The following is a 72,089-nucleotide window of genomic DNA, read 5'->3' on the forward strand; positions in this document are numbered from 1 at the left end:
AAAAGCTAAAGAGAAAGCATACAATGCGGCGAAGAGCAGTGGGAAACCAGGGGATTGGGAAGCCTACAAAGACCAACAGAGGACAACTAAAAAAGAAATAAGGAGGGAGAAGATTAAATATGAGGGTAAACTAGCCAGTAATATAAAAGAAGATTGCAAGAGTTTTTGTTAGACATATAAAGGATAAGAGAGAGGCAAAAGTGGACATTGGGCCGCTGGAAAATGACGCTGGAGAAGTAGTAGTGGGGAACAAAGAAATGGCAGAGGAACTGAATAGGTACCTTGCGTCAGTCTTCACAGTGGAAGACACGAGTAACATCCCTAAAGTTCAAACGAGTCAGGGGGCAGAGGTGAGTATGTTGGCCATTACCAAGGAGAAGGTGCTAGGAAAACTGAAAGGTCTGAAGGTGGATAAATCACCTGGACCAGATGGATTACACCCCAGAGTTCTGAAGAAGATAGCTGAAGAGATAGTGGAGGCATTAGCGGTGATCTTTCAGGAATCACTGGAGTCAGGGAGGGTCCCAGAGGACTGAAAAATCGCTAATGTAACCCCCCTGTTTAAGAAGGGGGTGAGGCAAAAGACGGGAAATTACAGGCCGATTAGCCTGACCCCGGTCACTGGTAAGATTTTAGAGTCCATTATTAAGGATGAGATTTCAGAATACTTGGAAGTGCATGGTAAAATAGGGCAAAGTCAGCATGGTTTCATCAAGGGGAGGTCATGCCTGACAAATCTGTTAGAATTCTTTGAGGAGGTAACGAGTAGGTTAGACAAAGGAGAGCCAATGGATGTTATCTACCTGGACTTCCAAAAGGCCTTTGACAAGGTGCCGCACAGGAGGCTGCTCAGTAAGATAAGAGCCCATGGTGTTAGAGGCAAGGTACTAGCATGGATAGAAGATTGGCTGTCTGGCAGGAGGCAGAGAGTGGGGATAAGGGGGTCCTTCTCTAGGCCATGGAGTTCCGCAGGGGTCAGTGTTGGGACCACAACTTTTCACTTTATACGTTAATGATCTAGATAAAGGAACTAAGGACATTCTGGCTAAGTTTGCAGATGATACAAAGATAGGTGGAGTATTGAGGTAGTATTGAGGAGGCGGGGAGTCTGCAGAAGGATTTGGACAGGTTAGGAGAATGGGCAAAAAAGTGGCAGATGGAATACAACATGGAGAAGTGTGAGGTCATGCACTTTGGTAGGAAGAATAGAGGCATAGACTATTTTCTAAATGGGGAGAGAATTCAGAAATCTGGAATGCAAAGGGAGTTGGGTCTATACTCGATGGAGTTTAGAAGGTTGAGGGGGATCTGATTGAAACTTACAGAATACTGAAAGGCCTGGATAGAGTGGACGTGGGGAAGATGTTTCCATTAGTAGGAGAGACTAGGACCCGAGGGCACAGCCTCAGAGTAAAGGGAAGACCTTTTAGAACAGAGATGAGGAGAAACTTCTTTAGCCAGAGAGTGGTGAATCTATGGAATTCATTGCCACAGAAGGCCGTGGAGGCCAGGTCATTGAGTGTATTTAAGACCGAGATAGATAGGTTCTTGATTGGTAAGGGGATCAAAGGTTATGGGGAGAAGGCGGGAGAATGGGGTTGAGAAACTTTCAGCCATGATTGAATGGCGGAGCAGACTCGATGGGCCGAATGGCCTAATTTCTGCTCCTATGTCTTATGGTTTTATAAACTACAACAGCCTCCAATTAATTATCTAATTCTGATTATTCTTAAAGTTAAATCATTCATCCTGTACAGCTTCTAAGTAGGGCTTATATGTTAAGAGATGGACGAATAATTTATTATTGAGAAAAGAATCAGAAGTGATGTGAAAATTTTTGTTTTACACAGCAAGTTGTGATCAGGGTTGCACTATCTGAAAGGATGAAGTAGATTCAATAATAATATTCAACAGGGAATTGGATAAATATTTAAAGGGAAAAATTTACAGGAGTATGGGGAAAAAACAGGGGAGTGGCACCTCCTGGATAGCTCTACCAAAGAAACAGCAGAAGCCCAAATTGCTGAATGGCTATCTTTTGTGTCATATCATATTGTGATTTTCTATATATGCTTGTCAGTTGTTAACTTATTAGCTCTGCTGCAACAAATAAAGACTTAGTTTTTCAATCTGCAATTGTAAAGATTAGTGATCAATTGCCTTTAAAATATTGATCATGTTAGTCTTTATTTAAACTTCAATAATTGTACCACATTACAAAACAAATCATGGAAAAAATATTAATTTCAACAGATCGTGCTCATAGTTAGCCTCACGAGTATTTTTGTTCAAACTTTCAATTGTTAACAGATGACAACCTGCTCAGGTAAGCTGCCCATCCTGCTTTTTTGTACATTCGTGCAGCTTCCACACAATCCTTGGCAGACAAGATCCCTCGGCCCACAATGATGACGTCAGAGGCCTTCTTGTGAATCACTTCTTCTGGACTCAGATATTGTTGGCCCAGATTATCCACTGAGAAGTAAGGCAGAGATGGAATTTGTTGAATTGATTCTATACATCCAAGAAATGGTTACAAATGTTCATCTAATACTATTTAATTGGCAAAGGAATTATCAACTTAAAAATACCTTTGTTTCTAAGACTGTATCAAAATGCTGCATCATAAACATCCTGCAAAGTCACACAAGCAAGGTTCTGATCTCAGCGATTCCGATTAATGGCGAAATATTTGCACTGCGCAAACAACCAGTCTCCTGTCTAAGGAGGTAGTGAATGGTACCGTTAAGTTTAGGCAGCAAAGGGTGGTGAGGAGAAGGGAGGAAGAAGCAGTAAAATTCTCAAGCAGTTTTGGGAAAGCAATCTGAAACAGGGGTTACACAGTGGGGATGACAGTATGACAGTTAACCTAAGATTATCAGAGAATAGCGACACATTGTTAACAGGCACAATTAGGAATAAGCTATTGCACTTTGCATAGTATTTAAAGAATTTTGCACAACTTGGTTTCAACATACTGACCAAACTATGGACGCATTTCGATGTAGGCAGCATATCACATTGGTTAGTGCTGGAAGGTATACTGGACAATGGCAGACCAGCAGAGTTGTTTTATGGCTTACTTTCAAGTGATCCCTTGAAGAGCATGTGAATGTTTGTTGCCAAATAAGTTAAAGACTAGTGTGTGCCACTAAGGTGTTGGGTAAGTTACCAATTCCATTTGATCTTATTTTTCATTGTTTTGCTTGTGTGTACTAATAAGGACAGTACTAATTAGTTACTCATTCTAGTAATGCTTATAACCCCTGGATAATTTTGCAAAAGAACACAGAACAGACTGGTTGAAAATTGCACACATTTGGGAAATAATAGAATTATCTAATCTATTTACTTCTTCAATAGACTTAGGGGCCGGATTTTCATTCGCGGGGCGGGTAGCTCGAGTCAGGAAACTTCCCAGCCAGGCGCATTTGCCTCAGGAAAAAGTGCCTTGAATGGTGCAATTTTTGCTCCGTGGGCAGGATGAAGTCGGACCCCCAGTCACAGATCGGAGGGGGCTGCTGAGTCGGGCTGGTTAAAAGGCCTGCCTCAGTTAAGCCCTCTAGCCCTCACGCCTTTCCAACCCACTCCCCATCCATGCCAACATGCCAATCCATCCCCCCACCCACCCCCAATGGCCCCATATGCACTCCATGGCAACCCATGCCCTCCATCCGTCCCCATGGACCCTTTTAGCCCTTATGCCAACTCATGCCCCCCAGCCACCACCCTTGTCCTTACATCTTCCAAGGCAACTCACCAAGTATCCATCATAAGCCTCAGGAGCCATGATGAGATGACAAAGTTCTAAATATCTATTATAGAGTTCGCTATATTAAAAAATCAGCCATGAAAAAGTTGATTAATTACATTTAAATACCATCAAGTACTTAATCCTTTATAAAAACAAACATTTGTATTTATAACCCCACATCATCCTTTAATAACCTCTTTGAACTGTCAACCAAGCTGTGAACTTACAGCCTCCCACTGTGGTAACGATAGGTTGTGAAAAGCAGTCAAGTGGTAACAATACTATAATGATGGCACGTAGGGTTATGTAAACAAACAGCTATGGAAACAATGGAACAGATTTTATTTTGCAGTCTCAGACACAGCCGGGTAGTTTTTGTTTCAATTTTTAAAGACCAGGGGATTTAAATAACTTGACAGTTATACATACTGTATCAGCCCTTCAAGAGCATTAATGTTGCCACCATAGTGCCGTGGAACATACACTGTGGGTTGAGGCCATTCCCGGAGTGAAAATCAGGTCTGCTTATCTTACACAGCAAGTTTGAATAGCTCAGTTAATTCATAATTCATGCCTGTGCATTTCACTTCCCGATCCCTTTCCCCTATCAGCGAAAATGGTGTCTCCCAAAAATGGGGATGGGACTTGCGCACCTGGGTCCCATCCCCATTTTTAAAGGTCCATATATGGTGGCCTAGACAAATAGGGAACCCACTTAGTACTGAAAGGGTTAAGGGAGAAATTGAATTAAATGCTTAGGCCTAAAAGAAAAATACTGCAACCTTGAAGAACAATATCATCTTGTCTGACTACTGTAGGATGAGCCCTGAGACATTCCATGTGTCTCTCTCTCGGGCCGAATGTAATCAAAGTTGTGATAACCAAGTGTGTAGGCACCGCACCTGTTGTGTAGAAATGGAAATTAACTAAAACATGGATTGGTCAGTTAATGTATGCAAATAAGTGGATTGAGATGTACAAAATTTACTGATCGGTTGTAAAATGCTTTTAAGCAAGTGTTTGTGTATTCTGCTTGGAGACCGTACAATAGCTCTCGTTGTATTACTCTCCCTTGTGCACAAGTAATAAATGGGGTTTCTATGTATTAATGATGCCCCGGTGTGATTAATCTCCGACAGTTTCTGGAGGTTCCATCGAGATGACTAGCCCCTGGGGTTGAGTCACGGCGCGCCAGCATGAGGAACTCGCGGTTCAAGGACTCCTCAGTTCGCGGCAGCCCCATTTGGGCTTCTGGGGTTCGTTGACCTGCGATCTGCCTTCGCCTGCCTGTGGCTGACTCTCAGAGTAAGTCATCTATTTAAATATTTGGGAGATTAATTTGGCCAGTAATTTAGTGTAAGTTAGTAGTAGTATATCCAGGGGTTCGAGTCCCCTGGAGGTGAAAAAGTAGTAGTAGTATTCCCAGGGGTTCGAGTCCCCTGGAGGTGAAAAAGTAGTAGTAGTATTCCCAGGGGTTTGAGTCCCCTGGAGGTGAAAAAGTAGTAGTAGTATTCCCAGGGGTTCAAGTCCCCTGGAGGTGAAAAAGTAGTAGTAGTATTCCCAGGGGTTCAAGACCCCTGGAGGAAAAAAGTAGTAGTAGTATACCCAGGGGTTCGAGTCCCCTGGAGGGAAAAAGTAGTAGTAGTATTCCAAAGGGTTCGAGTCCCCTGGGGGAAAAAAGTAGTAGTATTCCCAGGGGTTCGAGTCCCCTGGAGGTGAAAATTAGTAGTAGTATTCCCAGGGGTTCGAGTACCCTGGAGGAAAAAAGTAGTAGTAGTATACCCAGGGGCTCGAGTCCCCTGGAGGTGAAAAAGTAGTTGTATTCTCAGGGATTCGAGTCCCCTGAAGGTGAAAAGTAAGTAATTTCTGCATTTTCTTTTGTGTATATTATGAACTAAAAATGGGAAATATGACATCAAAGAAACCTCAGGTTCCCCCTTTGAAGGGAACCCCAAATGCTTATATGTATGTCCATTATGGTCCTGAAATTGTTCAATATGTTTCTGATTGGGTTAAATGGACTCAAAGTAAAGGAGAGAGCTTCCCACCAGCTGGAACTTTTAATCGGGACAGAATTAAGCGCTTATAATATGTTTTAAGGGAGGTAGATAGTCCGCTACTGAATTTTCTGTAACTTTAAAAAAAAAGAATTGATCTAAGTTACAAAAGCTGTTTGTGCTGAAGAGAGAGAGAGAGAGGGGGGGTACTCCTAGGGGGTTAATGAGCAATTGACAAGCAGCAGCAGAGAAAATGTGAGCTTTCGTCAGTATGAAGGTCCCTATAGGTGGAGCCTTCAAGATCCCTTTATTCCCCACTGCTACTCGAAGCTTCGTTTAGAGTTAAGTTCAATATTATAGGAGTATCGATACATACCTTTATCTATGTGTTTGTTTGTGTGCAATGAAGCATTTGTAAGTGAGCTTTAATGTGTTTTCTTCCCTGAATTGTCTTTTGTGTGTGTAGTTGTTCTTCCCTGAATTGTCTTTTGTGCGTGTAGTTAAGCACTTTAGAGTTGAAAGCCCCATATTAGATTAAAGGAAAAGTTTATTCAAATATTCCAAAGTTTTGAGTATAAGGTTTGAGTTGAGATTTCTGGCAAAAATCGTAATTTGAAGGTAGCGTAAAGATAAAACAGGGCTTGCCTTTGTTTGAGATGAACCAACCCTTGTACCATCCCCTTGCAGACTAGTAGGGAATAACCCTCATCAATAGCTTCCAAGCTGATTGGGATTAATACATACGAGTTCGTATTCTAAAATTCTGAGGAAAAAAAAATTACTTGAAATTCAGAAAGATTCTAAGAAAACCAAAAGACATAAACACAAGGTCTAGGTGGTTCCAATGGGTAAAAAGAGGTTTCTTATGAAGAGATGAATTAAATATTAAAGGAAATCTGCTTTCCAAAAGCACTGGAATTTGAATTTGGGACAATCTTGAGATGTAAAGTGCAGTGTAATTTAACAGGTTACTTTTGACTCACTAGGATGCTATCTAAGATAAAGAATGTGATAAACATACGGAAATTATAACTTGGATACAAATCATTACACATGAAAAAGAGGTTGTTTTAATTCTGATAGTGTAAATTACAGTTCTTACAAGGTTTAAAAAATTTGAGGTTTGTTTCTTGATAAAGTTCTCAAAAGGGAATTTTCATTTTAAAAGGTTTGACAACAATTGGCACTAATTCAAAAGCTGCAAGCTTTTGTGTTTGTAAATCTGTTCCCAAAATGTGAAGTTAAGCTCAAGACCGTGACAAAGTTTGGCAGAAATCCACTTTTTGGCCGAGTTAATGAATCTGGGATAATGCAAAAAAAAAGTCAGACATGATTTAGTGGGACGATAAGATGTTGTTTGAGAAGAAGATAAGGAAGCAAAACATGTCAATGCTTGATTTCTGTTTTAAAACTGTTATGAGAATACTTTATTGGACTGTAAAGTCTCTCCAGACAACCTGAACGACATAAGATGGTGGCTGTTGCATGTGTAAACTGGTATGAGGAAAGTAGGAGAAAGAGTTAGGGAAAGAGAACATAATGTACAAACTGTTTTAAGGGAAATAAATTTGATAATCTGGCCATCAACTGAGGCATTGGAACTGCCTAAAGAGTAAGGAAACATTTTAAACAATCAAGACAATAGAGAAACTGACTTCAAGAGAATCAAGATGATCATGGTCAAAAAAAAAAACTTGGAGGTAAAACTATGTGGAATTTGTAGTTCAGGAATTGAAATGTAAGGAGAAATAATACTTAACAATTTACCACAAGATGGATACAGGTAAAGGGAAAGCTGGAAAAAGGCTAAATAGATGTATTACTGGTTATATTAACATGCCTGGGAGCTACAAAAAGTAAGACCACAAGATTAATACCTTGATGACAGGCAGAGTTAAGCGGTTCCCAGAGAGAACCATCACTGGAAGTGAAGATACTGAGCCATTGAAAGATAGGATAAGAAGGTGCACTGTAGAGTTGTGTTGGCAGTTTAAGGAATTGAGGCCTGACATGAGACAGCAGCAGGAGAGAGTAAACTGGAAGGAGTGGGGGTGCCTACCCAGATGGATTCAGATCAGGGAACTCATTTCACAGGGAGAGTCATTAAAGAAGTGTGTAATCTTACAGAGATTAAACAGAAATTCCATATTCCTTACCACCCCCAGAGTCCAGGGATGGTGGAAAGGATGAACTAAACTTTAAAAACATCTATAGCCTAAGCAATTCAGGAGACAGGCAACAACTGGGCCACAGTATTGCCCAGCATTCTGATGCGCCTTAGGACTACACCAAATAGGACTACCAGGTTCACCACATTGAATTGATAATAGGAAGGGCTATGCAATTACCTGAAGGCATCATAGTAGGAGGCGTAGGGCCACTGAAAGGAAAAATACAGGATAATGTAAGGGAATTAAGTAGGCAATTACATTAGCTGAGAGAGGAAGTTAGAGACTGACAGATGATTAAGGATATGGAAACAGGCAAATCCAAAGAGCAACAACGGAGCCCCCAAGTGGGGAATAAGGTGATGGTCAGAGTGAGCTCGGAGCGAACAGGCATGGACCATACGAGGTAATTATGACAGGTGATACATGCGCACTTGTAGATATGAGAACGAGCGCCGATGTTAATGTCTCCACAGATCTACGATCCTGGTCGTGGGCGTATCAGTACCGGCAACAAGGTCAGGGATCATCACTGCTCATCCCGCACCGCAGGAGGAACTTCGGTACAGCATGGACAGTGCCGAATGCGACACGCAATGGGGAATGATAAATGTAACAATAGGAGAACCAGTGCTTTCAAATTGTAGTAAGGGTTTGCTTCAGATCGGGCATGGCAGGTCCACCACTACCCAGCCACCTCCCATCTCTACTTTCACAATCCGAGTAGAGACAATTGAAGACCCTCAAACCACACCGACTGACCCATCTTGTCCGACTGTGCATCCAGGACCGAATGGTTTGGTACTGGTTAATCAGAAGTTTTGTACGATAATGTACACCATGAGCTGGTACACGTAATCTTGAACATATCCGGAATCGTCCTGCCCCAGTGGTGCTCAATCCATACCCAAGCACTCTATACAGCTCTGACATGCCAGTTGATGACTGAAGCAGTTCAGTTCAATGGCGAGATGCGATCAGGCTTGGGAGGGAACCGCGTTAAGAGCAGCCTGATAAATGATGCCGCTACGATATTCAATATAGGGACATCATTGGTTAATCCAAAGCCTGACTACCGTGCTCGAAAGTCATGCGGGGACTATCAATAAATTAATTGAAATAGGAAAAAATATTTCAGATGAAACGAGCAGAAATGATGTATACAGCACCTATGGATCTTGGGCACTGGAACAAGCCCAAGAAAATTTAAGACAGATTAAAGAAGGGGTAGTCCCTTTATGGGTAACTAATGAGCATTTATTGAATCTCTCACGACACAAGAATCATGACTTGACCTGTTGCCAGCTCAGAGGTTTAACACGTGTATGTAGAATGAATGTTGAATGTATAGTGAATAGTAATATGCTAATAGGCATTGTATTAGTAATACTTGTCATACCTATGTCAATGACATAACCCAGGCAAGACGCCCACAGTGACTGCTGGTACGGAACCCTAGCCATGGGGCCCATTTGTACACCTACAAATGGACTTCTTACAAATGCCTAAATGTATGAGATAAAATTGTGTTTTAGTTCTAGTATGTTTGTTCTTGCAATGGGTGGAGGCGTATCCCACCCGACAAAGTGATGCTGTTGTTGTTGTAAAATTGTTGTTGCATGAAATCATACCCAGATTTGGGATACCAGAGATTTTATCGCGTGATAATGGGCCTCATTTTACCGCTATAGTGATAAATGAACTGTTGAAGGCCTTACAATGCAACCATCACCTTTCCTGCCCATACCACCCTCAGTCTACTGGGGCGGTGGAAAGACAAAATGGTATTCTGAAAAACAAACTAGCTAAATTATGTGAAGAAACCGGTTTGAAATGGCCTGAAGCTCTACCCTTGGCGCTCATGACTATGCGCTCTCACCCTAACTGTACCACCTCCCTCTCTCCTTATGAAGTTGTAATGGGATGTCCTATGTGCCTCCCAGTGGCCCCACCTTTGTCTGCTAGGGAAATGGACATCCACACTATGGATGAGGGAATGATTACATACTGTATAGCGCTCACTAATTCTCTCAAGAGCTTGCATATACAGGTAGTAGAAGCTCAGAAAAAGCCCACCATTGAAGATTGCCATCAATACCAGCCCAGGGATCTAGTCCTAGTAAAGACCTTCAGGAGAAAGAACTGTTTGGAACCTCGATGGGAAGGGCCTTTCCAAGTCCTGCTCACCACCCATATGGCCGTGAAGGTTGAAGGACGACCCGTGTGGATCCACGCATCGCACGTCAAGCGGACACTGACCTCGGACGGAAGTGCTTGTGCAAGAACTTTAACTGAGCTGTCAGAATGCTGACTCTGATTTGGATCCTGTCCTGCGTGGTCCTTGCGGGGGCATGGAATACCAATCCTGCGGTTCAACGAATGCAGGCCGTCGCCTCGCAAGTTAATCAGACTAAATGTTGTATTTGTACTCATTTTCCTGTTAACTCCTCCTCCTCAGAGATGCATTTTTGGCTTTCCCCTCAGGTTCTACATGGTCCCTAGTTAATACAGGGGCCCTCATTCATCGAACACCCATTTGGAGATGGGAGCCCATCTTTGTGGTCGTTAAGGACCCGGCCTGGCTATGCGTCAGGAGAATACCAAGGGTAGTACTCGGGTGGGTGAGTTGCCATTGGGTTCCTGTGCCTACCCTGCTGATTCAAGCCAGCTATCTATTCCCTCCCTATCCTCTGGAATCAGGATTCCACTGAGGAAGAAGCCCAGCGACTAGGATACATAGAACTTGGCTAAGGGTGGTGGATTGTCCTTTTAGGACAAAAGTAGGGGAAGTGTGGTGGCCTAGACAAATAGGGAACCCACTTAGTACTGAAAGGGTTAAGGGAGAAATTGAATTAAATGCTTAGGCCTAAGAGAAAAATACTGCAACCTTGAAGAACAATATCATCTTGTCTGACTACTGTAGGATGAGCCCTGAGACATTCCATGTGTCTCTCTCTCGGGCTGAATGTAATCAAAGTTGTGATAACCAAGTGTGTAGGCACCGCACCTGTTGTGTAGGAATGGAAATTAACTAAAACATGGATTGGTCAGTTATGTATGCAAATAAGTGGATTGAGATGTGCAAAATTTACTGATTGGTTGTAAAATGCTTTTAAGCAAGTGTTTGTGTATTCTGCTTGGAGACCGTACAATAGCTCTCGGTGTATTACTCTCTCTTGTGCACAAGTAATAAATGGAGTTTCTATGTATTAATGATGCCTCGGTGTGTTTAATCTCAGACACACAGAGTCACCACGACTCCACAAAAACTCAGACCTAAATTTTGTCATAGTTTGACATCAAGAGATACAATACTGGATAGCCACCTTTGGTGGCTGTTCCTTCAGCTCCCAGGCTCCAATCGCTGGAATTCTGTCCTCTAAGTCTTCCTTTAATGTGCTCCTTGAATCCTACCTCTTTGACCCAGCTTTTTGTCATCTTTCCTTATATCATACGTTGTTAAATTTTGTTTGATAACACTCCTGTGAAGTGTTTGGGGATGTTTTACAATATTAAAGGTGCAATACAAATGCAAGTTGATGAGACAATGCAGCCGTTTTTAACTGGGAAAACATTTTTAAAAAATCAAAACTAGTTCAGATTTTAGTTTTTCTTATCCCAGGCCAGAAGAGCAGATGTGACTGTGCTGCAGCCTTAATAGCCATTGGGAGGTAGCTGAGGTTTTACGTATTTAAGGTGGTACGCCAAAGAGATAACTGCAGCACTGGGCATGTCCGAATCAATCTCTTGCAACAGCTGAAGGCATTTTATTGGCAGGAGACAGTTGGGGAGTTGGGGGTGGTGGCAGAAAGAGAGGTGCTAAATATGTGTAATAAATAAGTTGCTTAAGTGAAAGGAGAACAAAGTGCTGGGATGTGACAGGATACATAAAAGCATCCTGAAGGGAAAGAGGGAAAAGGAGCCATAAAAGAGCTTATGGAATACTGGATTTTGGCGTGTACGAATTATAGGATATAAAACAGCATCGCACCAAGGCTTCTTTGGCAGCATCTTTCACACTTGGAACTACCAACTCTTACTTGGACAAGGCAATAGGTGCATGGAAGCATCAACACCTCCAGGTCACACACTATCCCAACATACAACACCTGTCCTTCATCACTGGGTGAAAAACTTGCAACCCCCTACCTAACGACACTGTGGTAATATAACCCACCACTACCTGTCAACGACAACTTGGGAAAGTAATAAAAGCCGGTACACCCTGAGAATGATTGGGGAAAAAAAGCAGGTTCAGATTCACTAGGATGGCCTCTGATATGAGGACAAACAAATATAAAGAAAGACTTGAACAACTGGGGCTACTTCGATTCAACTGAAGACATTATGCGGTAATTTGAAAGAGGTAATTTAAAATTATGAAGGGACTGGACAGAGGCAATAGAAACACACTGTTTCAAGTAAAAAACGGTGTATAGATACAAGTGTGTCTCTGGTTGATGCATCAAGTGTGTTAGCGTAGTGGGTGGTGTGTAGTGCCAGTCAACTTGTCACCTCTTGCTTTCAGTTCTCACCACTGGCCAGCTGTATAACTATTGCCTCCCCATGGTGACATATGTGAATTGGGTACCTCATGGACCCAGGCTAAAGTACGGGGACTCGGAGGAGACCTGACCCCCAGACACCTGGCATACAGGCCCACCAGAGTGTGGTTGCATCCTGGTGCCCACAAATCAGACACCCAGCTATGGGTAAATAGCCCCACTGCTAGGACTGGAGGAGGCTAACAGCATAAGAAACAGGAGGGGTAGATCACATGGCCCATCGAGCCTGCTCCGCCATTCAATATGATCATGGACTTCAACTCCATCTTCCTGTCCGCTCCCTATATCCCTCAATTCCATGAGGCCCCAAAAATCGGTCTATCCCAGCCTTAAATGTTTTCAATGATGGAATATCCACAACCCTCTGGAGTACAGAATTTCAAAGATTCACAACCCTTTGAATGAATTAATTTCTCCTTATCTTAGTCCTAAATGATTGATCCCTTATTGTGAGACTGTGCCCCTATGTTTTAGACGCCCCAACCATCGGAAACAATCTCTCAGTGTCCACCCTATTAAGCCCCTTCAGGATTTAGTAGGTCTCAATGAGATCGCCTCTCATGTTCTTTGGAGTTTAGAAGAATAAGCTCAATTTATTCAACCTCTCATCACAGAACAACTGGGATGACCCAGGAACCAATTTAGTGAACCTTCACTATACCGCCTCCAATGCAAGTTTTTCCTTTCTTAAATGTAGAGACCAAGCTGCACTGTACTCCAAATGTGGTCTCACCAAAACCCTGTATAACTGTAGCAAGACTTCTTTATTCTTGTACTCCAATCCCCTTGCAATAAAGGCGAACATGCCATTTGCCTTCCCAATTGTTTGCTGCACTTGCATGATAACTTTGTGTTCCTTGTACAAGCACATCCAGCTCTCTTTGATCAACAACACTTACAAGTTTCTTACCTTTTAAAAAATACTCTGCCCCTTTATTCTTACGACCAAAGTGAATAACTTCACACTTCCCTATAGTATACTCCATCTGCCATCTTGCTGCTCACTCACCTTGCTTATATCTCTTTGCAGCCTCTCTACATCCACCCCACAACTTACCTTTCTGCTTAGTTTGATACATTACTCTCCATCTCTTCATCTAAATCATTAATATAGATTGTAAATAGTGGAGGCCCCAGCATTAATCCTTGTGGCACTCTGCTATTCACTGCCTGCCAACTTGAAAAAGCCCCGTTTTTGCCCACTCTCTGCCTTATATCCATTAACCAATCTTCTATCTATACGAATATATTACCCCCAACTCCACGAGCTCTTGTTTTGCCTATTAATCTTTTGTGCAGCAAAAGATCAGTTGACCTCCAGCCAATGCTATTCACTTGAGCCAGCTGCGGAAGGATCTGCCACCCACGAATTGGCCTCAACAGCCACAACAGACAATGTTCAATACAGAAAAATACAGACATACACCCTGGGCGCAGTCCATCATCCCCCAAGATAGATGGATGCCAATATAAATATAAGATGAGAAGGAAATTTACGACAAAGGAAACATTAAAAAAAAAGGTTAAGAGGCTGTTGATTGTGTTATTAAAGTTATCAGTCATGTCAACGATTAATAGGTTAGATAGGTGGATGAAAGCAAGTGACATGAATGGATATGGGGAACAGGGCCTGTCCATGGGATTAGGACTACTGCTTGCGTAGCCACTGATTAGTTGGAACGAACAGCCTGTTTGTGTATAATTTTGCATAACCTTTAGCTCTCAATAACCCTGTCTGTCAAATGTTAATTATAATTGCTATATCATTCTTTGATGGCTTCATACTGATCAACCACCATTTCAGCCACACAGAACTGAACACAGAGAGGCCAACTCCGATACTACCAATAGCAGCAGCTCAGGGTCCAGTTGTTCTTCCTCAAGAGCTGAATTAAGCAAAAACTCAGAGTAAACAACACGGCAGCTGATGACTAGGGTAAGATATATTTTTGTTGTAACACTGGAGGACACCAACTAACACATTTAAGAAATCTGTTAGGTCTTTGCAGTGTATTTCTGCTAAATGTTTAAAAATCGCTGCTGACATTTTTCTTTAAAAACCCCTTCCCAATTAAACAAGTATAAATACTTTATTATTAGCTGCAACTTCTCATAATCCACTCCCACTACATGCTCAAAAATGATGATTCTAATGGCTAGCAAGAGTTCTTTGTGTTCTACCACTGTAATATACAGTACATTATTAAAACTGAACTTCCAAGGGAAGTAGCAACCTTACCTCCAATCTGCATCTGGACTCCAGGGGTCATGTGTATAAAATCTAATCTGTTGCTGATGTTTGAGCTAGATATAAACCCAATGACAAAATCAGAATGCTCTTCAGCCAGTCTTACCTAAACAAACAAAAATATATTTTCCAAAGAGTTAGAAATTAGCTCGAATTTTCTCTCTCACAATTTAATAGCACAATTTACAAACTATCCCCCAAGGTTAAAGAAATAACTGCAGCAAAGAGGAGGAATGATCTCCTCAAAGGAGCATAACATGAAACGAAATGGGTTGAAATGAGGAGCAAAAAAAAAAGGGGAATCACACTGCTGGGAGTGTATTACAGACCTCCAAACAGAGGGAGAGAGAAGAAGAATTATGTAGGCAAATTGCTGAAAAGTGCAGAAAAGGGGCAGTAATGGTGAGGATTTCAACTACCCTAATATTAATTGGAATAAATTCAGTGCAAAAGGTACTGAAGGCACAGAATTCTTAAATTTATTCAGAACTCTTTTTAATCAATATGTAGCAAGACAAGAGAGGGGGCGGTTCAGTATTTGGTTTTAGGGAATGAATCTAGGTAGGTGTAAGGGGTATTAGTGGATGAGCATTTTAGTGATAGTGATCATAATTCAGTTAGATTTAGAGCAGTTCTATCTTTTAAATCTTAAAGCAGTTTTAAATTGGGTCAGTTTCACGAAGCTGAAATGTGATTTGGTAAAAGTTACTGGAAACAGCTACTTGAAGATAAATCAGTTTCAGAGCAGTGGGAGGCATTAAAGGAGGAACTAAAAAGGGTTCAGAACAAATATGTTCCCATAATGAAAAAGGATGGGACTCTTAAATTCAGATCCTCCTGGATGTCAAGCAGCATAGAGTAGAATAAAACTTTTTTGCTTATGTCAGGTGCCAAGAGCTCAATACTGCAGAAAGGCCAGAGGAACACAGAGAGTGCAGGGGTGAAATTAAAAAGGAAATTAGGTGAAGGCATGAAAAGACATTGGCAAGAAAAATGAAGGAAAACCAAAAGAGGTTTTAAAAATACATAAAGAGCAAGAGGATAACTAAGGCAGAGTAGGGCCAATTAGATACCAAAAAGCTAACTTATGTGTAGAAATGAAGATATGGGGCAGAATTTTCCCCCCGTCGGGGGAGAAGTTCAGGAGCGGGCGCGCCTCTGATTGGCACCCCCTATTGGGGGCGTGCCGCCATTTTCACCCACTGAGGCTAAGTGCTGCCTCAGGGAGATCAGCGCCAAATTTAAAAATGGTAAATGTAGAGAAATAAAATGTCCCTGACATGTCCCCTCATGTGACACTGTCACATGAGTTGGGACATGTCCATCGCTTTCAATTAAAATTTTATTAAATTTTTAAAAACCTACATGAAACCTCATCCTGCCTGTGGATGAAGTTTCATGCTTTTTCTGAAGCCCTCCAGGGCTCCCGGCCTGCCCGCCAACCTTAAGGTTGGACGGGCAGGTCCATTATCTAGTTGAATTAGTTTTTAAATGGCCTGAATTGGCCGTTGACAGATTGGCGGGAGCACAGCTGATTCGGGTGCGCTCCCGCCGACCTGAAAATTGAAATGACGCGGATGATGTCAGGAGTTCTGCCTGACATCATCCCACGTCAGCAAGCGGGCCCCGCCCCCTGCTCACCGACCTCAATATCCTGGCCATGGGCGTAGTTCTTAATGAGTACTTTGTGTCTGTTTTCACAAAAGAGAGGTACAGGTATTGTAGCTAAAGAGGTGGAGTGTGCAATATTGGATGAATGAAGGAGCAAATAATAAGGTGCTCAGTATTCTTGAAAACGGCTAAATCACTAGGCCCAATTGAAATGTATCCCAGGATGCAGAGGGAAGTGAAGAAATTGCAAAAACTCTTGACCATCATTTTCCAATCCTCTCTGTCCACAGGCACAGCGCTGAAGGACTGTCAATGTACCATCGTTTACGAAGGGATAGCCCAAGTAATTACAGCACAGTCAGTCTAATTAGAACATAGGAACTTGGAGTAGACTATATAGATCCTGGAGTCAGTTCCGCCATTCAATACGATCATGGCTGATCTTTGGCTTCAACTCCACTTCCCCGCCCACTACCCATACCCTTTGATTCCCTAGGAGAGCAAAGATCTATCTCATCCTTAAATATATTCAACGGTGAAGGATCCACACCTCTCTGTGTTAGAGAATTACAAAGATTTACGACACTTTGAGTGAAGAAATTTCTCATCTCAGTCCGAAACGATCAGCCCCTTATCCCAAGACAGTGTCTGTGTTTAAGATTCCTCAGCTGGCGAAACAACCTCTCAATGCCTACCGTTTCAAGTCCCTTCAATAATCTTGTGTTTCAATGAGATCACCTCTCATTCTTCTAAACTCTGGACAATAGAGGCCCAATTAACTCAACCTCTCATCAAAGGAAACCCTCTCATCCCAGGGACCAATCTGGAGAACCTTCGCCTACTGCCTCCAATGCAAGTACATCTTTTCTTAAATATGGAGGCCAAAGCTGCACAGTGCTCCAGGTATGGTCTCACCAAAGCCCTGTACAACTGTAGCAAGCCTTGCTTATTCTGGTACTCCAATCTCCTTGCAATAAAGGCTAATATGCCATATGCCTTCCTAATTTCTTGCTGAACCTGTATGCTAACTTACTGCGTTCCTTGCACAAGCACACCCAAGTCTCTCTCAGCATCAACATTTACAAGTTTCACATCTTTTAGAAAATATTCTACTTTTCTATTCTAACTACCCAACTGAATACTCAATACTTCCCCACGTTACACTCCACCTGCCACCTTGTTTCCCACTCATTTAATGCCTTTTTCTCCTTGTGTCCTTCTCAAAGCTTACATTCTCATCTACCTTTGTACTGTCAGCAAACTTAGATACATTACTCTCGGTCTCTTTATCCAAATCATTAGCATAGATCGTAAACAGCCGAGGTCTCATACTGATCCTTACGGAACTCCGCTAGTCACAGCCTGTCAACTTGAAAATGCCCCATTTATCCCTACTCTTTGCTTCCTACCCATTAACCAATCCTCTATCCATATTACTCCCAAATCAATTAACCTTTATCTCGTGTATTAACCTTTTGTGTGGTACCTTAGTGAATGCCTTTTTGGAAATTCAAGTATGTTACATCAACTGGGCCCCCTTTATCTACACTACTAGTTACATACTCAAAAATCTCAATGGTGGGCAAATTACTCCAAAACATTTATCATCTAGAAAGGCACGGATTAATCAACGACTGACAGCATGGATTTGTTAAGGGAAGGTCACGTCTAACTAACTTGATTGAATTTTTTGAGGAAGTGACAAAAAAGATCAGTGAAGGCGAGCATTTGATATAGACTACATGGATTTTAGCAAGGGTTTTCACATATGGTAGTAAATTAAAAGCTCCTGGGATCCAAGGGAAAGTTGGATCCAAAATTGGTGCAGAAGCAAGAAGCAAAGGGTAATGCTGGATGGATGTTTTTGTGACAGGAACGCTTTTTTAAGTGGTGTTCTGCAGGGTTCAGTACTTGGCTCACTACTGTTCTTGGCATATTCAATGATTTATACTTAAACGTAGGGGTCATGATTAAGAAGTTTGCAGACGATACGGAAATTGGTCGTATTAGAAACTGCAATTGGAAATTTAGCGACGGAGAAAGCTGCAGATGGACTGGTCAGATGTGCAGAAAAATGGCAAATTCAATCCGGAATAGTATGAGGTAATGAAACAAGCCAAGGGAACACACAATAAATGGCAGGATTCTAAAAAGTGTAGGGGATCAGAAGGACTTTGGAGTGTATGTCTATAGATCTCTGAAGATAGGACAGGTAGATATGATGGTTATGAAGGCAACGGGATACCTTTCTTTATTAGCTGAGGCATAGAATACAAGAACAGGGGGTTATGTTAGAATGTAAAAATACTAGTTAGGCAATGGCTAGGATATTACATACAGTTCTAGTTTTTGCATTACAGGAAGCATGTGCTAGCACTACAGAAGGTACAGAGGAGATTTAGAAGGATATTACAAGGAATGGAGAATTTTAACCATGAGGAAAGATTGGATAGGCTTGTGTTATTTTCTTTGGCACAGAAGAAGCTGAGGAGAGATTTAACTGAGGTATCTAAAATTATAAGGGGCCTAGATAGAGTGGATAGGAAGGACCTATATGGATTTCAGCTAATTGTTGAAAGGAGTAGCAGAGAGCAGAGGAAATTTTTTTTCATCAGAGGGTAATGGGGGACTGGAACTCACTGCCTGAAAGGGTGGTAGAGTCAGAAACTCTCATTGAAACAATTGGACATGCACTTGAGGCGCCATAATCCACAGGGCTACAGGCCAAGAAAATGGGATTAGCCTGGATAACTTTTATCGTCTGGCATAGACACAATGGGCCAAATGGTCTTCTTCTGTGCCACAAGCCTATGTTTTTATGTTTATAATTCATGAGTTAATCCAAAATTAGTAACATTAAATAAGGCAGGAAATGGAATAAAGTTGTTAGATTTGTATAAATAAATCACTTAACTAAGATACTGAAAAGCATGGTAATTGCAAAGCTGATCATGGCCACTAGAATTCTACAGTATTTTCAAGATTGATTTCTGTGACCAGAGTATATGAAATCCTGAAATGTATAGAAAATATTACTAAATTGTTGGCTTTTGTAATTATCTTTATAAAGGCATTTGAAAAAGAATTGGGTAATTAGTTGGAGAACAAATTTGCAGGGCTACAGGTAAAAGGTGGTGGAGTGGGACTTGAGTTACTCTTGCAGAGAGCAGACACAGACATGACAGGCCAAATGTCCTCCTCCTGTGGTGTAAGCATTCTATGATTCTATAATATACATCTCAATTAGGGAGCTATAATCAGGAAGAGAAAAAGGAATTATTTCCTCCCATAACCTCAATATAACAAAGGCCTTGGTTTGTTGCAGAAAGATTTTGTACTCAAAACTTTCTGGTAAAGATCCTCCAATCCCATTTGTGCACTTCTGACAGTTTTGAGATATCTTTCTTAGATTATCATTTTATTTTGTAATAGGTCAGAATGGTTTAATTACAGCTGCTTTGGTGTAGTCTCCAGTAGCTAGGGAACCTTCAGAGCTCATTTCGGCAATCAACAAGCAGCCTCGGTTCAGAGGCAACCCAACTTCCTTTAATCCTTTCACTACTCCAGGGCCAGGAACCACATGAGCATTCACAAAGTCAGACCACAAAGCAATTTTGTATACTCCACCTGGAGAACAAGAAGACATAATTAATTAAGCAAAGCATTCTCACATTGCAGTAATGTTGACGACTCCCAATGCTAGAATCCTACACAGTAATGATACAGTCAAGCATAAACCAATCAGTCTGTGTTGTTTTGACACCAGCATATATTCAGTTTTTCTTGGTTCTCCCAATGTGTTGAGAGTACTGGAAACTCCTTAGTCATGCTTATAAACATGTTAAGCCACCTCAGTGTATGATGCAAGGACAGCACATACCCATTTCCATTCCATGCAAAACATTTCTTTCATTTTTATCAGTGAAAGAGGGATATACTATGTGATGCCTTGCATTTCCTATGGCGCATTCAAGAGGCCAATTCTGAAGACTGCCAGTGAAGCCATGTATTAGTACTTTTGTGAAGTGAGAAAATTGGAAGGGGAGAAAGAAACTCAAAATTAATTCAGAACCTATCAATCATTTGTCCAACATAATCCATGCCAAACAATGACAGACAGGATTCAACTAATTTATGTTGAGACAAATAACTTTAAGGCTTGAAACTGAAGAATACACCACAAAGAATAACTTGTCTATATGCTTTCTGGTGCCAGCAAAAAACAAGAATTAATATAATCCCTTGCCTCCACTACATGCTTCAGATGTTTCAGACAGGGTTACAGCTCAGTAATTCCAAGACATTGATAGGTAAACTTCTAATTTTTAAAAATGTTTTCATATTTCAAGGGGACAAAACACCTGGAATCCCTGATGACGTATTCGAATAATTTCCCACAATGATGGTTTACATCGTGAAGTATACAAATGGACAGAACAACTGAGTGTTTGAACAAGTGTGAGCTGATCAAAAAGAATGCATATTGATTTGAGAACATTAGAACACATCTGACTAATCAAATTGACCATTTTTGACAAGGTTGGTGCAATGTCTATGAATGTTGCCTATATGGACTTCCAGAGTAATTTAGTAATGTTCCAGAGATTATTAGTAAAAATTAAAATGTTGAGAACTGAAGGTATCTTGTGAAATGGATTGAGTGATAGGAGACATAGAGGTGCGATAGAAGAAAACATGTTCTGTTGAAGGGTCATGAGGACTCGAAACGTCAACTTTGTTCTTCTCCGCTGATGCTGCCAGACCCGCTGAGTTTTTCCAGGTATTTCTGTTTTTGTTTTGTTGTTGTAAAAGAAAGCATGCCCTGATATGTAGGATGTGACAAGTGGTGTTCCTTGGCAACTTATAGTGGACTTCAACTTTTCCCCAGAAATATCAAAAACTTGGATAAAAGAACAGAGAGCTATATATCCGAGTTTACAGATGACACTAAATTTGGGAAGGCCAACAAGGTCTTAGAGAGGATACAAAGAAGGTTTACCAAGCATGAGGAACATTAGTTATGTGAAGAGACTGGAGAACCTGGGTTTGTTCTCCTTAGAACATAAGTTTAAGGAGAAGCCTTAATTGAGGTATTCAAAATTGAGGGGTTTTAATAGTGCCACTATAGAGAAATTATTACTCCATCAAATGGCTTGATAACCGGAGTTATGCATTTAAAATAATTAGAAAAAGAATTAGAGGTAAAATGATGAGAGATAAAGGGTTCTTGCCATCTGGAACATACTAGCTAAACAGAGGTGAAATCAAATTCCACAGGAACTTTCAAAATGCAATTGGATATATTTTTGGAGATAACTAATTGGAATGATTAAGTAGAGAAAGCTGTTTTGTGGGACTAAATTGGCCAGCTCTTTCAAAGAACTGGCACAGGAATGATGGGCCAAATGCCACCCTTCAGTGTTGTAAATTTCTATGATTCTATAACATATATGGTACAGTAAATTGTGTAAAAGGAAGCAAGAAGTTACAAAAGGGGCATAGACAGATTAAGTGAGTAGGCACAGCTATGGTCAATGTGGGAGATGCCAAAAGATCATTCACTTTTAATCCAAGACAGACAGCTTAGGTTTGCCAGAATCCCAAAATAGGACATTTTTTTTTTTTTTTTTTTTAAACAGGACCTTCACAAGTGATTAAACAAAAATAAAAATGCAACCTATCCTTGCGGTTAAGCTCAGTTACTTATAGTCACTTCTAAGTAATCATTATTTTATAACAGCCACCATTGGCTTTTAAACATCTTAAAAGAATGACGAGATACCTTCATACTGGTGTTTAACAGTGTTCCCAATATCGGCAAACTTTCGATCTTCAAATATCAAAAATTCATGCTTATCAGCAATTGCTCTTAGCTCTTTGAACACAGCTGGATTAAAATCATTCAAGATATCAACGTGCGTTTTCAATACACAGATCTCGCTACCCAACGAATCAGCCAGTTGTAGCAACTCTTTTGAGCTTGTGACATCAGCAGCTAGACACAAATTCGTTTGCTTCTTTTCCATTATCTTAAAAAGCTGTGCTGTGATTGGGTGGATCTCAGGAAGCTGGGCACGAGCACCATAGCTTATTTCTTGATAGGGCTTTCTGGCATTGGGTATTCCATCAGGCTGGTTATTGACCTGTTTTGTTGAACCATTCGCCATTTTATTCACTGGTGGACAAGCGTTTTTTCTTATGAATGTTTTGACGCTTTCGACTATTTCATTGTCAATTTTGCTTTGGTCATGTAAAATTTCTAATAATCTGGACAGAGAACAGACAGAGTGTAAATGTATCCCTTCCTCTTCTAATCTGGCCCTTCCTCCCTGTTCTCGGTCCAACAACACCACTGCATCAGTGACCTTCAATCCTTCTTTACGAAGAACTTCTGCAGTCTCTAAGACACTGGAACCACTTGTGACAACGTCCTCAATAATAAGACAGGTTTCTCCTGGGATGACAGTGCCTTCCACCAGACGTTTTGTACCTGTAATTAAAGAATGTCTTTTTAATAAATATAACAAAGCAGTATTACAACTTTTAAAAGTCAATGGATTTCAAAGAGAAAACACATACCACATATTGTGTAAAAATCACATTGTTGAGACCAATTATTTTAGGCAAAAAGTTAAGGGGTCACCTTTTACATTGGTAGTGTTTTGAGGGGTTTACTTCTAACTAAAACACACACATCTGGTACACCTAAACATGGCTCTTAAAAGAATCCACAAGGTAATGGGGGTTACTGTGCCCACACCAGCCATTTACTGTCTCTCTCTCACTGTTTCTATTAAGGAGCTTCCCCACTCCCCTCCCCCTTACATCCTAGGAGAGGAAGCATCGGCCAAGCCTGTGGTTTCAATGCTGCTTGGGGACCGAGGGAAGGGAAGGGCCGTGCTTTAGAAATTATAATGCTGATGGCCTTCAACCCTTGACCTAAACATTGATGCAGGGAGATTTCACTGAGTCTGCACTCACAAGGGCCCAAATGGAAGGCCCAAACCTCCCCTCCCTTCCCCAGGAATGTTTAGCGTGATGGTTGAGGACATAAAGCCTGGACGTTCATTTATTTAATGTTCGTTCTGGACGCTGGCCCCTACATCTTGCTTCCATTTGTGCTGTTTATTTTTCTTCTCCAATCTGTCAGTTTTTCCCTCCAAAAATCAAAATCATCCTATGTTCTTCCTGTCTTAATTGACAAGTAGGAACCGGAGGAAAAAAATGTTAAGTGTGACTTTTATAATGAATAGTGAATTGAGGTTTTTGATGTTATGGTAGAGATACTTTGGTTCTGAAATGTTTGGGCTTTGACCGTTGAAAAACCAGGGTCTACTTTTACACAACGCCTATGAAATATACATATTTTTTAAGCCAAAAATCAAATTTTATGAGATCAACTTTTGCACAGGTATACATCAATGTGACCAACTCTCAGGGACACTTTAGTGTGGGGGAAACATAGGAACGAGGTGGGATGGGGGTGGGGGGGGGGGGGAGAATGTATCTCTAAAGCAGACCAGGCTTTCATTCCCACCCCTGGTCTCCAACAACAGAACCTATAAGGACGTTATCTCTAGCACAACCCAGGGTATTTTTCAGCTCAGGTTATTCATTCATGATGTTCAGCTGACCAGCGACTAGTCTCACAAGACAACAGATTATGGAGGGTGGGGACTAAAACGGGTGTCTTTAGATTCCACAGATTCCTTGATTTGTGCACGAGACTACCACCACTCCAAATCTGATGCTGCCGGCTTGGCCCCTGCACCCCCAGGCACCCGCTAAACAGCTCTGAAATCAAACCACAAAACTTGCCGAGGCCAAGGCATGCGCAGACACAAAGCCTGCAGGGGCAAAAGAAATCCAGGACAAAGCAGGTCCTGGGACGTGGGGAAAAAAGCCAAATTACAGGACAGCCCTGGAAAATCCAGAATGGTTGGTCACCCTGGTGTATATGGCATCCAAAATGGCTTATTTCTTTCCAGACCAACCTTTTGAAAATATCAAAAAAAAATGAACATGTCTGAATGAAAAATCTTCAGATTCCTTTAAAAGATATCAGCTAATGTTCCAGGGAGATAAAATACTTGTCGTGTGTTATGACGTGGCAGATGATGTGTGCCAGGCAGATCAAATCCACAAGAGAAACTTGATCACGCAGACACAACGGTTTTGCAATTTTTATTTTATTTCGAGATGCGTGCCCTGATTTCAGAAGTAATAAGTCTACCAAGACTTCAGAGATTTTTAGAAAACTAAATTAAACATTTATTAACAAAAGATTTCAAGCACATGCATAGGTCTACAAATTACTACTATAATATCTCCTAAAACCCCTAATTAATCTGGCTTCCAGTTACAACTTCGTTAAGGCAAAGGTAAAAAAAATTAAACAGGTGCCAGCAAGTTAGCACGATATCCTGGACCGTAGAATTCAAACTGGCTTTTCCCAACTTCTGTAGACAGCAGGCTTAATGCACAAATACGCTTTTCACACTTCTGGTAGATCTTACAATGCCTTCCCTGACACATAGTCTCACTCTCCTTTAATGTAAATCCCATTGTTCCCATATGTCTTTGAAACGTTACCTTTCTCGTAATATAAACCATTTCATGGTGCTAATATTATCAGTATCCTTTAGGAAAAATAAGTACACTGCTTGGCCTAGCTTCTTTGGCTAGGTATAACATCCTACCATCTCTTTGAAATTCAAACCACTCTGATTTATCTAAAAATGCAAATTCTCCTCACCTCACACTCTAAGACTTCAGCCATGTTTACGTATTTAACATTTCAAACCTAGCTTCTTTTATTGAGTCAAAGCCCCCAGGCTAGCTGTCTCCAATTCAATTAAATCACTCACACAATCTCACCCACTCACACACACATAGTATTAACCTACTTTGACAATAAATCACAATAATATTATGAATATTATACTTTTGTGACATGTGACACAGAAGACATTAAGACAGAGTTATGTAAATTGTCATTAATCAACTCTACGAGTACAGCATTATGGAAAGTAATGTCAGGAAGCAGTATGCTGTAAGTTTCTATCACTAGTAAGACAGATACAGCTGATCATTGGAGGTATTTCAAACCGGGTAAGTGACTTTGGCCAAAAGTGCCAAGTAGATGGTCTTATTCAGCCTCTTCCAGAAATCCCTACCATCATAGCTGTTCGGTACAATGGACACAGCAAAGGCTAAGGGCCCCAAAACATTCCAGCTGTAAACTTGAAATCCAGAGCTAGCCAGCCACCTGGCCAAGCCATTCCAGTGTATTTATCACATTAACATGACCATGTAGAAAATTGTCTAGGTATGTCCTATCCATAAAAAGTAGCATAAATCTAATGGCTAATTACCAACCTATTAGCTGTCTCTCAATCATCATCTAACTGATGGAAAACATAATCTTCAATTCCATTATTTGAAACCCACTCACCAATAATCTGCTTGCCAAACCCTCAGTTCAAGTTTCATCAGAAGCACTCAGTTCCTGACACTATCATAGCCTTGGGCAACAAGAGCTGAATAACAAATAGGTGTGAGTGGCTGCCCTAGACATCAAGGCAGTATTCAATCAGCTATGGCACTAAGGAGCCCCAACAAAATTGAGATTAATGGTAAAACTCTCCAATGCTGAAGTCACATCTGACATGAAGGAAGATGCCAGTGCATGTCACAGGCAATCATTGCACCTCCATAGCTGAAGATCCTCAGGGAAGCACCTTATATATCAATTATCTTCAGCTGCTTCACCTTCCCTCATATAACATAAAAAATAAGACTGTTAGGTGATGATTCTACTAAGCTTCATTTTCAACAGGTCTGATAATGCAGCAGCCCATGCAAGCCTATATCTGGACCTGACCAACATCCAGGCTTAGGTTGACAAGTGACACACATTTGCTCAACAAGTGGATCTTCTCTAACCCAATCATCCCACTGATGTTGCTTACCTGAGGGTCACCATTGACCAGAAGCTGAACTACAAGTCCAGGACAGAGGAATATATGCTGCAACGATGGCTTGCCTCCCGACCTCTCCACTACCTACCAAGGTCAAATCAGGAATGTGAAGGGTGCAGCTGCAAACTTAATTAAGACACTTAACACCATCCAAGTCATAGCAGTCAGCTTCTCTTTTGTAACCGAATTCAATGTTTACAACGGGCACACTGTGGCTACAGTATCTACTATTTGCAGGATTCACTGGAGCAACTCTCCAAGCTTAATTCAACACATTCCAGTCCTGTACCACGATGATGATGCCAGGAAACCACAATTTGTAAGTTCTCATTCAAATCACCCTAACTTGAACACATGCCCATTCCTTCAGTCAGAGTTAAAATTCCAGAATTTCTTAACTAACAACATTGTGGGAGCACCACCACCCCAAGGAAATCCATGTTTCATGCAGAAAGTACACCATCACTCACTTAGGACAACCAGGGATGGCAATGTAACCTTGTCAATGCTGCAAGAGCCCCAATAACAAATTTAAAGAACCACTGTAAAAGAAACGAAGAAATCATAAGATAATTACAGGTGAGGGCGGCCATTTAGTCAACCTAAACTCATCCATCTGGAACAGCCCTGACGTCTCTTCAGCATCTAACTGTTCCTTAATTCATTCCACAAACAGCATCTCCAGTATTCCTGTAAGTCCATTCTATGCACTGACCATTCTTCATATGAAGAATTTCTTGATATTAGTCTTAAATTGGCCTTTTATTAGTATGGACTTTATTAACCCTTCCTGCTATTGCAATTTAGTTTAAAGTAAACTTTTGGTTTTACTTTTCCCATGCATTCAATATCTTTTCTAGAGTTTATACGTTTCTAAGGTCATTGCTCAGATATCTCTTTTCTAGGCTGTAAAGCCTAAGATTCTCCAATCTTGCCTTATAATTCAGATCTTTGACATTAGGGAATCAGCCTTATGATTCTCTCAGTAGGAATAGTAGAATGATTTTCTTGTGGCTATGTGGCTAAAACTGGACAGTATTCAAGATGTGGTCTGATTAGACCACTGTACAGTTTGATCACTACTCTTGACTTCTACAGAGATTTGGCTACATAGGTCAACATTATCTTGATTTTGGTGTCCTATATTGAACGGGCTGAGCACCAAGTTTACCAAATCCTAGGTCATTTTCAATTTTTTAATTCCAGTATTAGCTATTTTTTAAATCTATGTGCAGTATTTTACATTTGTCCACTCTGAATTTAATCTGCTCTTTTGTTCATTTACATATTCTGCTGAACTCATTCTTTAATTTCTAATCTATCTCATCTGATTTGAGTGCCCTTCCTAGTTTCATTTCATCTGCAAATATGACCAATTTGCATCGAGTTTATGAATCATTGTAGTGATGCAAATTAGGAGCAGTTGTGGCTCCAACACCAATCTTTGGATGCTTGCCATCCCAACAGATTGCCTCCAAAAAGTACCCATTTTCTACCCTTTATCAGTTTTTAATTCATTTTCATAATTTACCTTAAACTCCCACAACACTCAGTTTTACGAATAGCCTTTCATATGTGACTTAGTCAAAATACTTTTATACCAGTTGTAGGACTTTACGCAGTGCATTTGTTTTTAACTAAGGTTGGAGAGAGCGAGAGAGAGCGCGAGAGAAGGAAATACACACCTGGAAAGGAGGACAGAGGAGTAGTGATGGGTTTTGGGTGGGGAAAACACAAATCAATGTCTTTGAGAGGGAAGAAATTAATGGTGCTATTACAGTCGCACAGGAAGGGACCCAAAAGGAAAGAAAGGGAAACAGAAGTAATTAAGTAATTACCTCAGGTTCTGAACAGCAGCCAAAACGTACAAATGAATAGACACAAAGGGAAGGAATACAGATCACACAGGCATGGTAAAGATTAGGGGAGACGTGTCCTGGTCGTAAACAAAGGATAGGGAGCAGACAATATAAGAAACACGTAGGCACATAGAAAATAGGAGGAGCAGTAGGCCATACGGCCCTTTGAGCCTGCTCCGCCATTCATTATGATCATGGCTGATCATCCAACACCAAAGCATTATGCTGTTACTTTAGAAAATATCCAGAGTCACAAAAAAATGACAGCATAGGGAAAGCCTTTTAGCCAATGATGCCAGTTCTGCCGAAGGGTCATGAGGACTCGAAATGTCAACTGTTTTCTTCTCCACCGATGCTGCCAGACCTGCTGAGTTTTTCCAGGTAATTCTGTTTTTGTTTTGGATTTCCAGCATCCGCAGTAGCTTTTAGCTTTTTGTTTTTATGGTTGGATTAGTGCTTGCTCTTTAATTGGCGCACTCTATTTTAATCCCATTCCCCATGCACTCTCTCTGCAACCTTTTACTTTCTTCCTTTCAAACTTAATCCAATTCTTTTAAATTATGTTATAGCTTTACCTCAATGGGCAGCTGCAGGAAACTATTCCATGTTCAAAGAAAACAGCATGGAAAAAATGTCTGAACATCCCCCTTTGGTCTTTATATGATTCTCCTGAGCTCCATACACTCTTGTTATCAATTTGCCAACCAAAGGAAACAATATTTCACTATTTAGCTCATCGAAGCATTTCCTAATTTGGAAAACTTCTATTTGATCCTCCTTTAATTTTCTCTGTTCCAGTGGGGAAAATATTGAGTTTATCTTCAGAACTCTCATTACCGTGATACTCTACTGAATCTTGGCTGCATCCAAAACTGTATGCAACTGTAGCCTAATGTCACTTGCAACTTCAACATCACATCCTTGTTTTTATTCTGTTGTAAAGCTAAGAATCCCATTTTGCTATTTTACCTGAGTCCCAGCCATTAAATATCCCAAGATCTCTCGAATACAAAAGCAAAATACTTCAGATGCTGGAAATCTGAAATAAAAACAGAAAATACTCAGCAGATCTGGCAGAAGCTAGGCAGAAAAAAACCAGCTAACTTTTCCAGTCTGTGACACTTCATCAGAACAGCAAAAAAAGAGGGGTAATAGATTTTAAGCAAGTGAAAGGGGGTAGAGTGGAAAAAGAACAAAAGGAAAGGTTCAGTGATAGGGTGGAAGATAAGAGAGATTGAATAACAAAAGAGTTGGTGGTGCAGGACCAGAGAGTAGTAATGAGACAAGTAAAGAAACAAAAAATATGTCTAAAGGAGGTGTGAATGACAGAATGATGAACACCTGCCATCTGTAAAAACAAGAGAAAAACCATTAACATCCTGGAGGTTGCCACTGACCAGAAACTGGAGCAGCCAAATAAATACTGTGGCTACTAGAGCTAGTCAGAGACTGGAAGTTCTGCACCAAGTGGTTTACCTCCTCACTCCCCAAAGCCTGTCTACCATCGAGAAGGCACAAGTAAGGAGTGTGATTGAATACTCCCCACTTGCCGGAACAAGTGCAGTTCCAACAACACTCAAGAAGCTTAATACCATCCAGGACAAAGCAATCTGTTTGACTGGCACTACAACCACCACCTTAAAACATTCACTCCCTCCACCACCGGCAAACAGTGTGCCATCTACAAGATGCGCTGCAGCAACTCATCAAGCCTTCTTCGACAACACCCTGCAAATCTATGACATGCTTCCTCACATCTCAGAATTTTGTGCCCAAAATCTTAACCTGTGTTCCTAGCTCTTGATAATGGGTCAGCTAATGGGAAGTTTTTCTTCGTCTACCTTATCTAAATCCGTCATAATCTTGTACATATCTATTAAATCACTCTTCAATTGCCTTTGCTCCAGAAGAACAATTCCAGCTTTTCATATCTAACCTTGCAGCTAAAATCCCTTACCCTTGGAAGCATTCTGGTAAATTTCTTCTGCACCCTCTCAAGGACCTTCACATCCTTCCTGAAGGGTGGTGACCAGAACTAAATGTAATACATTAAATGGCAAAAATATATGATTTTTCATTTATTCATGGTTAATTTTCTTTAAATTTAGTCAGTCAATGCCAGAATTTCAAACTGTATCCATAAAAACACAGGTGAATATGGAATGAGCAGTATGTTACGAACATACGTAAACCATCAGAAAACTGTAAAATTCTTTGAAAAGGCAAGGAATCATTTAGTAATGATATCCAGGTATCACAAAACATTGCAAGGAACAGTATTGTATAGAGAATGTACCTTGTAAAACAAAACATTTCCCTACTGTGTTTGGCTTTGCCTAAAAAGTACTGTTTAGGATACTCAAAGTAAATTCTCTCCTCTCTTTGTATTTTAAAGGTGTTAACCAATAGTTTTGATCTAAAAAACAAAGATAGTGAAATGTACGATTAAAAATTACAACTTGTTTTTTTTTAATTCATTCATGGGATATGGGCTTCACTGGCTGGGCCAGCATTTATTGCCCATCCTTAATTGCCCTTGAGAAGGCAGTGGTGAGTTGTCTTCTTGAACCGCTGCAGTCCATGTGCTATAGGTACACCCACAGTGCTGTTCGGAAGGCATTCCCAGGATTTTGACCCAGCGACAATGAAGGAACGGTTTCCCAGTCAGGATGGCGAGCGACTTGGAGGGGAACTTCCAGGTGGTAGTGTTCCCATCTATGTGCTGCCCTTGTCCTTCCAGATGGTAGTGGTCATGGGTTTGGAAGATGCTGTCAAAGAAGCCTTGGTGAATTCCTGCAGTGCATCCTGTAGATGGTACACACTGCTGCTACTGTGCATCAATGGTGTTTGTGGATGTGGTGCCAATCAGGCGGACAGCTTTGTCCTGGACAGTGTCAAGCTTCTTGAGCATTGTGGGAGCTGCACTCATCCAGTCATTTGGGGAGTATCCCATCACACTCCTGACTTGAGCCTTGTAGGTGGTGGACAGGCTTTGGGAAGTCAGGTGGGTTACTCGTTGCACGAATCTTGGGTCTGAATCTTCTGGTCGACGTGCGGGGGCAGGCCTCGCTCGCCAACACATAAAATGACGCACGATGACGTTGGGCATGCGTCCCAACATCACCATGCATCATTCCGATCTTCAGTTCAGCAGGCGCAAACTGGAGTCGGCTGCGCACCCGCCAAACTGTCAAAGGCCTATTAAGGCTGTTAAAATATAATTAAGCTGATTAAGGTTGGCAGGCAGGCGAAGAGCCCAGACGGCCTTCGCATTTATCATGAAACCTCATCCAGGGGCGGGATGAGGTTTCATGAAGGCTTTATAAATTGAATAAAAATTCTTTGACATGTCCCAGCTCTTGCGACACTGTCACATGAGGGGACATGTCTGAATAATTTTTTTTTCATTATTTCAATTCTTCATGATCAAACTAGTCTCCCTGAGGCAGCTCTGTGCCTCGGAGATTTCTGTGCTCTTTCGCGTGTGTGCGCGAAAGTGCACAGGCTCCGGCTCTCTCTCCTTCCCCCGCCCGCACAGGGAGTGCTCAGCGCTTTTAGTTGCGCGTCACATTGGGCGGGCCTTAATTGGCCCACTCGCATAAAATGGCGACGTGCGGCCAATCGTGGGCAGCAATTGGCTGTGTGCACTCCCACACCCGCTCCCGCCCAGCCCGCCCGACAGGGAGAAAATTCTCCCCCTGGCCTCTGACCTGCTCTTGTAGCCACAGTATTTATAAGGCTGGTCCAGTTCAGTTTCTGGTCAATGGTAACACCCAGTTGTTGATGGTGAGGGACTCAGTGAAGATAATGTCATTGAACATCAAGGAGCGATGGTTGGATTCTCTATTGTTGGAGATGGTCATTGCCTGACACTTGTGTGGCGCGAATGTTACTTGCCACTTGTCAGCCCAAACCTGGATGCTGTCCAGGTCTTGTTGCATTTGGGCATGGACTGCTTCAGTATCTGAGGAGTCGCGAATGGTGCTGAACATCGTGCAATCATCAGCGAACATCCACGCTTCTGACCTTATGATGGGAGGAAGGTCACTGATGAAGCAGCTGAAGATGCTTGGGTCTAGGACACTACCCTGAAGAACTCCTGCAGTGATGTCCTGGAGCTGAGATGACTGACCTCCAACAACCACAACCATCTTCCTTTGTGCTAGGTATGACTCGAACCAGCAGAGAGTTTTCCCCCTGATTCCCATTGACTCCAGTTTTGCTAGGGCTCCTTGATGCCACACTCTGTCAAATGCGGCCTTGTTCAAGGGCAGTCACTCTCACCTCACAAGTTCAGCTCTTTTGTCCATGTTTGAATCAAGGCTGTAATGAGGTCAGGAGCTGAATGGCTCTGGCAGAACCCAAACTGGGCGTCAGTGAGCAGGTTATTGCTAAGCAAGTGCTGTTTGATAGCACTGTTGATGACCCCTTCCACCACTTTACTGATGATGGAGAGTAGACTGATGGGGCGGTAATTGGCTGGGTTGGATTTGTCCTGCTTTTTGTGTACAGGACATACCTGGGCAATTTTCCACATAGCCGGGTAGATGCTAGTGTTGTAACTGTACTACGACAGCTTGGCTAGGGGTGTGGCAAGTTCTGAAGTACAAGTCTTCAGTACTATTGCCGGAATGTTGTCAGGGCCCATAGCCTTTGCAGTGTCCAGTGCCTTCAGCCGTTTCTTGATATCACGTGGAGTGAATCGAATTGGCTGAAGACTGGCATCTATATCTTGCTGGGGAACCTCCGGAGGAGGCCGAGATGGATCATCCATTCGGCATTTCTGGCTGAAGATTGCAGCAAATGCTTCAGCCTTATCTTTTGCACTGATATGCTGGGCTCCTCCATCATTGAGGATGGGGATTTTTGTGGAGCCCCTCTCCTCCACTGAGTTGTTTAACTGTCCACCACCATTCATGACTGGATGTGACAGGACTGCAGAGCTTGGATCTGATCTGTTGGTTGTGGGATTGCTTAGACCTGTCTATCACTTGCTGCTTAACCATTGTGTCATGCTTTAAAGAGTAACACAAGGCTTGTATGACCTCAGGGCAAGTAATGCATTAGGGATAAACTTGCTTTGTATTGCATTGTTACTAATATGAAAAATATTCCACTGTTAAGATTCAAATGCAAAACAAATTAAATACCAAAGTGTCAGGGCATTTGAAGCTCTAAGCTTTTAAGCAGTCAATTATTACATGGAACATCAACAATTTCAGCATTGAAGTTAAACTTCAGCATTGTTCAGGGTAAAACGTAGCACCAAGTGTACGGTAATGTGGGTTTACCATAGTCCTTTGCTTCCTTTCGACGAATCAGCATAGGTATGCTATTGGAAGAACAGATAATGGTTGCCAGAGGTAAAGCAGTATATGGAACCCCACAAACAGAATTGCACTTGATTCCAGCATTGTTTGCAGTCTGCCACAGGAGTTCCGAAACCTGTAAGAAAAAAATAACTAATTTGTCAAATGTAATTACTAAATTAACGGACTAAAATTTGGAGCCATAATACAGTTTCAGCAAGGCTACATCAGAATTAAAATATGTGTATCCTAATGAAACAAAAATAGCTGGAAAAACTCAGCAGGTCTGACAGCATCTCCGGAGAGGAATACAGTTAGTGTTTCAAGTCTGTATGACTCTTCATCGGAACTAAGGAAATATAGAAATGAGGTGAAATATAAGCTGGTTGAGGGGGGTGGGACAGGTAGAGCTGGATTGAAGGCCAGTGATAGGTGGAGGTAAAGAAGAGATTGCCAAAGATGTCATAGACAAAAGGACAAAGGGGTGTATCCTAATGAATTTTGCAAGCAAAATAGTCAAGTTTATAGTCGATACCACAATAGGATGCAGGCTAATTTTTAAAATATTCAATCATGCGAAATGGCCGTGCTGGAAACACCAGCATTTACTGCCCATCTTGAATCCCTGCAGTCTGTGTGATAAACGTACTCCCAGTGTTGTTAAGTAGGGAGTTCCAGGATTTTAATCCAGCAATGATGAAGGAACAGTGATATATTTCCAAGCCAGGATGGTGGATAGCTTGGAGGGGAACATCCAGTGTGGGGGTAGTGGTGTAGTGGTTATGTCAATGGATTGATAATCCAGAGACCCAGGGTAATGCCCCGGGGGCCTGGGTATGAATCCCACCACGGCAGATGGTGGAATCTGAATTTAATTTTAAAAATTTTAAAATTCAATAAAGAATTTTTAAAAACTGGAATTAAAAGTCTAACAATGACCATGAAACCATTGTTGATTGTTGTAAAAACCCATCTGGTTCACCAATGTCCTTTAGGGAAGGAAATCTGCCGTCCTCACCTGGTCTGGCGACTCCAGACCCATAGCAATGCGGCTGATCTTAAATGTCTTCTGAAATGGCCGAGCAAGCAACTCAGTTGTCTCAAACCGCCTCAAAGTCAATAAAAAGGAATTAAATTAGACGGACTACCCGGCATCGACGTAGGCACCAGGAACAATAATGGCAAACTCAGCCCTGTCAACCCTGCAAAGTTCTCCTTACTAACATCTGGGGACCTGTGCGAAAATTGGGAGAGCTGTCTCACAGATTAGTCAAGCAACAGCCTGATTTAGTCATCCCCTCAGAATCATATATTACAGATCATGTCCCAGACACCACCATCACCATACCATATGCCTTGCCCACCAGCAGGACAGGCCCAGCAGAGGTGGAGGCACAGTGGTATACAGTCGGGAGGAAGTTACCCTGGGAGTCCTCAACATCGATTGCGGTCCCCATGAAGTGTCATGGCATCAGGTCAAACATGAGCAAGGAAACCTCCTGCTGATTACCAAGTACCACTGTCCCTCAACCAATGAATCTTTTTTGAATTCAATCATGGGATGTCGGCTTCGCTGGCTAGGCCAGCATTTATTGCCCATCTCTAGTTGCCCTTGAGAAGGTGGTGGTGAGCTGACTTCTTGAATCGCTGCAGTCCAGGCATACCTAAAAAGGAGATGTCAACCTGGTAAAGTTACAACATAGGACTACTTGCATGCCAAAAAAAAAAGCTAAGTGATTCCACAACCAACAGATCAGATCCAGGCTCTGCAGTCCTGTCACATCCAGTCATCAATGATGGTGGGCAATTAAACAACTCATTGAAGGAGGAGGCTCCACAAATATCCCCATCCTCAATGACAGAGGAGCTCAGCACACCCGTGCAAAAGACGAGGCTGAAGCATTTGCAACAATCTTCAGCCACAAATGACAAGTGGATGATCCATCTCAGCCTCCTCCAGAGGCCCCCAGCATCACAGATGCCAGTCTTCAGCCAACTCGATTCACTCCACGTGATATCAAGAAACAGCTGAAGGCACTGGTTACTGCAAAGGCTATGGGCCCTGACAATATTCCGGCAACAGTACTGAAGACTCGTGCTCCAGAACTTGCCGCGCCCCTAGCCAAGCTGTTGCAGTACAGCTACAACACTGGCATCTACTCAGCTATGTGGACAATTGCCCAGGTATGACCTGTACACAAAAAGCAGGGCAAATCCAACCCAGCCAATTACTGCCCCGTCAGTCTACTCTTGATCATCAGTAAAGTGATGGAAGGGGTCATCAACAGTGCTATCAAGCAGCACTTGCTTATCAATTACCTGCTCACAGTTTGGGTTCCACCAAGGCCACTCAGCTTCTGACCTCATTACAGCCTTGATTCAAACATGGACAAAAGAGCTGAACTCCTGAGGTGAGCTGAGAGTGACCGCCCTTGACATCAAGGCAACATTTGACCGAATGTGGCATCAAGGAGCCCTAGCAAAACTGGAGTCGATGGGAATAAGGGGGAAATCTCTCCACTGGTTCGAGTCATACCTAGCACAAAGGAAGATGGTTGTGCTTGTTGGAGGTCAATCATCTCAGTTCTGGGACATCACTGCAGGAGTTCCTCAGGGTAGTGCCCTAGGCCCAAGCATCTTCAGCTGCTTCATCAATGGCCTTCCTTCTATCATAAGGTCAGAAGTGGGGATGCTCGCTGATGATTGTACAATGTTCAGCGCCATTCGTGACTCCTCAGATACTGAGGCAGTTCATGTCCAAATGCAGCAAGACCTGGACAATATCCATACTTGGGATGACAAGTGGCAAGGAACATTCATGCCACACAAGTGCCAGCCAATGACCATCTCCAACAAGAGTGAATCTAACCATCAGCCCTTGATATTCAATGGCATTACCATTGCTGAATCCCCCACTATCAACATCCTGTGGGTTACCATTGACCAGAAACTGAACTGGACCAGCCATATAAATACTATGGGTACAAGAGCAGACCAGATGCTAAGAATCCTGTAACTCATCTCCTGACTCCCCAAAGCCTGTCCACCATCTACAAGGTACAAGTCAAGACTGTGATGGAATACCCTCCACTTGCCTGGATGAGTGCAGATCCCACAACACTCAAGGAGCTTGACACCCTCCAGGTCAAAGCAGCCCACTTGCTTGGCACCCCATCCACAAACATTCACTCCCTCACCATCCACAAACAGTGGCTGCAGTGTGTACCATCTACAAGATGCACTGCAGAAACTCACCAAGGCTCCTTAGGCAACACCTTCCAAACCAACGACCACTACCATCTAGATGGACAAGGGCAGCAGATACATGGGAACACCACCACCTGGGCATTCCCCTCCAAGCCACTCACAATCCTGACTTGGAAATATATTGTCATTCCTTCACTGTCGCTGGGTCAAAATCCTGGAACTCCCTCCCTAACAGCACTGTGGGTGTACCTACACCACATGGACTGCAGCAGTTCAAGAAGGCAGCTCCCACCATCTTCTCAAGGGCAATTAGGGATGGGCAATAAATGCTGGCCTAGCCAGTGACACCCACATCCCATAAATGAATAAAATCTCTCCTTCAATCTACAGCAGTGATACCAACTTCCACAGCCTCATAACCCTAAACTAACCGTTTCTCTTGCTCTCTGCCCTATTTCTCTGAAATTTAATCTTATATCTACACTGCCTCATTTTAGACCCTCGAGCAAGGGGTACAGAGGGTTCCTATCCACTCTTCATTATCATAAACATCCCTTTTAAATTGTCTTTTAAAGATGTTGATGATGGGGGATTTAGCAAAAGGGAGATGGTTAGATTCTCTCTTGTTGAGATGGTCAATGCTTGGCAGTTGTCTAGCATGAATGTCGCTTGCCACCTATCAGCCCAAGCAGGTCTTGCTGCTTCAGAGTTGCAAATGGAACTAAACTTTGAAATCATTTGTGAGCATCTCCTCCTCTGACATGTAACAGAGGGAAGGTCATTGATCAAGCACTATAGATAACTGGGCCTAGGGCACTGCCCTAAGGAACATCGCAGCAATGTCCTGGGCTAAGATGATTGGCCTCCAACGGCCATAATCTCTTTCTTTTCGCTAAGTATGACTTCAACCGGTGGAGAATTTTGCCCCTCATTTCCTTTGACTTCAGTTTTGTCAGGGCTCCTTGGTGCCATGCACAATTAAATGCTGTTTGATCTCAAGGCTAGTCACTCTCACCTCACCAGTCAGCTCTTTTGTCCATGTTTGGACCAGGGCTGTAATGAAGTTTGCAGCCAAGTCACCCTTGAGCACTGAAGAGCAGGTTACTGCTGCTTGATAGCATTGTCAACAACACCTTCCATCACATTGCTGATGAATTGAGAGTAGACTGATGTGACACTAATTAGCCAGATTGGAATTGTCCTGCTTTTTTGTGGACAGGCAATTTTCCACATTGTTGTATAAATGTCAATGTTGTAACTGTACTGGAACGGTTTGACCAGAGGTGCAGCTAATGCTAAAGCACAAGCTTTTAGCATTACAGCTGGGACATTGTCAGGACCTACAGCCTTTGCTGTACCTGACTGCCAATCTGTGCCCAGCAGTCAATTGGGGGAGCTACCAGTAATACAGCCAGATAAAGAGCATTTAAATCTTTTAGGGGTGTGTAACTTTTGGAACTGGTAAATGGTCCACATTTGAGAAAGGTTTCACTTATAACTTTAGAGCAATTAAAAACAGGATATTGTTTTGCCATAGTGCAAAAGTTATATTGTAAATGCACCCAAAATTACCTCCTCATTCACTTCAATATATCCCTGCTCTTGCATAGTGTCTTCATTTAATTATGTTTCTGCCTCTGCTTCCACATCTCTCCTTCCACCACTCATCACCCTATTCCTTTACTTTCCCTCTCTTGTTCTTCGGTGTTCCCCTCTCTCCAAGAAGCGAGACCACAGGAGCAGGCTGAGATCTGGGCATTAATTCAAAGCAACAGCATCAGGACTCATGCCAACTGAGTAAGTTAGAGGTTGCCACTGTGCTTGGAATAAGGTGGGAAAGGATTTATTGAAAACCCACGTTCAATTATAAAAGTCTGACGCAAGATGTCAGTGAATATGCTGGCGGCAGGGTCAGAGAAGGGTGGCAGCTGATTGTAGGGATAGTGAACATTGGGGACTCAGCTTTGAGAGCCTGGGTCAGTCACCTGCTCCAAGTTTCCTTCCTCTCCCACATCAGGTATCGTCACAGATGAGAAGTCAGCACTATTCCTAGAAGCGTCTGAAAAACCCCGCTAATGCAAATAATTGATCTGTCAGTAAATTTGTTAGAAAACGTAAACAAATTTCAGGCAGCAGTACAAACATTATCAGCAGGATTGCAGTGGATTGACATGCAGCAATGATGCTGCCCTCCTTCAATCAGGACCTGTCCCAGGAAAACTAAAGATCCCAACTGACAGAGTGGGGCCTTGTTGGGAGGAGTAAGCTCAGGTCTATCCACCGTGCCCCTGCCGACAAAGACCTGGATCCGTCCAACCGCCATTTCAACAGCAATTCATGGTCTGAACTCCACGGAACAGGTGTCTTAGGCCTAAATAAGCATAAATGTGTGGAATGCAAACGGTACCTGGTTCAGTAGAATCGGATGGGACACAATGACTCTCAAATCGAAGTAAACGGGTGATGATATCCCACTTTTCAGTACGAAGTTGCCAAACTTCACCGCCCGAACTTTAAACAACTCGGAGGCCAACGACTCCATGCTGCCCGCGCCGAATCCCTGCGCCTGCGCGCCAAGCTGAGCCTCCGCCGCGCATGTGCGCCCGGTCTCTTGGCCCCCATTTGTCCCGCTGTAAATTGATCGCTGTAAATCCTTAGCCGAATGGAACTGACAACTGACAACAATGCAAGTGTGTTTCCACCCAGTTTCAGTTTTCCTTTTGAAATCATTTTTAAAATTAATTTAGAAATAGAGACAGGAGGTTTTTGCACACACACAAAGTAAATAGCACAAATTCCAGCTCGACGGGCCTTATCAACAGAATGAATGAGGGAACAAAAACAGAATTACCTGGAAAAACTCAGCAGGTCTGGCAGCATCGGCGGAGAAGAAATCAGTTAACGTTTCGAGCCTTCATGGCCCTTCGGCAGAACTGGAGCATAGTTAGAAGAAGGGAGAAATATAAATTGGTTTAAGGGGGGGGGGGGTGGAGAGAGAGACATTGAGGGTGTGGTGATTGTGGAGATGAGCAGATAATCAAAAGATGTCACAGACAAAAGGGTCAAAGAGGTGTTGAAGGTGGTGGTATTTGAGAAAAGTGCTAATTAAGAATGGAAGACAGGATATTCAAAGTACAGCTCTAGTGGGGGTGGGGTGGAAAGACTAAAGGTTTTAGTTTTAGATTTAAAAATAATGGAAATAGGTGGGGAAAGAAGAATCTGTATAAATTATTGAAAAAAAAAGCGGGGGGGGGGGAAAGAAACGGGGTGGGGATGGGGGGAGGGGGAGTTTAAGATCTAAAGTTGTTGAATTCAATATTCAGCCCGGAGGGCTGTAAAGTGCCTAGTCGGAAGATGAGGTGCTGTTCCTCCAGTTTGTGTTGGGCTTCACTGGAACAATGCAGCAAGCCAAGGACAGACATGTGGGCAAGAGAACAGGGTGGAGTGTTAAAATGGCAAGCGACAGGGAGGTTTGGGTCTTTCTTGCGGACAGACCGCAGGTGTTCCGCAAAACGGTCGCCCAGTTTGCGTTTGGTCTCTCCAATGTAGAGGAGACCGCATTGGGAGCAACGAATGCAGTAGACTAAGTTAGGGGAAATGCAAGTGAAATGCTGCTTCACTTGAAAGGAGTGTTTGGGCCCTTGGACGGTGAGGAGAGAGGAAGTGAAGGGGCAGGTGTTGCATCTTCTGCGTGGGCATGGGGAGGTGCCATAAGTGGGGGTTGAGGAGTAGGGGGTGATGGAGGAGTGGACCAGGGTGTCCCGGAGGGAACGATCCCTACGGAATGCCGTCGGGGGGGTGAAGGGAAGATGTGTTTGGTGGTGGCATCATGCTGGAGTTGGCGGAAATGGCGGAGGATGATCCTTTGAATGCAGAGGCTGGTGGGGTGATAAGTGAGGACAAGGGGGACCCTATCATGTTTCTGGGAAGGAGGAGAAGGCGTGAGGGAGGATGCGCGGGAGATGGGCCGGACACGGTTGAGGGCCCTGTCAACGACCGTGGATGGAAAACCTCGGTTAAGGAAGAAGGAGGACATGTCAGAGGAGCTGTTTTTGAAGGTAGCGTCATCAGAACAGATGCGACGGAGGCGAAGGAACTGAGAGAATGGGATGGAGTCTTTACAGGAAGCGGGGTGTGAGGAGCTGTAGTCGAGGTAGCTGTGGGAGTCGGTAGGCTTGTAATGGATATTGGTGGACAGTCTATCATCAGAAATTGAGACAGAGAGGTCAAGGAAGGGAAGGGAAGTGTCAGAGATGGACCATGTGAAGATGATGGAGGGGTGGAGATTGGAAGCAAAATTAATAAATTTTTCCAGGTCCCGACGAGAGCATGAAGCAGCACCAAAGTAATCATCGATGTACCGGAGAAAGAGCTGTGGGAGGGGGCCGGAGTAGGACTGGAACAAGGAATGTTCCACATACCCCATAAAGCGACAGGCATAGCTGGGGCCCATGCGGGTACCCATAGCCACACCTTTTATTTGGAGGAAGTGAGAGGAGTTAAAGGAGAAATTGTTCAGTGTGAGAACAAGTTCAGCCAGACGGAGGAGAGTAGTGGTGGATGGGGATTGTTGGGGCCTCTGTTCAAGGAAGAAGCTAAGGGCCCTCAGACCATCCTGGTGGGGGATGGAGGTGTAGAGGGATTGGACATCCATGGTGAAGAGGAAGCGGTTGGGGCCAGGGAACTGGAAATTGTTGATGTGACGTAAGGTGTCAGAGGGATCACGGATGTAGGTGGGAAGGGACTGGACAAGGGGAGAGAGAAGGGAGTCAAGATAACGAGAAATGAGTTCCGTGGGGCAGGAACAGGCTGACACGATCGGTCTGCCAGGACAGTTCTGTTTGTGGATTTTGGGTAGGAGGTAGAAGCGGGCCGTCCGAGGTTGGGCGACTATCAAGTTGGAAGCTGTGGGAGGAAGATCTCCAGAGGAGATGAGGTCAGTGACAGTCCTGGAAACAATGGCTTGATGTTCTGTGGTGGGGTCATGGTCCAGGGAGAGGTAGGAGGAAACGTCTGCGAGTTGACGCTCAGCCTCCGCGAGGTAGAGGTCAATGCGCCTGACAACAACAGTACCACCCTTGTCAGCGGGTTTGATGACAATGTTGGGGTTGGACCTGAGAGAACGGAGTGCAGTGAGTTCAGAGAGAGACAGATTAGAATGGGTGAGAGGAGCAGAGAAATTGAGACGGCTAATGTCACGCCGACAGTTCTCAATGAAAAGATCAAGAGAAGGTAAGAATCCAGAGGGAGGGGTCCAAGTGGAGGGAGAATATTGGAGGTGGGTAAAAGGATCCGTTGAACGGGGAGAGGACTCCTGCCCAAAGAAGTGAGCACGGAGACGAAGACGGCGGAAGAGTTCAGCATCATGCCGAGCCCGAAATTCATTGAGATGAGGGCGTAAGGGTATGAAACTAAGTCCTTTGCTGAGCACTGAACGTTCAGCATCGGAGAGGGGAAGGTCAGGGGGTATAGTGAATATGCGGCTGGGGCTGGGATTGGAAGATGGGGTGAGGACGGAGGGACAGGCAGGGGTGGAGGGTCCCAGATGGGTGTTGGAGTCGATGAGTTGTTGGAGCTTGCGTTCCTTAGCACTTGAGAGAAAGAGAAAAAGTTTCTTGTTGAGGCGACGGATGAGGCGAAGAATAAAATGAAACTGGGGGCACGCGCAGCTTTGAAAAAGGGTGCGGCGGTGCTGCTGGAGGGAGAGGTTAGGTGTGTCCGATGCTGCCAGACCTGCTGAGTTTTTCCAGGTAATTCTGTTTTTGTTTTGGATTGGAGCATTCGCAGTAGCTTTTAGCTTTTTGTTTTTATCTTTGTGAATGAATGAGGGAGTTCGGAGCAGTGAGAAAATAGGTGTTGTTCTGGTCTTTTACAAAATAAGCAGTGGTCTGAGACAGGGAGCGGGAGACCTGAAGCTTAAGTCCAGAGACATTGGGCGGAATTGTCTGTGCCCGCCGGTGTCATGTGTGTACGGTGATGTCAGCGGACAATATGGTGAGGAGGGCAAATATCAGAGGTCGTGAAACCAGTTTGCAATCATCTGCCCAGCCTGCCAATGGTGGGCCATGTTCCCCACCATTGGACAGCAGGAACCTCATTGCAATACATCAGCATATCATTATAAGGCCAGCTGCTGGACTCATCCCCCCTCCCCCTTGCTGGATTGTCCGCCCGTGTTGGCGGGAAAACATGCCAGTGCAGAACATGTCTTGACAACTGTGATGTGCAAAAGTCGGGACTTATCGCCAGGGCCTTGCTCACATCGTTGACATCCAAGGAAAAGGGCTGCTGGAACGCGACAGCAATGGCATCCATGGCATGCTGGGTAGATTCTCATGGACATGGCTCTGCTGTGAAGCAGCTCATGGAAGCTGGAGAGTCACCATTGATGCTCACAACGGATGATGGTCAAAGGGGTGGGAGAGGAAGGTCTAGTAACGACTGGAAAAGAAGAGGTGTCGGAGGGTTGAGGTTGGGGGAATGAAAGTATTGAGAGGTTGAGGTTGGAAGGGGGTGAATGAAGGTGTCGGGGTGTGAGATTGGGAGGGAGGGAATGAAGGTGTCAGGGGGTTGAAGTTGGGATGGGGGAATTAATGTGTCAGAGTGTTGAGGTTGGGAGGGGTGAATGAAGGTGTCAGGGGTGAGGTTGGGGGGAAGGGAGTACTTGGGGGGTATCTATATGGGAGGGTGGAAGGAGTCTGGGGCAGGAAGGAATGGGGAGAGGTGAAGGAGTTCCGGGCAGGGGGCAGAAGGTGTGTGGAGAGGGGCAGGATTCCGGCGGGAGGAAGGATGAGGAAAGGGGAGGGAGTCCAGGGGGAAGAAGGAGTGTGGAGAGGGGACGGAGTAAAGGTGGAGGAAGAAGTAAGGATGGAGGAAGGAGTCGGGAGGGGCTAAGGACTAAGGATGGCAGAAGAAGTAAGGTTGCCTGAGGGAGTCAGGAAGGGGGAGGGTCTAACCGAGGGGTGAGTCCTGGGGGCTGGGAGGATAAGGAGGTGGGAAGGGCTTCCAGGGGGAAAGGTGCTTCAGGGGGAAGGAGCCCAAAGGCGGGATGTCCAGGTGAACGTGCAAGGGAGGGATCTGATGGCTCCATGACTGCTTCTTGGGGATCGAACTGAGGTTAGGCGCGGTAGGAGGGAATGGTGAGAATGACCGAGGGCAGAGTAGGGTGAGGGTTCCGCAATAGCGGCAGAAGATACAGTGAGGGTAGTTGGTGGGGGCTCGGAGGCAGACACACACCCTGGAGGTGGGAAGGAGGAGATCGGGGAGGTTAATGTGGATGGAGGTGGGATTTTCGGGAAGGAAGGGAATGTGCACGTTCACTTGGACATCTCCGAAGGAAAAGGGTTGTGGCAGCTAGGTCATGGAGGGGAGGTGGAAGATGATGTCAGGAGGGTCAATTGTGATGGGGGCAAGGAAATGGGTGATTGGGGGAGGGGTAAAGATGGGGGAGCGCATGAAAAACTGAATCCAGACCATGCTGTATTAATCGAAAGTGAAACGACGGTCATAGTGGACGAGGTCTGGTGCTGCATGGGAGTGTGATCATTGGGTGGGCGGAGGTGCAGGTCAGCTCAGATGGACAACTGAAAGCGAACCCCAGCAGGCAGCATTCAAAATGTTCAAGACATTGAGGTGAGTATGATATGTGAAGGATCCATGTGCGTGGGAGGATGCTTGTACCAAATTCTGAAAGGCCCTGTCACACACACACTTCTCCCTCCCGAATCACTTGTTGGCCAGCTGCTCCCTCTGCGGTGACAGAGGACAAGGTTGAAGGGCTCACAAGCAAAGGGGACTCGGAGGGAGAGGATACCTCCAAGATTCTTGAGGGAATGACCCAGAGGTGTCCAGCTGTCGCTCCTCCTCCCTTCGGATGTCTGGGGGCCTGGCCTGACGTTAAGGGGAAAGAGCATCTGGAGGGACATCAAGATGCCCCATTTCCCTCTCACGTTATCACTGCAGGAACTCACTCTCAGCTCCCGCAGTGGAGTGCAGGTCTGCGCACACCTCCGCATTCTGCTGGACCAGAGTCTCCACAGCATCTGCCACCCTGCTCATGTAGACCTCCATATGTTCACATGTGGGCACCACTTCATCAGAGAGCAGGGAGGCACATTCCTTTGACTCGCGTGCCACTCTGCTGAGGGCTTCCAAAAGCTCTGCATGATGTTCCCACGCCACTGCTGACTCTTCAGCATGAGTTGGAAGGCTAAATCTAGAGGCTGGTCATTTGACTCGGAGCTCACAGATGCCTGATCTCCAGCAGTCCTCTGAGTGTCAGGGAGTTTGGCTGAACCTGCTTCCTGCTGCTGCAGGCATCTGTCCGTGTGGTGACCACCAGATTGTGAACCGGAGCCTGCTCTAGATCTAGGTTCCACCAAGGTGTGTGTCTCTGCGCTGGTGGAGGGTGTGGGTAAGTGCTGTGACGGGCCTTCCAGGCTGCTTATTTCCAGCTTTTCAATGGAGGAAGTGTCCTCCTGGCTGGAGGTGAGCTAAGGGACTGGCTGGCCGAGGGTGTTGGTCGCTTGACAGAGCTCCATATGAACCAAAGTAGAGATAATTAGTGCATGTCAGCTGAGTCAAAAGCAGGAGAGAGAGCACTCACATTTGCATTGAGATAGGGATGATGTGGTGCAGGATCCTTATGATCTTTATGAGGGTGTTCACTGCCGACCTCATCATCACTGCAAGTAAGTCCACGTCCTCACCAGTTAGTGTGATGGCATGCTCCTCAAAGTGAGTGAGGGGCCTAATGTAGCCAATCCACCCCCTGGTCTGGGACCTCTCCCTGCTGATGTGAGCAGGCTTCTCCTGTATGAAAAGAGATGGAGAGAGTGCGAGCAGGACATGTGGCACTGCATGGAATGTTTGTGCGGTGAGTGGAGCCATGGACAGGATGAGGACACGATCTCGAGACGGTATGAGCTTGATGGAGATGTGAGAGTGTGTGTGAGAGTTAGTGGTGTTTTCCCTTGAGGTGTGACATCCCTGTGGATGTGTGATGGGTCTGTGAGTGTGTGAGTTGAGAGTGATGAGAAGAGTGAATTACCTTGGTGGAATGTACTAGACCCTTCATCCTTTTTTGGCACTGGGTGGCTGTCCTCTTTTGCAGGGCATTGGCGCTGATCACCACTGCCATCACCTCGCAAACCAGAATATGTGGTTGCTGCCTATCCTGCGGCCAGAGCGGAAGTAGAGGACATCACAGTGAGCCTCCATTATGTCCTCAAGGTGCTCGAGGGACGCATCATTGAACCTGGGGGCTGTAGTCTTTTTGCCTTCAGGGCCATTCTGTCTTATTTGCAGCAGTTGTGAGTTGGAAACATTGAGAGGCGTGCACACAGTCGGTCTTTAAATATGGCGCCTGGCATGATGAAGCGGTGAGCTGATGGCGTGGCAGGCGAATGAGAGCCTGCATGCCATGGAAATGGGGTGTTTCCCAGGAATGCATAATTAATGTGGCAGGTTTGGGACGATACGGCGTGAAAAGCCACCATTGCGGCTTCGAGTTAAACAACGTTTTACCCGCCCGCTACCGCACTTAGTGCAAACCGGGGACAATTCTGCCCATTAACTAGGTAAGGAGATTGGTGATTGGTTGGGAAGTTTTATGGTTTCATTTTATTCTAAGCTAGGGAAGTAGTTTATACTAGGACTAATATGTACTGCATTACATAGGTTAACAAGTTAAATTACTTGATATAACTATATATAATCAATAAACGAAGTCTATAATTAATTAAATAAATAAAATAAGGCTAGTGTATGATACGGTAGAGCAGGTTGTGAGTCTTGTCTGCAGAATGTGGGATTTTGTGGATAGTGAGACTGTTCCAAGCAAACACATCTGCAGGCAATGCCCCCATATTGAGTCTCTCCAACTCAGAGTTATTGAACAGGAGTGTGAGTTGAAGAGCCTCTGACATGGAAGAATTTTCTACCTGTCGGGGGGGGAAGTGCAGGAGTGGGCAGGCGCACCTCCTATCGGCGCCCCCCAATTGGGGGCCCACCGCCATTTTACATGGGCGGGCCAATTAAGGCCCACCCAGTGTGACATCCGCCAGGAAGCGCTATGCACTCTCTGTGTGGGCAGGGGGTGGGGTGGGGGGGTGGTGGATTCCCTCAGCCGAGATGCATGCAAAAGAGCACATTGACCTCCCTGAGGCTAAGTGCTGCCTCAGGGAGATCAGCTCCAAATTTAAAAATGCTAAAGGTACAAAAATAAAATTCCCCTGACATGTCCTCTCATGTGACACTGTAGCATGAGTTGGGACATGTCCATCACTTTAACTCAAACATTTATTAAATTTTTAAAAACTCTCATGAAACCTCATCCTGCCCATGGATGAGGTTTCATGCTTTTTCTGAAGCCCGCCAGGGCTCCCGGCCTGCCCGCCAACCCTAAGGTTGGACAGGCAAGTCCATTAATTAGGTTAATGGCTTTTTAAATTGCCTCAATAGGCCGTTGACAGGTTGGTGGGCGCACAGCTGACTCGGCTGAGCCCCCGCTGACCTGAAAATGGAGATGACACGGGGTGGCGTTGGGAGTTCAGCCTTACGTCATCCCGCGTCATTTTACACGTTGGCGAGCGGGCCCTGCCCCCTGCTCACCAACCTAAAGATCCTGCTTATAAGGGAGTGGGAGGAATTTCTGGATAGTTTTATCCAGAATACAGTCACACCTCAGAGGAAAACACAGGTTCAGGAAAAGGAGGGTGTAACAGCTAAGGAGCTGGGTAACAGGTATTTAGGAGAAGTTGAGAAGGAGGTCCTACAGCTACTGGTCATGTCCAACAGGTAGGATGTACTGTGAGGAACCCGTTTTTGGGAAATTTGAAGGACATTGAATTTCAGACAATTCTTCCTCCTGAGTTATTTTTATAAGTTTGCAATATCAATTCAGGGCTGTGACTATGCCATTTTTCAATAATTTTTCAATGGGTCAAGGTAGATGTCCAGCAAGGAACACCTGGAGAGGGAAAAGATACTTTGTCTATCTAAGTTAATGAAAAATTGCTGTTGCCAGGCTAAAGACTCTTGCTGATTGGTTAAAAGCACGTGGCCTAAAAGAAGTATTCTTTGAACATCTTAGCCTTAAAAACTCTGTCAGAGTGTGTGTGGGGGGTGCCTTAAGAGTAGACTGCCAGAAAAAGACTCTCTCTCTTTCCATCTCTCTGCTCCACCTCTGTTTTAAACCTTCTTCAGGAACATCTCATCAGGATAACTCTCTTATTTTGAGAGTTCACAAAGTTGTGATAAGTAAGAGTCATCCAGGACAGTTTCACCAAAAAAATCCATCTGAAGGAATTGTTATGACATGGTGTGCCTGGCGGACCAAATCCACAAGGGAAACTTGGTCATGCTATTACAATGGTTTTGCAATTTGTGTTTATTATGAGACGCGTGCACTGAATTCAGAAGTAATGAGTCCACCGAGATCTTTAGAGATTTTTAAAAATTAAATTAAAACTTTTATAACAAAATAAAAGATGTCAAGCATATACATAAGACTACAATTACCACTATAATAACTCCTAAAATTCCTAATTAACCTGACCCCCAGTTATACTCCCTTTAAGGCAACTGTCCAAAATAGATTTTAGATTTAAAACAGACTCAGTAAGTTAACACAGTACCCTGGACAGTGGAATTCCAGATGACTTTTCTCCAGCTTCGGTTCCGTTAGACAGCAGACTTATGCACAAATGCTGGAGGCTTCATTAAGGCTTTTCACACACCTCTGTTAGATCTTACATGGCCTTCTCCTGGCACATAGCCTCTCATTCTCCTTTATATATGTTACTCTATTTATAATATGTAAATTCTATTGTTTCATACGTCTTTGAAACTATCTCCCTCATAATATAAAAACTTTCAATGGTGCCAATATTGCCAGTAACCTTTGGGAAAAATAAACACATTCCTTAGCTTTGCTTATCTGGATTTTTGTAAACAGACTGAGATCCCTTTGAAATCCAAATATCCCCTTTATTTATCTAAAAATGCAAATTCCTTTCACATCTTACATGCTAAGCCAGCATTCATGTTTACTCATTAGCTTGTCAAGCACCTAGCTTCTTTTGATGATTTAAATTTGCAGTTTACTTGACTCCAAATGTAATTAAATCACACACAGACAGACCCAACTATACTTACTCTCATAAACCTACTTAACAAAAAAACCAGAAAATATTATGAAAATTATTATAATTTCATGACAGAATTTCCATACCTATTGTGAACAGAATTCTGTTAGATCAACAGCGTCAAGATCACTTTGAATCTTATCCTTTTAAATGAAATGTTCCCATCCTCCAGCCTCTGCAGGGAACTGTGTTTGTTTTATCCTGTTTTGTGTTTGTGTGTGAGTGTATGGGGGTTCAAATATTTGTTTTTTTGAAAAGGGGGAAATTGTTACACTTCTAAACTACAACTTTTATGTTAACCAGTTTATTAACTTGTTTTTAAAAAGTAGCTTGTTTTGTACTAAATCAATTTTTTTATGTTTACTGAAAGAAGCCTGGTCAGAGTTTTTTTGCACTGGGAGTAACAGTATCAAAGGTAAACAATTGGCCAGTTTTGTGGGTGAAGTAAACATTTAACTACTGTTACGAACTGTAGAGAAGCTGGGCTAGAATTAACTGTGCACTCCTCCCACCGCAGTCCATAACAGTACTCACTACCTGTGAGAACAAGGAGAAAGACTGCAGGGGGGACAGTCACTTGCAGACCGAGGCACTGTGGCTCAGAAGGCTGTACAGGGGATAGAGCCGAATAAAAATATGATACTAATAGAGTCTCTATAATTAGGAGGATAAAAAGTGTTCTCTGCAGCCAAGAACGAGAATCCCGAAGGGTGTGTTACCTACCTGCTGCAAGGATTAGGGATATCTCAAATTGGCTGGAGAGGAACTTGGAAAAGGAGGGGATAAATCCTGTTGTTGCGGTCCATGTTGGAACAAACAACACAGAGGGAGGAGAACTTGCTGAAAGAATATCAGGAATTAGGCTCTAAATTAAAAAGCAGGACCTCAAGGTTAATACTCTCTGGATTATTTCCTGAGCCACGTGCAAAATGGCATGGAGCAGATGGATCAGGAGAACTAACACATGGCTAAGGGGCTGATGTGGGAAAGAAGGGCATCTTTTCATGGGACACTGGCACCAGCTCTGGGACAGGAAGGAACTGTATCAATGGGATGGGCTCCACTTGATCTGGGATGGGACCTGTGTCTTAATGGAAAGGGTAAGTAGGGAAGTGGCAAAGGCTTTAAACTAGTAGTTGCAAAGAGGAACCTATAAGAAACATGAGCAGCCTAAATGTAAACAAAATGTGGCAGGAGAACATAAGAAAGACTAAAGTAGGTGGTGAGCATATTGATGCCAAGGGAATAAATAGGCTTATAAAAAGGGTCTAAAAAGATGGTTAAACATAAAGACAGAGGAAATCCTTTAAAAATTTGTTAAAATGTCTGTGCAGCAATGCACATTGGTCTGTATTTTCATCCTTGAGGTCGGTATGGGGAGTTTGGAAAATGCCTAGCTCGGCCTCCTCACCTCTGGAGAAAATGCCCGCCAAGGTGAAATCTTCATTGCTGGGCGCCAAGTGTGAGCTGGAGTTGGACCAGCCGATGTGGGAAGAAGTGCGGAGGCAGCCTTAGGGGCTGCGTGTGCCGAGGTGGGCTATTTAAAAGGCCCGCCTTAGTGCTGTGGGACTTTGTCCCTGTGAAAAAAACACTAAGGTCCTCCAGCCTTCGCCCCTCACACCCCCTTCACCTTCCGAACACTCCCCAAACCCCATCCATGCAACCTCATGTCCCCCACCCAGCTCCTCAGGCCCCTCACACCCACTATGCTCAGCTTTGCCCCTCCATTCACCCCCATTATCCCCTCATGCCCCCATGCCAAGTTTAGGCACTTCCATGCCACCCACTGTACATTTTCCAGAACCAATGAGCACCACAGTATAAAAAAAACTTTGAAAAATGTAACCCTTTAATCACTTTCCCCTATGCTTGAAAAAAAATGTCTGGACAAGCTAATAAAATTGTCAGGTCCAGGTAAGTGCGGGTGGTCTCATGGCAGGGAGTGGAGGTGAGGCCAATAGGAGGGGGGGAGGCGGAGAGAGGATGGTGGAGGTCTTGATGGAGAGCCTAGGGGAGGGAACCACCCATGGGTGCACACCTTGGGGGTGGGGCACCTGATGTGGGAAGGGGCCTCTTGATGGAGTGGCCTCACTCCTTTCCCACCCTAGGCCTCAGCAGGGCAACCTGAGGGGCTTCCCCCTGCCCCTGAACCCTTCCCACCAGCCTCAAAATCGAGGCCGGGCAGGAAGCTGCCCTTAAATGACCATTAATTGAGTGGTCCTCTGTAAAATTGTGGACAGGTTGTGGGCAGGCGGAAGGGCAGCGGGAGGGCCACCTGGGGTATTTTACAGTTTCCCCGCCTGCAAACCAATCAGCGGTGGACCATAATTTTCTGCCCATAGAATAGGAACCATGGGATTTTCAAGAACCTGATATTAATTGGACAGATGAGGTAGGTAAAGGGGATAAGGAAATGGAATTCCTACGATGTGCACACGACTCCTTTCTAATCCAATATGTTAAAAAAAAAACAAGGGAAGATTCACTATTGGATCATGTAATGGGGAATGAACCAGAGCAGCTAAGAGAAGTAAAAGCAGGGGAACGTTGAGACAATAGTGACCATTGTATAATACATTTTAAGATGATGGTAAAGAAGAATATAAGTATGACACAAACCAGATTAATAGATTGGAGAAAAACTGATTTTCAGAGGATGAGTTTAGAAGTTGGAAAAATAAAATGGGCAGCTAGATTGACAAACAATGCAGAACACCAATGGAAAACATTTAAAATGGTGTTCAACAGAATGCAGGATAAAATATTCCGCTCAAAGGAAAGAACAAACTAAACACTAATAAGTGGATGAACGAAGACACAAGGAAACAATTGAAAATTAGAAGAGGCATAAATGTAGACAGCTGAGGAGTTCATAATAAGAGAGAATGCGAAGAGATAGGAGAGAAATAAACAATAACAATTAGGAAATACAAAGAGGGACTATGAAATTACATTTTCAAGGAACATAAAACAAAATAGTAAAATATTTTCCAAGCACACCAATAAAAAATGGAAGGCTGCGTTGGGAATAGAACCATTAAGTGAGAGACAGGATAATACCATAAGTAACGATTGAAAGATGGCAGAAATATTAAATAATAATTTTGTTTCAGTGTTTACCAGAAGGATGGGACAGGAAAATGATGAGATGAGTAATGAGGTAAGTGCATTTAAAATAAAAAAAATGTATTGGATAAACTAAACAAACTCAATGAAAATAAAATTCCTGGTTTGGATACATTGAATTCACATATTTTAAAAGAATCTAAGGAATGGATAACAGGGGTATCACTACATGTATTTAATAATTCATTCAAAAAAGGCCTGGTGCCAGAAGATTGGCAGATAACTAATGTATTTAAAAAGAAGGAAAGAACATGTCCAGGGAATTATGGACCAGTCAGCTTAACATTGGTGGTAGGAAAACTAATGGAATCCCTATTAAAGGAGAGAATAGAAGAACACCTAGAATAAGAAATATAATAATGAATAGAGAGCATGGGACTTCAAAAGGGAAAATCTTGCTTGACCAACTTTATTGAATTTTTTGAGGAAGTAAGAGAGAGAGTAGATAATGCATGGAAATGTAATTTCTCTGGATTTTCAAAAGACCTCCGATAAGGTGCCCCATAAAATACTAGTTAATAAGGTCGGGGAACGTGCAAGGGACAAGTGGCAGAATGGATTGCCAGCTGGCTCCTAGACAGAAATCAGAGAGTGGGAGTAAAGGGCAATTACTTAAGAGTGGCAGAAGGTGGGAAGTGGTGTCCCACAAGGATTATGACTGGGATCACTGTTCACAATTTATGTTAAATAAATGGGTGTGGATTGTCAATATTCAGGAGGATTGAAACAAATTACAGGAGGACATTAATAAACTTGCAGAATGGGCAAATAATTGGCAAATGAAGTTCAAAACAGATAAATGTGAGGTAGTACAGTTTGGCGGGAAGAATATGGAGGTTACATATATCTTGGAAGGTGCAAGTCTAGGTGGGGATGAAGAACAAAGGAAACAAATACATCAATCACTAAAAGTTGTGCCACAGGTTAGCAAAGCTATTAAAAGAAATCAAACCAAGCACTAGTTTATTTTATGAGGGATAGAATTGAAATGTCGGGAAGTTATGCTAAACCTGTATCGAACCTTGGTTAGATCACATTTAGAGTACTGCATGCAGTTCTGATTGCCATATTACAAAAAGAATATAGGATTGAATTTTAGACTCCAAGATCGGGAGTGCTTCCCGCTTTATGGAGTGTATTATGGGGCTTGTTGACATTGGGCACTGTTTACCATGTCATCACACTGGTTTCTGATAATGGGGCAGGTGGGCGGGTCAAAAAACCTGGATCCTGCCTGCATTATTTAAATTTCAATTTAAAAGGCAATTCAGTTGATTAACTACCCATCTCACTGCAATACATGGTTAGGCAATAATAATACACCTTCAAGACAAGATTTACGACAGGTGAGAAATCCGTTTTTTTAAGGGCAAGCTTGTTTGGGTGGGTTTTAAAACTGCAGCTGAGACAGCATAGCATTTCAAATGTTATTGACTGCAGGGACTGCTCATCTGAGTGGACAGAGAAACCTTTTGTACATTTTTCATGAGGAGAACTCTCCTCTGATTCAGAGAGCTCTTTTGATGGATTATTTTCCTGTCCATTACCCAGGGGTGAGGTGTGAAAAGTGTGTAAAACAGATGAGGATTGTTGCCTCAGTTAGAGAAGCAACCTCCAGTGAGGAAGTTAGGAAAAGGAGAAGGGTGAAAGGAGGAAGGGAACACAGGGAGGCTCAGGATGCTGTTGTTCTTCAGGAATGGGACGGAACAACGCCAGACCCAAATGGTCAGGAGGAACCCAGAAACCCTCAGCGAGGCATAGATGAACTTATGCCACCCCAAGAGTATGCGGACAGTGATTCAGCTACCTGCAACTGAGTGAGACACAGTGCAGAAGAAGATTCAGGCTTTCAAGGGTGACTGTGACATCACGATATGAGATGCTGACAGGGGAGATCTCATCCAACTGCCTTGGCAGCCACCCAATGCCTGTTGCATTGAAGGTGACAGTGGTGCTTTACTTCTTTCCAACAGGCTCATTCCTGGCAGCCTGTGGAGACCTCAGTGGGCTAATGCAGCCTGCTGCACAACATTGCATCAAGGCATTCACAGATGCAATGTTCTGAAGTGCTGGGAATTACATCTACTTCCCGCAGGATGTCCAAAGTCAAATGGATAGAGCCTGATGATTTGCAGTGATTGCAGGTTTCCCCAGGGTGGAGGGAGCCATTGACTGCATGCACGTGGCCATTAGAGCTCCTGCTGGACAGCCATGCACCTTCATAAATAATAAAGGCTTCCACTTGATCAATGTGCAGTTGTTGTGCGACACATAACAGGTCATGCAGGTGTGTGCCAGGTACCCGGGCAACAGTCACAACTCATACATCCTCAGGAATTCACAGATTCCAGACCTTTTCACTGTCCCACATTCCTTGCCCCCCCCCTCCAAACTCCTTCCTCTCCCTGGATTCCTTTCCCTCTCTGAACACTCCTCCCCTTACACCTTCCTCTCCTTTACACCTATCTCCTCAGTTGCTGCATTCTCCCCTGTTACACCTTCCTCCCCTCATATTCCCTCCCCCTCCCAACCTCACCCCCTGGCACCATCGCTCCCCCCTCAACCTCACCTGCCCTGACACCATTGTTCCCTCCTTCAACCTCAGCCCCCGACACCATCGTTTCCCTCCCTCTCAACTTCACCTCTGCCCCACCAACACCATCATTCCCCACCCCCAACAGCCTCCACCCCCCCCCCTGCCCGGTACACCTTCCTCTCCCCTGCCCTCAACAATCATCCTTAGCAGCCCATGGCCAAGACCCTGATGACCCGAAGCAGGCCCTCAATGGTGATCTTCCACCTTCCGTGAGCTGCATCACGGTGGAGCCAGGTCCATGAGAATCCACCCAGTATGCGATGTGCGTTCCTCCAGGGTCCTGTTGCTGTCAGGCTCCAGCATCTTCTGCTCCTCAGATGTCCACGATGTGAGCAAGGCCCTGATGGTAAGTCCCGGCTTCTGCACGTCACACTTGTCAAGATGTGTTCTGCACCAGTGTGTTTTCCCACCAACAGGAGCGATAAACTTAACGTGGGGGGATGATTCCGGCAAACAGGCCTTATAATTATGTGCAGATGTATTAAAATGATGTTAGCAACGTGTGGCGGCGGGAAAGGCAGCCCGCCTTTGATGGGCGGAGCAGACAATTGCAAATTGGTTTCACAATGGTGTGAAACCAATTTTTGGCCTTCCTGCCATATTGTCCACTCACACCCACCATGACACCCAATGCCAACAGGGACAGAAAATTCCACCCATTGTTTGCATAGTTTTGTATTCAATGTACTCAGGCATAAAACCCCAAACCCCATTTACCACTTTTTGGCATTTTTACCTGAAATATGCAAAATAAGTCTAGGGAAGGGAATTACAAATCAAAGGAGGCAGCGGGTAAGAAATTAGTAATTAAGCGATACATGAAAAACAATATTTACTTTCCAAGAGTTTTCAATGTATCCTTTTCACAATGAATATTGCCTTAGGAGATCCTTTTTAAAAACAGGCAGAGTATTATGAAAAATATTAAATTAGTTTATTAGAAGATGGATCAGAACAGGTCTACAATGAAAGCTAACCCTAATTTTCAATTTTCAGATGCTAACAAACCTATTGTGTATTTTCAGAATTTCCTAGTTTTATTTCAGGTTTCCAGCATATGTAGACTTTTAATTATTACAAAGTAGGAGAGATGGTGGCGTAGTGGTAATGCCACTGGACTCGTAACCCAGAGGCCCATGCTTATGGTAGCCAGTGGAATTTGAATTCAATTTATAAATCTGGAATTGAAAGCTAGTCTCATTAATGGTGTGACAATCATTGATTGTTATAAAAACCCATCAGGTTCACTCGTCCTTTAGGGAGAGAAATCTGTCATCTTTACCTGGTCTGGCCTACATGTGACTTCAGACACACAGCAATGTGTTTGACTCTTAACTGCCCTCTGAGATGGTCTAGGAAGCCACTCAGCTCAAGGGCAATTAAGGATGGATAACAAACGCTGGCCTTGCCAGTGACACCCACATCACATGAAAGAATAAAGTATAGCTGAGAAACAGGCCATTCAGCCCAATAGATTTATGCTGGTGTTTTATGCTCCACACGAGCTTCCTCCCAACTCTCAACTCCACATTCTAACCACTCTCTGGGTAAATAAGTTCCTTTTGAATTCCTTACTGGATTTATTAGTGATTATCTTGTATTTATGATCATTATTTTTGGTTCTGCTCACAAATGTGACTAGGTCTCTCTTCAAATTCTTTTGTAACCTTACAGGTCTCCATCAGGTCATCCCTCAGTCTTCTCCTTTCAAGAGAAAATAGACCCAGCTGGTTCACTCTTTCCTGATAGATATAACCTCTCAGCTCTGGTATTTCAAAATTTAATTAATCAATTTTGAAGTTTTTTCTAGAAAAGCCTTATATTAAATACTGTTTCAAAATACTCAAGAAAATATGATACGCACAATGAAAATGACGAATAGAAATTTTATTTATTGATTTGAGCAAAATGTCTGAAAATAATAATCCGTTGCACCAACGTATTTTTTAACAGAAAAAGGGTAAGACAAAATGACTGTAAATAGTTGCACAAAACCACACAAGTTTAAGACTGAAGTAACTCACTGATTAAATCTCCTGCTCCCTTCTTCAATCAATCCATACATAGTTTCAGATACCTAACTATAATTGTGTAATATAAATTGACATCATCTACATCTTTTGTCCATTTATATACATACATTATGTATAGCTAAGATGTATACATATACGTTGTACATATTGATTTATTGACAATAGAAATTTAATTACAGAATGCTGTAAGATATTCTGACATATTAAAATATGTCAAATAATAAAGCGTTAATGGTCTTAATGACAACTGCAATATCCCAATGCCTCCTATTTTAAAAGTGTAAAATAATAATTAAAGTCTATAGTATTACCCAGTTTTCAAAAGTATTTATGACTAATGCAGCATCTTTGATAGCAAGAAATTAATCAAGCACTAGATCAAATCAATCCAATTTCCCTTGTTACAAAAAAGAAAAATCAGCTGTATGAGTTGGCTATCTGGAATGTTGAGATGTCTATTTTTCCCTGTAAGTAATGGTTACCTTTCTCATGCCTCATTTAGCAGTGTATTAGAGCTGCTACCTTTTCCCAAATCTAGAACCAGCAAAGAATGGAACAGGTTCGATGCAGTATGGAATAATGATTACAATTATAAATTTGCAGCCAACGTTCAGCTTGCAGCCAAATCCTGGATAATCCAATATGCTTGCGATTACTCAGTCTGACCACTGGATGGCACTTTAGTTATATTTGTAGATCAAGCAAAACCCTCATGCCCCATTCTCAGTGAAAGCAGCTGAGTACAGTAAGTTATGTGAAGTAACCGAATGGGATTCCAGAATAGGGAGTGATAATAAAATTCCAGCTGTTCCCAAACATTCAAATGTAATGGGAATGGACTGGAAATGCAGCACTGCGAATCCTCCACAGACAATGGTTCCAGTTTGGTGTCTGCTTTTAGAAGGGCTTTAGGAGAGCAGACCTTGATCATTACACAGCAACCTCATTTTTGGAAGTGAACAGTAAAGTATTTCCTAGTACTGTAATAGAAAACTCAATAGGAACTGATTTTTCCCCTTATTTCACCCCCCCACCCTTCTTGACCCCATCGTAACTTTACTGTACCCTTTTCTATTCCTCTTCTCTCACTCCCCTTTGTGCACTCCTCCCACTTACTTGTCCGGGAGCAATTACCTTTCAGCCATCTAATGCTATTTAATCTGAATATTGCATTTGGTCTTGACTCTCATGCGCAATACTGTAGAAGATCAATTAGTTATTGCTTTTTAATTCCATGTGTCATACTCTCAAACTGCAGGGGAATGAAACATTGAAAGAATAATAACTAAAAACGGTTGGAACCAGTAGCAGAAATCTGCCCACTAGTGTGTAGCATTCAGGAAAATCCAGCCTCATCTAGTTTGTGTTTTGTGTCATATATTAGATGTGTTTACCTTTGTAAATTGTGAGGCCTAGGTGAAGTCTGTGAATCACTGATGACGCAAGTTATAAACCATTGAGAACTCCATCTGCAGAAGTCCCAGCCTCTGACCTGCTCTTGTAGCCACAGTATTTATATGGTTAGCCCAGTTCAGTTTCTGGTCAATTGTAACCCCGGGATGTTGATAGTGGGGGATTCAGTGATGGTAATGCCATTGAATGTCAAGGGGAGATGGCTGAATTCTCATTTGTTGGAGATGATCATTGCCTGGCTCTTGTGTGGCGTGAATGTTACTTGCCACTTATCAGCCCAAGCCTCGATATTGTCCAGGTCTTGCTACATTTGGTCACAGACTGCTTCATTATCTGAGGAGTCGTGAATGGTGCTGAACATTGTGCAATCACAATGAACATTCCCACTTCTGACTTTGTGATGGAAGGAAGGTCATTGATGAAGCAGCTGAAGATGGTTGGGCCTAGGACACTACCCTGAGGAATTCCTGTAGTGATGTCCTGGGATTGAGATGATTGACCTCAGACAGCCACAACCATCTTCCTTTGTGTTAGGTATGACTCTAACCAGTGGAGAGTTTTCCTTCTGGTTCCTATTGACTCCATTGCTAGGGCTCCTTAATGCCACACTCGGTCAAATGCTGCCTTGATGTTAAAGGCAGTCACTCTCACCTCACCTCGAGTTCAGCTCTTTTGTTTATGTTTGATACAAGGCTGTAATGAGGTCAGGGGCTAAGTGTACCTGGCGGAACCCAAACTGAGCATCAGTGAGCACAGATGATTGCACTATTAAAAAAGTTTAATAATTGAGTTGGCTGTTTCATTTGTCTTAATCTTAATAAGAGTACCACTGGTCTAAGTGTGGTTAGCTTAACAGATGGTAGTAGTATGGGGCAACTGGTACCATTTTCTTATTATTAATGTGTGATATTTATCTTTAATTAAATTAAGTTGAAGGACTTTCTTGCACTTTGTAGGTACCTTGGTTTGCTCATAACTGTCTGCGTGCTGTTATTGTTCATTAGAGCCTTTAGTGCCATTGGAAGTATGTGGCCTGAGGGTGGGTTGGGACAGTCTTCTTGCTCCTGTCTCGCTGAAGTAATGGGGACCAAGTTCCTTTTTCTGGTAATCAATTGGTGATTGCAGTGCTGAAATAAAGATTAACACATTGTGATTATGATAATTTAAAAATACAACATAAAGCTGGTTGGCAGTGACAACAGTGAAAACAAAATAAATTGGTTGAGTATTGATTCTTGTTATTTTGTTCTTACAAATTGTAGTATCTTTAGAGAGATAAGTAAAGCTATTCTAATATCTCCAGGGGTGACTTACATTATTGCTCTCTTTGCAAGGAAGAACACAAAGTTCTTGGTCTACCATAAGGGGCATATGCTGAAAGTCAAAATACTCCTTTTGCCAATTGTGTTACAGGATTCTACTGTTACTAATAATTATACCTAAACTGACTATATGGAATCTTTGCTTACAATCAGTCCAATGATGGGCACTGTATTTTCCATAAGACTCAAGCCTGATCTTGATCAGATTATTTAGCTAGGGGCCTGTGGTGCCGGGGAATGGTTGGAGGGGCAGGAATAGTGGATTTTACACTCCCTTCCACAGCGTGCACTATTTTTTGCCCTGGATCCCTGCTTGGAAGTTAAAAAAAATAGAAAAGATAAAGGAGCCTTATAGACAGGGTTGGCTTACATTCAGATGGGGAGCACTCCAGAGCAGTTACTGCCCCAGGTAGGGAGCCCGCAGCTGCTATTGGGAGTATGGTGGGCAGGGTTTGGGTGTTGTCTGATCACTTGCCCCACCTCCATTAAACCTAAAAGTGGGTGGATTGGGGTCAGGTTTGAGATTTTTTAAAGTTTTAACATCTCACTTGACCCCTACAACTTTGTTTTTGGGAGTTAAGATTCATCTCTTAGTTTCCAAATCAAACAATGTTGGCCACAGCATGCGATTAGGATTACATCACAAACCCTACCTCCTTCTAGTTCTGCCCTTGGAAAGAACTATCCCCCAATTCACTTACAACTGCACTTTCAAAACCCCAATTGTCAAGCCTTTAGCCTTTTGTTCACTACAACATTTCTGTAGCTAGTGTTTTGCTCAGCCTTTACCTCACCTACACCTTTGAGACCCTAGTCCACAATAAGGCCATTACTCTCCCACTGGTTGTTGCCCCGGTATAGCCCACTTTTCTGCTCCCTTAAGTCCAAGGGACGTAGGCTTGAAACTGATTCAGCCATTCGCCACCAGACCTGGCTGAACCACCTATTGGGTCCCCTACTCTCATTTGCTAAAACTGATCACTATTCCAAGATCATCCTCAGATGCAAAAGATACCTCCCTGTCTTATTTTCTTTTCTGCAAACCATCTTCTTAAATCCCTCTCCACTGTCTGCTGCACTCTCACCTCCAACAATAAATTTGAGGCATGCATAGACCTCAGTCGCTAAGATTGAGACCATTTGATCACTGCTTCTGCCAGTTCCTTCCCTTCCACCTGGCCAATTGAGCCAAACTCCCTCTAAGGTTATCCCTTTCCTTAGCTTTGAACTGGCATCTTTCCCTAGTTTCCCTCACGCCCTCTTCATCTCATCCATGAGACCCACCTCTTGATCCCTCGGCCCTATTCCCACTAAACTGCTGACCACATAACTTCCCCTCCTGATCCCCATGCTAGCTGATATCGTTAACAGTCTCTCTTTTCAGATGCTGTCCTCTCTCTTTAAATCTGCCATCATCATCCCTCTCCTCAGGGAACCAACTCTTGATCTCATCCTGCTGACAAACTACAGCCCTATTTCCAACCTCCTTTTCCTTTCCAAAGACTTGAAAGTGTTGTCGTCATCCAAATACATTCCCATCTTTCCCAGCACTCCATGGGACGAATTTTCTGGCCTCCCGCTCACGTATTTGAAAATAAGGGAGCTTGTAAATAAAACGGGTGGCCTGCCAACTGCCTTCCCACCCACCCTGACCTGTTCCCATATTACAATGATAGCCTGCCCATCCTTGTGCCTATTGAGGCCCTTAAGTGGTCAATTAGTGGCCTCTTAAGGGCCTCATTCCACCTCTGCCATGTGTGGCAGGGGGAGGTGGAAGCTAGGCAGATTTTACTGCATGAGCTGCTGTTGGGCAGGAAGGTGGTAACCACTTTTGGAGGTCCCCAGTGCCCATTGGAGATCATACCCTCCTTTAAGCTTCCCTCCTGGCCTCTAAAACACACCCCTCGGGGTGGACTCTGACAGGCAGGCCTGTCCAAAATCTGGACTTAACTGAAGTCCAGGATCCGTAATGCTTCTTCTCCAGGGGCAGCTTGTAGTGCCAGCAGTGGCCACTACTAGATTCTGGTGCTTATGGGACTACATAGCTGCCAGCCAATCAGATTGGATGGGACTTACTCCCATATGGGGGCGGAAGTTCCACTGTGATCCAATTAAGGCCAGGCATAAAACCACTGCAGGACAGCCAGGTTTCTGGTGGGTGTGGTGCTGACAGACTTTCGGTTGTGGGGAGGTGCGGGGGTTGGGGTGGGGAGGTAATCTGTTCCCCCTGTAAAATCCACCCTCATGTTTAATTCTCTCCAATCAGGTTTCCACCCTTGCTCCACCACTGAAACAGCTCTTATCAAAGTCACAAATGGCATCCTGTGTGATCATGTCAAAGGTAAACTTTCCATCCCCGCCCTTCTCGGCCTGTCTGCAGCCTTGACACAATGATCACACCATCCTCCTCCAACACTTCTCCACTGTCATTCAGCTGGGTGGGACTGCTGTCATCTGGCTCCATTCTTATCTGTTTAATCTTAAAAACTTGCTATGGCTTCTCTTCCTACTCTCGCACCTCTGGTGTCTCCTAAGAATCTCTCCTTGACCCGCTCACATTTCTAATCTGCATGGTGTCCCTTGGCAACATCATCCAAAAGCACAAAGTCAATTTTCACATGTATGCTGATGATACCAGCTCTACCTCACATCTCTCTCAACTCCACCACTGTTGCTGAATTATCAGTTTGTTTATCCAAAATCCATTACTGGGGAGACGGTGGTTTAATGGTAATGTCACTGGAATAATAATTCAAAGGCCCAGGGCTACCATAGCTGGTGGAATTTAAATTCAATTAATTTTTAAAAACTGAAATATGATGCCTCTAATGTGACTATGACAGCTATCAGCGATTGTTGTAAAAACCCATCTAGTTCACAAATGTCCTTTAGGGAAGGAAATCTGCTGTCCTTACCCAGTCTGGCTTACATGTGACTTCAGACCCGCAGCAATGTGGTTGACCCTTAACTGTGCTCTGAAAGGGTAATTAGGGATGGACAACAAATGCCAGCTCACAGACTAATGGAAATCAAAGAGGGATAATTAAATGAGTGAGCACCTGGCTTATTTTTGTGAGTTGGGGGGGTGCAGGATCTAAGGAAATGATTTAAAATTAAAAACAAATAAATAAAATGTGGAGTGAGGAGTAAATAAAATACAAAGTCTGCATACCATTCAAGAAATTCCATTGCATCTCAAGCACTTTGTTGACATCATGAACCCAAGCTTGACAGGTTTCAGGGTCTGGTGCCTGTAAGATGAACCGTTCAGATGTTGCATGGGATTTCAGGGCAAACTTGCAAAGTTCATTGTCCACATTATCCTCAATGCATAGGTTAATGATCTGAAATGGGTCAGACAAACAAACTGCTGAAAAATGTACAAGTTAGAATCATAGAATCTTACAGAAAAGAAGGCAATTCAGCCCATCCAGCCTGTGCTGGCTCTTTGAAAGAGCTATCCAATTAGTTCCACTCCCCTGCTCTTCCCTCACAGCACTGCAATTTTCTTCCTTTTGAGGATTTATCCAATTCCCTTTTTGAAAGTTACTGTTGAATCTGTTTTCATCTCCCTTCAGGTAATGCATTCCAGAACAGAATAATTCACTGTGTAAGTGAATTTCTCATCTCATCTCTGATGGGGAGAATTTTCTCCCCGTCGGCGGTGCTGAGCGGGAGCAGGCACAGGCGGGCATGCATCTGATTGCTGCCCGCGATCGCCTGCGTGCCGCCATTTTACGTGGGCGGGCCAATTAAGGCACACACAGAGTGACGCGCACCCAGGAGCGCTGAGCGCTCCCTGTGCAGGTGGGGGGGAAGAGGCTGAGTTGGGGCCTGCAGTCTTCTGTGCATGCGTGTGAAAGAACGCAGAAATCTCCCTGAGGCACAGAGCTGCCTCAGGGAGTTTACTTTCATCATCAAAATGTGAATAAAAGATTTTTAAAAATTATTCGGACATATCCCCTCATGTGACAGTGTCACATGAGCTGCGACATGTCTATGAATATTATTAAAAATTTTTATTAAAGTTTAAAAACCTTCATGAAACCTCATCCCACCCATGGATGAGGTTCCATGAAAAATGCAAAGGCCGCCTGGGCTCTTCGTCTGCCCGCCAACCTTAAGGTTGGATGGGTAACTCAGTTAATTGTTTTAATTACTATTTAAATGGCCTTAATAGGCCTTTGACAGTTTGGTGGGCTTGCAGCCGACTCCAGTGCGCGCCTGCCGAAATGAAGATCGGAATGACACGCGGTGACATTGGGACGCACACCCGACGTCACTGAGCATCATTTTACGTGTCGGCGAGCGGGGCCTGCCCCCACATGCCGACCAGAAGATTCAGGCCTTAAACTCTGGAGTTTATTTTACTTCAGTAGCAAAATTTCATATGCAGGCTATTGTAGGCTTCCTCAATCAAACATTACCATTGTGATATTTGAACCTTGTAGCAGTGTTCATTATAGCCTGATGAGTAAAGGCACTGCTAGGTGTAATATAGGCCAGGTCAGGCTGGCCAAAGATTAAATCTCCAATCTGCTGAGTTAGTTGATCTCAATTTGGGCAATTTTTGGCAAGATACAATTTGCCTCTGTACCCCAATCTAGATAGTGGCAGAATAGGTTTGGGTTTGGTTGTCATGTAAACCACAGTGGGCTAGCCTGCTGATGCTATCTGGACTTGCACATGAAGAATAGTTACTTGGGCTCTGTATCCTGTAGAATTGTATCCTAGCCAAATTAGCACCTTCAGGAGAGGAAAATTACTAAAATTATGTTTTCTCTAATTTCGTTCACACTTAAAGTGATATTGCAATAGTCCAGACACAGGCTGCTTAATCGAGGTTAAATTGCTGCTGTTCTGATAAACCAAATCATTAAACTGTAACTGCTCTACTAAAGGACAATGCCTCCTTCAAGTACAAATGTAACCACTGTAATTAAAGTTTTACATTTTGGTTATGTGACAAGAAAAGTAAGATGCATTTATGCTCAAGAGTGTTATCTTTACTTGAGAGGTTGGTTATAAAACTGTAGGCTTGTATTTAAAGCAAATTAGTGCCCTGGTAAACAAGATATCTAGAAGCTTTTTGTGATTAGTGTATTATTTTAGGTAAATTACTAACTGGGGTGATGTCTCCTCCTCTTAGCACAGCGAAAATACCGCCTACCCAAAAGAATTTGCTGCGATTTCCTCTTTTTTCATTTATTCATGGAATGTGAGCACCCTGTCAAGGTCAGCATTTATTGCCCATCGCTAATTACCCTCGAGAAGGTGGTGGTGAGTCACCTTCTAGAGTCTCTGCAGTCCCATATAGACACGCACAGTGATATTAGGGAAGGAGTTCCAGAATTTTGACCCGGTGGCAATGAAAGAACAGTGATATATAGTTCCAAATCAGGTTGGTGTGTGCCTTGGAGGGGAACTTGCAGGTGGTAGTGCTCCCAGTAATTTACTGCCCTTTTTCTTTTAGGCGGTAGAGGACAAGGATTTGGAAGGTGCTGTAGAAGGAGCCTTGGTGAGTTGTTACAGTGCATCTTGTGGATGGTACATACTGCTGCCACTTTACACAGGTGATGGAAAGAGTGAATGTTTAAGTTGGTGGATGGGGTGCCAATCAAGCAGGCTGCTTTTTCTTGGATGGTGTCGAGCTTTTTGAATGTTGTTGGAGCAGTACTCATCCACACAAGTGAACTGTATTCCATCATACTCTTGACTTGTGCGCTGTAGATGGTGAACAGGCTTTGGGGAGTCAGGAGGGTAAGTTACTGTCACAATGATGAGAAATTGTGACTGAGTGAGATCTATCTATTACTTTACCAGCTAACCAAAAACACATTGAACTATTTAAAGAGGACCTGTTTTTAAAAGAAAATACAAGAAAAGACACAGACTAAAAATGGCTACCACCAGTCACTTGACGTCTGGTATTGTAAGTTACGTACGAACATATGGGGCAGAATTTTCTGCTTGACGTGCGGGGGGCGGGCTCTGCACGTCAGCATGTAAAATGACGCGCGGTGACGTCAGGTGAGCGTCCCATTGCGATATTTCATTGGCTGGGCGCGCAATGAAGTGTGACGCGTGCCTGGCATTAATTAACGGGCTAGCTAAGACCCTTAAATTGGCAATTGACACCGATTTTCAGGCGCCCATGCGATCTTCGGCTCGGTGCACGTGCGCAACGGGCAGGCGGGTAAGCGACTTATTAATAAAACTCATCCACGGGCAGGATATGAGGGCTCAGTGGGGTCGTCAATCTGGTCTGAGAGTATTTATTGCAGAAAGTTTTTTAAAGTTGCCTGTGTGATCTGTAGCAGTTCAGAACGAATTCCAGCAGCTTTCTGTGTACATTGAACTTTCAGCTTAGCACCCTTCAGTCAGGAATCTTTACCGGATTTGCAGCTTTCCGGAGGCCTCCCTTTAGCCTGGGTATGGGCTCTGACATGTCCACTGGAAGCAGCTCCTCTGAGGAGGAAGGGAGGGCTAGAATAAGGAGGAGGCCAGGACTGGACAATCAGCCTCCAGGGGAGCCACCTTTGGGAGGACAGGCGCAGGCACAAGGGGCACTGGACCAGGAGGTAGTCCCAGGTGGAAGGGGTTGCAGAATATGCCACTATCCTGCTGCCAGGGTAAACAGGCGGCGAAGCAGCTATCTCAATATGACTGAGGTGCAGTGCCAAAGGAGGCTCCGACTGTCAAGGGAGACAGTCAACTGCATCTGTCAGATGATTGGCCCTGAGATCTCTCCTAACTGTGTGGGCGGACATCCCATGCCAGCGGCTCTGAAGGTCACAGTTGCCCTCAACTTCTATGCCTCTGGCTCCTTCCAGGGCTTGGTGGGTGATCTTTGTGGTGTCTCCAATCAGCTGTCCATACTTGTGTCAAGCAGGTCACAGATCCTCTGTTCAGGAGTGCATTAACCTTCATCCACTTCCGCTGGGACCAGGCAAGACAGGCACAGCAAGCCAGAGGCTTCGTGCCCATTGCTGGCTTTCCCCACGTCCAGGGTACAATAGACTGCACACATGTGGCCATCAAGGCGCCAGCAGGTGAGCCTGGTGCCTTCGTCAACAGGAAGGGCTTCCACTCCATGAACGTGCAGATAGTGTGTGATCACAGGTTGCTAATTCTACAAGTCTGTGCAAGGTACCCAGGCAGCTCCCACAATGCCTACATCCTCAGACACTCCCAGGTGCCGGGGCTCTTCAGTGCTCCAGCTCGGCTGGATGGATGGCTGCTGGGTGACAAGGGCTATCCCCTCAGAAGGTGGCTCATGACACCTCTCCGCCATCCAAGAACAGAAGCTGAGGAGCGTTACAATAGGAGCCAGGGCTCCACAAGGGCTGAGGTGGAGACAGCCATCGGTCTTCTCAAGATGCGCTTCCGATGCTTGGACTGCTCAGCGGGCGCACTCCAGTACCCCCCAGATCGTGTCTCGGTGATATTGGTTTCATGCTGCGCTCTCCACAATCTCGCACTGGAAAGTGGACGCAGTGGACGATGAAGACGTTGACGCAGTGGATGCGGCAGCACACGATGAGTCCAGCACTGACTCTGCGGATGAGGAGGCACAGGGGAATGATGAGGGGCTAAACGCTGACCTGGGACTACACCAAGGAGGCAGGGACACCGGGGAGACTTTAATCCAATGAACCTTCAGCAAGCTCCTCACAAATGGATCAGGAGAACCAGCCTTGCCTGGCACTTTCATACTCAGCACTTAAGCGCCACATCTGCCACTTCATCAGGTGCAACTAAGGGCTTTGGACATAAACCTCAATGTCCACTCAAACACTCATGACATGTGTATAAAACATAAAAATGCAGCACAAAGGAGCCACCCTCAGCCATGGTAACACATCTGGATTTAATTTTCTCCATCATATGGTCAAACAAAATGAAAGCAAAACGTTTTTCAAACATCAAGAAATAATAATTCCCTAATCTAGGGCCAACACAAAAGCCAGTGAGAAACCCGTGGTGTGCCTAAGATGCCTTATACTTACGTTTACGGGTGCTACGTCTTGGTGCTGTCCCATTGCTCGGAGTGGCTTGTGAGCCAGCCTGCTGACTCTGCTGTCCTGTTGGCCTCGATGACCTTGGCAGCCATCCTCTTGCCCATGGAGCCTGTGCTGGCCCCGCCTGGGAGGGATCTGCCAGGTCCACAACTGGCATCTCCCCAGTCGTCGCAGCCTCACCCAATGAAGCGGTCACTGGGAGAGGGGCGGAGCAGCTGTTGCCCTCATCCGGAGCGCCGTGAGAGGAGCCCGCAGATACGACAGGCAGCTGCTCTGCCGACGTGAGGTCATCCCGAACCTCCCTGCTCACCGTCGATGGATGGGCAACAAGCTGGGAAGCTTGAAGCCCACACCATCTCCCACATTGGCAATGACCAGCTGTGGCCACTGGCGCTGTGTTGGCTTGCAGGTCCGAGTGTAACCCCAATAGAAGCTGCTTGTTCTCCTGGAAGCCCCTCTCCACGAGAGTCACCAATCTCTCCATGGAGGAAGCATGACGCTCTGACATGAGGCTCATGGCATCACTCATGTTCCACGTGGAGTCCTCCACTACGGAGACCAAGCGAAGCATAGTCTCTTGCAACACTCCCAGATGCTCCCGCACACCCAGCTGCATTTCCTGCAGCTGCTGCATGACGGATGACTCCAGAGGCACATCATCACGGCCCGACTCAGCATGTGCCTGGTCCCCTGCAGTCCTCTGGCTGCTGGCGCCATCGGCACTCTCTGTCTCTGCCATTTCCTCCAGTGATTGTGAAGTGCCCTCTCCAATGTGCTCCAATTGCAACTAGCTGATGTTGCAATTCCCACCATTGTGCTAGTATCTGCACTGGTGCCTGCCTCGCAGAAATGGTGTGATTCAAGTGACAGTTGAGGGCCCTCAGGTGTGAGAGGGGGCATCTGCAATAGATCCTGGTGGACAGGCTCTGATGATGCTGAAAATAACAAGGACAGTGGATCAGTTAGCATCCACACAGTGACACACTTCGTCCCTTTCCCCCAGGCTCATTATGTGCTCAGCCTTCCAGAACCAATGGAGATGAATATTGGTGGGGTGAAAAATAGTCAGGAGGAGGCCCAAACATTACAGGCGGATACAGACGGGCTGGTCAGATGGCCTAAGGAATGCCAAATGGAATGTTATGTGGATAAGTGTGAGGTGGTGCACTTGGGCAGGAGAATCAAGGTACGGGAATACACGAGGAATGGTAGGACCGTGGAAAGTAAAGAGGATCAGGGGGACCTTGCTGGGCATGTCAACAGGCCTGTTAATGTAGCGGGACAGGTACATAAGGTGTTTAAGAAGGTAAATGCCATACTTGCCTTTATTAGCCGAGGAATAGAATATAGGAACAGGGAGGTCATGTTGCAAGTGCAGAAAACACTGCCTAGGCCACAGCTATAGTTCTGCGTGCAGTTGTGATCAGTGCGTCACGGGAGGGATGTGATTGGAGTGGAGAGAGTGCAGAGGTCGCTGACCAGGATGTATGCTGGGCTGGAGAGTTGGAGTTATGAGGACGCATAACATAGACTGGGGATATTTGCCCTGGAGCAGAGGAGATTGAGAGGTGACATTATTGAGCTTTATAACATTATGAGGGGATAGATAGGGTCAACAGAAAGGAACTTTTCCCCTTGGCGGAGGGATGAGTAACCTGGTAGCATTGATTTAAGGTAAGGGGCATGAGGTTGACAGGTGAGGTAATGAGGAACTTTTGCACAGAGTAATGTGGGACGCACTGGCTGAAAGGGTGGTGGACGCAGAAACCCTCCTAACATGTAATAAGTATTTGGATGTGCAGTTGTGATGCCATGGCATACAAGGCCATGGGGATAGTGGTCGGAAATGGGATAAGGCAACTTTGGAAGGTGTTTGACATGCACATCTTCGAAGTGTCGAGGGACCTTTGTCTATGACCCACACCTTTGACTCTATCAGTCTGTGAATGAGCAATGTTGCAACAATAACGATTCAAACAATCATCAGTGCTATGAATGGTGGGAAGACAAAGCGGATGTCACTGTGGACCTCAAATACCTGGCCGTTCCATCCCAGCTTTACCAACACTTGTGGACCTGGGCACATGGCACCTCTCAAGCTCCAGGGCCTCCTGCTCGAAATGGCTCAAAACCATCAGCTGGGCCTGGCCGCCTCCAGTCTGCGAATGCTCACAGGCATTGTGAGCATTTTTCTCCTGAAAAACAGAGAAGACCATTCATTGCAGCTAATCGCACATGGACTCTGCACGCACACGACTCACCCCAACCACAGTGGCCCATATCAGGCCTCCAGTGCCTCCTCTCCAAGCTACTTCTGATCAGTCACAAAAATATAGTACGACTGCTCCCAACACCCCCCACCCTCCCATGCGTCCATGACTTTAATAAACACACGGTCTTAGCTCCCATAGCAAGGAGGTGCAATTAGGTGCAGTGTCGAGGGCAGCAGATAGCTCTTGGCCATGAGACTTTGAGGCTCCCCTTCCACAATCTCATCGCCGTGAATAGGACATGTGTTGGAGTCCTGAGTACATGCTTTGCTGCATCTCCTGCAGGTTGCCCCCAGGCTAGTCATGTGCAACTAAGAGCAACACGTGGTGAGGGGGAGAACCCATCCCCTCATGAACCACTGAGGCTGATCTAAGCATGGGCACTATCTGCTCGCCCACCCAGCGAACGAGAAATGCCCAACATGATTCAATGCAGTCATGACAGTAAGACTTCGGTGGGGGGGACCCTCAAAGGCTAAGGCTACCTGCTGGGTTAAATGCCCAATACCAACATGGTACTCACCTTTCCAGAGCGTAACAAATCATTGAAGCACTTACGACACTGCACCATGTCGCGAGAGCTCACCGCCTCCACCACCTCCTCCCAGGCACGCTTCATCATATGGGGGGCGGCCTCCTCCTCCCATCCTGGGGAACCAGCACCCCACGCCATGCTGCCACCTCCTCGAGGAGGGCAGCAAGGCAATCATCAGAAAAGCGAGGAGCACATTGGCCCCCCGCTGGCCTACCCTGCAGCCTGCCCTGTTCCTGTGGCAGACACTGCTGCCTGGCCTGCTCCTCTGCCCTTCCCTCCAGAGTGCCCTGCTGAGCAGACCCCCTGTGGTTGGATCTCCACGTGGCCATAGCGAACAGCCTACAGGCAGCTGCCAGGCCTTCTTTTAAACAGACTGCCGGGTTGCTATTTGACCCGGTGGTCTGTACACGCCCGTCGCAACCTTCACACTCCCACTCTCCACGGGAGTCGGAAATGCGCTGGGCGGGCCTTAATTGACACGCTCGTGCAAAACGGTGGCGCAGCCCCGATCGCGGACGGTGAACAGGTCCACGTCCACAGCTGCTCCGCCCGCCCGCCAGATGGAAAATTTTGGCCATGAATTGGGAGCAAAATAGGTCACTCGGCCCCTTGAGCCTGCTCCGCTATTCAATAAGATCATGGCTGATCTGAATGTAATCTCAATCCCACATTCCTGCCTACCCCCAATAACCTTTCACCCCCTTGTTAATCAAGATTCTATCTAGCTGTGCCTTAAAAATATTCAAAGACTCTGCTTCCAAAGAGAGTTCCAAAGACTTTCCTCATCTCTGACTTAAATGAGTGACCCTTTATTTTTAAACAGTGACCCCTAGTTCTATATTCTCCCACAAGAGGAAACATCGTCTCCACATCCACCCTGTCAAGACCTCTCAGGATCTTAAATGTTTCAATTAAGTTACCTCTTACTCTTCTAAATTCCAGTGGATACAAGCCTAACCTGTCCAGCCTTTCCTTATAAGACAACCCACCCATTCCTGGTATTCGTCTAACTACTTCTAATGCATTTACATCTTTCTTTAAATAGGGAGACCCAGTACTGTACACAATACTCCAGATGTGGTCTCACCAATGCCCTGTACAATTGAAGCATAACTTCCTAACTTTTGTATTCAGTTCCCCTTACAGTAAATGATAACATTCTGTTAGTTTTCCTAATTACCTGCTGTACCTGCATACTAACCTTTTGTTGACCACTTTTCTGGAAGTTCCGATATGCATTGCACTGAAGACATGCCCTGGCATGTTACATGGAGCTTCCACACCTGAGGGGTGTCAAGGTCCACTTCAAAAAGGAACTCTTGAAAGGAAGGCATTAAAAATGCAAAATGCTGGACTTTAATCAATGACTATTCTGTCAAGACAATAGGAACTGCTAACCAGCCAAACACATCCAAACACACCCAACTGACGCTCAAAGACCCTGTGGAGGGCAAAATAACCCCGGCTCCTGTAGGTTTCTACTACCTTGAAATGTGTCAAAAGTTTCTGAGATGAAAGATCAAAAATGTGATTTATTGTTCTACAACAATGCCTGCAAGACATGTTAATCGCATTCCTTTCGTGAAATATACAGAGGAGGTTTAAGAACTGTTTTTGTGAAGCCAAACAGAGACAGAAGTCATCAAAGTCATCTGGAGAAACTGCTGAAGGAAACAGTAAGAAACTTCTCTCTCTCACTCGGAAGCTAAGATTGTCTCCAGCAAAGTACGGTTGCCTGAATATAAAAGCAAAATACAGTGGATGCTGGAAATCTGACAGTGTCACATGAGCTGGGACATATCAATGAACTTTAATTAAAACTTGCATTCAATTTATAAACACTTCAGGAAACCTCATCCCGCCTGTGGATGAGGTTTCATGATAAATGCAACGGCCGCCTGGGCTCTTGGCCTGCCCGCCAAGCTTAAG

General features: G+C 44.2%; 1 protein-coding gene across 1 annotated transcript; it reads right to left on the reverse strand.

Annotated features, from left to right (window-relative positions):
- Window positions 1–2,161: 2,161 nt before the first annotated feature.
- Window positions 2,162–39,267, reverse strand: umps (uridine monophosphate synthetase). The gene is made up of 6 exons (XM_078552170.1): window positions 39,106–39,267; window positions 33,474–33,627; window positions 22,126–22,833; window positions 19,795–19,970; window positions 14,724–14,838; window positions 2,162–2,475 (listed from the first exon to the last, which is right to left on the reverse strand). Exons 1-6 carry the CDS (start codon window positions 39,238–39,240, stop codon window positions 2,297–2,299), a joined length of 1,467 nt encoding a protein of 488 aa, XP_078408296.1. The 5' UTR covers window positions 39,241–39,267; the 3' UTR covers window positions 2,162–2,296.
- Window positions 39,268–72,089: the final 32,822 nt, after the last annotated feature.

The sequence above is a fragment of the Cetorhinus maximus genome, chromosome 11 (genome assembly GCF_964194155.1).
Source record: "Cetorhinus maximus chromosome 11, sCetMax3.hap1.1, whole genome shotgun sequence".
Lineage (NCBI taxonomy): Eukaryota > Metazoa > Chordata > Chondrichthyes > Lamniformes > Cetorhinidae > Cetorhinus > Cetorhinus maximus.

Bases quoted from the DNA above. Each gene is read 5' to 3' on its own strand.
- umps (XM_078552170.1), bottom strand. From the start codon at position 39,240: ATGGAGTCGTTGGCCTCCGAGTTGTTTAAAGTTCGGGCGGTGAAGTTT. The intron at 14,839-19,794 runs GTAATTAAACCA...TTGTTTGTTTAG, and splicing joins GAGACTACACCAAAGCAGCT to GTAAGACTGGCTGAAGAGCA. The intron at 2,476-14,723 runs GTAAGGTTGCTA...CTTACTTCTCAG, and splicing joins AGTCCAGATGCAGATTGGAG to TGGATAATCTGGGCCAACAA.